The following is a 72,089-nucleotide window of genomic DNA, read 5'->3' on the forward strand; positions in this document are numbered from 1 at the left end:
TCCCAAGTCCTTCTCAGCAGGGCTGCTCTCCATCCCTTCATGCCCCAGCCTGTATTGATACTGGGGGTTGCCCCGACCCAGGTGCAGGACCCTGCACCTGGCCTTGTTGAACCTCATGAGGTTCACACAGGCCCACTTCTCAAGCTTGTCCAGGTCCCTCTGGATGGCATCCCATCTGTAGACATCTGTCTACATTGTTCAGTCAGTTCCTCTTACAGACAGTGAAGAAAGATGCAAACCTCTGGAAATGGCCTAATCCATCCTAGGATAAGTGAGATGAACTGCTCTCTGAAGGATCCTGTCTGCTTCCGTTGACTATTGAGAGATGATCAACAGCTTAGACAACTAGCTTAGATTAGGTACCTACTGTCTAGACATTTAACATTACATGAGACTAATCTACCCCCCAGATATTCAGTATCTCTTTAGAAATCTCATGAGTGTTGTTGCAGCAACAAATACTGCTTTTTCATATTTATGCTTCCCAGAAGCAAATTTTGATTTGCTAGTGTATCTCTCTTTCTTCAACAACGATTCATTGTCCTTCTCCTCTTCCCCTGTTTAAACATATGTATATGTGTATGTATATGCATATACATAGTATACATATGAACTAATTGTATCTGCATCTGTAACGTAGCATGCATGTATTTTATGGCATTTGTTTTTGTGTGGTTTCTTATGAACAGAAAACTGGGAAATCTGACAAAGTCTCCAAGTTTCTGCATCTGAATTCTAGGCATGGTAAACTTTCTGTGTTAACTATTGACCATGGGAAACTTCTGGAACTTAAAAGTCTTACCAAACTATTATTAATTTTATATGTTTAAGGGTTATTTTAAAACCACAATCTCCCAGGTGCTGTAGTTCGCTTGTCCTGGGATACTTGTCATGTTAAACTTTGAACCTGTCTCATCTTTTCTTCCAAACTTAGTCAGCTGAGGTTTTTAAAGTTCACACTTAAAATTAACCTCTTGTCTGTTGAGTCTTATAAATGTCCTAATCTATATAGCTTGTGGTTCTGACCTACAGTCAGTGACTGTCGGCTGCACAGCTGAAATAATCAGCTTTTTTCAGCATTTGAAACCAGAAAAAGAAAAAAAAAAAAAAGAAAAAAAGCAAACAATGCATATACGGTCTGTATATATCCTAATAATATCAGATGGGGTTATTTGCAGGAAAATAAATTACCAGATAAATAGCTTGCTTGGATACTAAACAGATTAGCTTTTCATGCCATTTAAAGGAAGAAAACTACTTTGTAACAGGAAAATTATTTTTATATCTCCTATCTCACCTGGTGCATTTCCCTTCCATTCTACTGATAATTTCAACATACTTTTTATGAAGAGCAATTCCAGACCCCATTATTGTTCCAAGCTCTGACATTCACATAGGAAATGAAAAACTGCCCTAACCTTCCTCCCTGTTCATAAAGTCCTGGAAGAGGTGGATAAGACCATAGAATCTTTTGACTTAGGGTACAATTTTTTCTGCATTTGCATAAATCCCCCAGGCAAGCAGGAAGAGACAATATTTCAAACCAATCCCAAATATTTCATTTGGAGTGGTTATCTTATAATTACAGAGCTGCTGCCAATTAGCAAAAAGAGAAACCTGTAGAATAATTTTGTACTGTTAGACATGGAGGAAGGGATGGGGCTGATGGGCTTTAACATGTATTGTATGTAGATATGCAGTCCTGAACAAAAACGGACAGTCCCACAGAGTGACCAATGATTTCTTTGCCTGGAGGGTACCCATACCTTGTACACATCGATCGGAACACCTCTTCCTCTTGAAGATGTTTTCTGTTGTGGGACAGAAACCATTGCTGCCACAGTGATTTAATAGAACAATGCATTATAGGCAATCTGAGGCACAGACTTTATTCACTCACCAAAAATGCACTGAGAATTTAGAGACAATATAATTATCTTTGGCAGGGGATTAGTGTCCACATGCAGAATTTCCCTGGAAGCCTGACGGCTGCAGAGAAAAAAAGCTTTTCCTTTAACATCACCTGAAACACAACGTCTGCAATAGCAGGCACCCCCAATGTCATGTGGGTCCAGAATACAGTGAGATGAAGAGGATTACCTTTGGGCCATCTGCAGCTCCCACTGAGAAACTTCCTCTTAAAACATCTCAGACTCCCCAACCCCTCATCAGCAGATTGAACTTTGTCATTTAAGGTCATTGCTACCTCATGTCTTATTCTTGAAGGTTTCTAACCCACTTATTTGTTCATCTGCACACGTGCTACTTAGGTTTGTAGAATTGATAAGAACACAGGATGCTCAAGTCTTTTACAGATGAACACATGAGGCCATGGTAAGGAGAGAATGGGGCAGGAGGCAAAACTGAAGAATCACCTTCATCATGTATTTACCATTTATGAACCAGACATGTCCTGCGATATCTCTCTAAATAAACCTCTGCGGCATATTTTGCAAGTGAAAAATTGAGTGTGTTTTTCCTCACTTCAACATCAAACCCTGTCCTTGGATATGAGGTCAGGGTTCCCTTTGAAAAAGTGCTTACTGACCTTTTGGCCAAACAAAAATGTAAAGGATTATTTTACTTGGTATAAAAGGTCTACTCATCACTTCTCAGGCTCAGGGATGAGGAAGACACCTTTCAAAGCATAGCTATGTCTACAGCAGGTTACAAGTGGAGCTGCCATAAGCATGGAATGTTTCCTATCCTCTGTGCCTCGCTAGCAGCTTCAGTGCAGGCTCCTTATAGACCACTTATGTGTTCTTATATCACATGCATGCAAGCTCTAGGTTTCCATGGATATTCGGTGTCAGAAGGATAAGCAAATGTAACCTTCAGTGTCACCTCAAGGCCAACATGAATGAACAATACAAATTATCAACTGCTCCTGTATGACATCCTTAATGTAGAAGAAGTACCATGTCACCACTGCTTGACAATCAAATCTCTTACATCCCAGTCCCAGAGTGCTTGAAATGAGCTGGATCTCTGGATATGGTGGGATAAAAGATGGGAAAACTCTGTAATCTCCTGGATACTGACTAAGTAGGTTCATTCCTGCAATGGGTTGAGGATGTTGAAGATCATATAAATTTGATGACTGCAAATATGTCAAAGCAGAGAGAATAAAAGACTCCTGCCCGTTAGCCCTCCCTGTCTATAGAACATCCAGCCCTACCTACAGTGATGGGATTTCTGCCTCCTAATTCACTGGCCCTATGTGGTTATAATCAAAATTTGACTTGGTTACTTCTAAAAAATCTTCTTTTTCTATATATATTCTACAAGGAAGGTTATTTACACATGAGGATAATCAAAACACATCCTTGAAAAAGATCTTATGACATACTGATTCTGACCCATCCCAAATGACAAGAGTGGGTCCTCCTCTACAAAAATTTAAGGAACATGCTGTGTTGCTTTAAGAGGACAGCAATGTGAATCAATTACTTTACAGTGGACAGCACTGAAGAAATTAAGGCCAGGTCCTGTTCCGACTGAAATCAATTAGAATTTTGCTACTGATTGAAATGAAAGCTGAATCAGACTTCATAACTACTTTTCTGAGTACTTTAATAGCCAACTCTGTGTTTTTATAATGTCTGTATTTAAATGGCTTACTCATTTAACAACATCCTTTCTCCTTCGTTTATGTTACAAATAAACAGAAATTGTTGAGCTGATGCCTAAAAAGGAAAAAAAAAAAAATGTAAATATTTGCTACAGTAACAACTAAAAAATAGGATTCACCTCTGGCCCTGCATTTGTTAAGGATAAATTGGGTCCAGTAGTTTTTATTGCATTCACTATAAAACAGACCACACACTAGTTTCTTTTAGAAATGTTTAATCAAAGCTTTAAAAACATTTGCATGGCTCCTAGGACCTGTAGCACCTTAGGATGTACAGACAGTATCTACTGAAGAGGCTCACCACTTTCCCTCCTGATCTGTTCAAAAAGAATACAATTACTGGTATGATTACAAAGAGATGGGTACTGGAGGCATTGTCTACTGCCGGTCTGACACCAGAAGGTGTGATATTGTCTGCTTTTGCATCAAAGTCACCCAAACGAAGAATAATCTGCCCCATATGGATACTGATATGACTAGATTGTGCCATTTGGGCCTGGTGCCAAGTAAGGGGCCCGATAGCTCCAAGCTGTCTGCTGTAGAGGATGGACTTATAACTCCTTATGTTAGAAATATTATTTCAGTTTCCTACTGTTTGGGTCTTTTTTTTTTTTTTTTGATGTCCAGAAAGGATCGCCAGAATGGACACAACCTGGCATACTTTTCTTCTTCTTGTGAAGCTTTTCCAATGTCTTTTCCACCTCTCCAAGAAAAATGACAGTTGGCTAAATGCCATCCTGTATTTTTTTAAGTAGACTATGAAAGCAAAGAAAAAATAAAGTGGAGAGGAAAAAAAGAAGGAAGAGCAGTGAAAATGAGGAAATTAAGATATAGAATAATATAATTAACAAACAGGGAGAAGATTAGGAAATTACTAGGACGGCCTGTAATTTTTTCACATTTCATTTCAAGTTAGTAGAAGGAATGGAGGAATCGAGACGGAAAGGCCAAGAAATTCTTACAGTTGACCTTACTACTGCTTTTTCTCAGATCCATTCCATACTTAACCTGTTCCTTGTGCACTGCATCATATTGTTCTGCTACCTGGCAGAGCAATGAGTTAGTTAATGTCGGAAAGCAAGCCAAATAGGTGTTGTTCTATGCTAAATGTTGTTGTTATCACATGAAAACTGCAGCTCCATTGATCTTATAAAATAAAAAGGGAGCCTGGCAGGGCTCTGGTTGGGGACATAGACTGAGTGGTCAGGCTGAAGTCACATACATACTGTTGCGTAAGTGCTTAAGGACTCTGCCAAAGCAGGGTCTATAAATGCAACGTATGGTTTCAAACCACGGGTCATGGCCAGCCTGTGGAAAACTTGCTCGTGTTTCAGCCTGCAGGTTAACCAGGGAGATTTGAGGGAAGGAGGGAATCCTGTCCCTGTTTCTAGTGCGGCTGCCAAAAGCTTCTGCTGCAGTTTACACCTCCAGAGACCGTGGGGGAAAAAACACCTCACAAATTTTCAGCTGGTGAGTGCATCAGGAAGGCCTCTCCTTGTCTCACTGCCACCATTCACACCCAGAGTTATGGTCTCTAATAACCTTTCACATGGCCTGAGAAAGGCCTGGCCAGTTCCTCTATTTTCCCTGTAATAAGAAAGAGCAGAAGAAACTTTGCAGTTTATGGACACAATAATCTCATTAAAGCTTCACCGTGGCTTCCAGAAGTTTTAATAAACCAGCTGGTTAATCACAATAATATCCCTCCCCCCTTCACTTTATGGAAAGATCCTGCGGTCAGGAAATATAAAACTCTCAACACGTTGACCACAGGGAGGATTACAGCCTCATGCAGTGACACTTTTCCAACTGTAGATCTTGTGTGCTGCACAAACCTCAAACAACCTCATAAACAAGTTTGAAGCAGACCTAACGCCAGGCTTGCCAAGGAGAACATCAAGAGTGATTCTGTTAATGAGGTCTGGCTGGAGCTGAAACACCTCTCCTAAGTGTGTTATTTTTAATCAAGTCATTTCCAGCAGGAACCTTTATAGAAGTGTGCAGTGATTCATTCCTTAAAATTTACACTTGAAGGCCCCAGTTTTGGGCCACTGATGTCACTGAAAGCTTTAGCAGTGACGGATGGGTGTTGAATCAGACATCATGGGCTTGACGCTCAATGACTTAACACCCACAGATCAGACTAGAATCCATGTCCTCAGATTCTCATACCTCAGAGAAAAGGCTGGGAGCACGATCCAAGAGCTCACCTCTACAACAGATAAGGAAGCCAATAACAAATCAAAGAAATATTCTTGCATTGCATCACCACCGTCCTGAGCTGAGCTAACATTTCGCCTGCCTGAGGCTCACAAGTGTGGTGCTCCTGAGCACCCCAAGGACCCCAGTCCAGCAAGTGTGCTCTGATCTCAGCAGGGTGGATGAAAAACAAGTGACATCACTTCCAGTTCATGACCATTTTTATTCAAAGTGTAGCTGAAGTAAGAGCTGCTTTTGCCCAGGAAGAAGGAGATTTAAGGTTAGTGTCCTGCTCCTCTTGAAAGATTTCAGGCCCCTCTCTCCCAACAAAGTCCCTTAAACCACGAGGCTACTTCAGAAAAAAAAAGTGTCTCACTCCCTCATGCTTCGATTAAGCCACTGTAAAACCAGGAGTGAGGAAGGAGTGAGTATGATTTCCCTCTGGATAGCTATTTTGCATCCTAGACCTGCCTCTATATTACAAATGGTGGCAAGTGTTAAATGTGGAGACTACATTCAAAGATCCTCTGCCTTTAGTAGAAATTATGTGTTCCTCTTATCAAAGCCTACAAATGAAAGCAGAGCAACACCAAGCAGCTGAGAAGGCGTCAGAATAAAGTGGGTCTGGTGAGCACATCTGTGACTCTAAAGATACTGTGAAAGTTGAACTCATGTCCCACCCATTGGGCCACAAAAGCTGAATCCTCCTAGGTCAAACCGAGGGGATCTCCGCTACAGGTTGCAAGTTAAATCCACTTATGCAAAGAAGCACAGGACAAGGAAGGAGGATGGTCTACAGTAGCAATGAGACTGCTGGAGAATTGCTATTCTTTATATCTGAAGACCTCAAAGTGCTTCTTAGCATGAAATAGGTAGTGATGGTCATCTTTTTACCACTTACTTGTGCCTAATTTAGCAACTGTATCAGATGTGGCTTCTTAGCTCATTATGTATATCACTAAGCGTAAAAGGCAACTCATCTCCTTTGAGTCCTCTGGGTCCATGTTGAGCCCATTGAGAAACAAAGACGTATGTTCATCCTGCCTATCTAGATACTCATGTCACGACGGCACAAACCAGCCGCTGTAAGAAGCCCTCTCTATGCATATAGTGGGAACCTCTGCAACTTAAACAGGTGCCTACCTTATAGACAAGTAAAATCTAGTGAGATTAACTTCAGTCCCTCAGTAAACAACCAGAATATGGCTCTCTATCCCCATTTATGTATATAAAAAAATTAGGGATAAAGCAGCTGTTCCAGCAGAGCTGAGAAAAGACTACATTTTTTTCCTTGCTCCCATGCCATGTCTCTACTCACTGAGCCACCTTGTTTCTCTAAAGGTTTTCTACTCCTGAAAATTTACTATTTCTGGATAATGGTTCCAAAATAGTTGTTTAATTAAAGCCCCCATGTAGCCAATTTTATTCCAGAATTCTGGAATAACTGTTCTGGTAAATTCTGAAGTGTCAAGAAGCCCTAAGGCATGCGAAGAGAAGTGTGTGCCTGTCTCGATGAGAAGCTGTTAAAAGGAAGGTGAAAATAATAGGAAACTTGCGTATATTGGTAAATGGCAATGAGAGTGTTGCTTGTAGCATCATTTTAAATCATTCTGGCACAAAAACAACTAAAACTGCACAACTAGTTTGGAGGCGAAAAGAGGGATTGAATTAATTCAACTTCTTTTTAGATTCACACATGGTCTTCAAGGTTACAATTTAGTCATTATTTGAATTCACATTCCAGATAATTTCTTTGAGGCATCTTGGTCTCAAGTCTATGAGCTGTTCATTGTATATGTTTGATATATGAAAATCAAGCTGGGCTAATTAGTTTTGATTAGACGCATAGTTTATGGTGTGTCAGTTCTCTTTGCCTTGATTGGATTAATTTAGTTCTTAGAAACACGTGTTACATGTGAAAAAAGTATTTGAAAATACCTCTGCCACGAAAATCCTCCAACAGTCATTAGAAATTCCTTGTTTATACAAACTTTCCAGCAGTAAACTTACAGGCTAAACTATTCGTAAAAAAATTAATACACTGGGAGCAAAAAATATGTATAGTATTTTATTTGAGCAAGTAGTCAATATTTTGTAGACTAGCCCAGCACCGTTCACTATTGGGTTCATTAATTACATCCACTAATTTTTTAGTCCTTGTTCCTGGTACTGAGCACTTATTCATGCATGTTCAGCTACAGTAAAGTCAATGAGATTGCTTGTGACTTTGAGCACACCAGCGGAAGGGCTATCCCAGCTAAAACTGCAGTTTAGAAAACCCAGGCTGCATTTTGATTACCCCCCCACGCTCACCTCTCACAGCCCTCGCTCCAGAAACATGGGCTTGCAGATGGTCTCTTGTGGTCCTACCATTGCCACCCTGGTTTTTGAGAGTCCTCCCAACGCACACCGGCTCCATCGCATACACGCTCAGCCACACTCACCTTCAGTTTCAATCATGCCCTCTTCCCTCCACTAACATGTACTCACTCAGACGCTTTCACATTTGGTTATATACCCAACTCCTGGCACTCACATTGAGTTATGTTCAGAGTGCTACACCCACACTTAATTACAATCACACCCTCACACTCCCCATTCAGTTACACCACCAGTGCTGCCCACCTCCCCCCACACTCCATTATAATCACATGTGATTAAATCTGCATTTCTGCACTTACGGTGCAGTCCTTCACTGGCATTCGCATCCACTTATGCTCAACAGCCTTCACTGGGACGCACGTCTGCTCGTCACATTCATGCACGCATGGAAACACCAGATTTCTTCTTTCATCCTGACAGCAGAGTGTTTTTTAGTTTTTCTTTCAGCCACACAAAGAGCACCCACTTCTTACCAAGGAACAGAAAGACCTGCTGTTCCTGTGGAATGTTGCCTTCCCAGAAAATCACCTGGAAACCTTATTTCATACCTCCTGCAGAATGTATGCTGTGGTTGGTTTTATTTTAGTACCTAGCGGGAATGAAAATCAAGGTGCCATTTCAAAAACTGCTGGGCGCTTGAAACAAAAGACAGTTCCTATCCTCAAGAGATTAGGGCTGTATCTATCTTTCAGCTGGAGAAAGTGACGGAGGAGTATGGAGGTCACCTCCACAATCCCCTGTTGCATCTATGGAAATGTTATGAAAGCAAATTACTGCTGTTTCCTAACACATGGCCAACCCCTCACCACTGCAGTGACTCGCTGTCCAAGCAGTCTGCAGTCATCTGACACAACCTGTATGTATAGACTCTTCTGCATGACTGCATGGCCGTCTTTTGCCATTTGGTAATGATGATGTGCAGGTGAAATCCTTCTTCTCCTAAAGTCAGCCAAAAGGTTGTTTCAGTGACCAGGGACCTATGGTCTTCCTGATGATAAGACCCATCTCAGAGGTATGTGAAGCCCACACAAATGCTAACAAGAAATCTGGGCTGCTATGGGACTGTTTTCACCGAATAGATTCAATTCCAGGAACACTAACCATAGTCCTGAATATTAACGAAAGCTTGGAAAGAAAAGAGGATAGAAAAAAGATTGTGTATAGACACTTTAGAGGCAGAAACAGAGCAAGTGTCATCTGTACCAACCCATGTGCACCCACATGCACAGACACCTTATTATTTTTTCCAGTATTTAAAACCCACAGTCAGTCTGAACCAGACTTAAGAGGAAGCTTTGATAATCTGCAGTGTTTTCTAAAGCAGGTTTTGATTTAGAAAGATAAAGCAAAGCTCTGACTAAGAAGCCGAATCTCCGATCGCATATTCCTGACAGAGACTTGGACTTGGGTTTTTTTAATCAAGGTATAAAATCCCAATGAAATTCACACCAGTTCTTCTAAAAGTAATAGCAGGGGGTGGGGGGAAAGAGAAAAAAAAAAAACACAACACAACACAAAACCAAAACCACCCAAACCTAAAAAACACCCTGCAGGATGAGACAGAGTCTATGGATAAGTGCCTGCTGCCACAATAGGATACACATGGCCTGTTCAAAGATGCCTTTGCAGGGAGCCAGGCCACAAATAAAAAAAGACATGTGATGTGGGGTTGAATTGGCCACTTTTTTATTAAATAAACAATTGATCCAAATCAAGTAACTCTAAATCATTTAGGAGGTCTTTGTTGATCCTGACCAGAACTAATACGTGCAGATAACCTGCACTTGGTCTTATAATTATCATTCCCTGCACAGCTACCACCCATCAGAAATCCCACGTCTGTGTATCTCGGGAGGCAGGAGGGAAGATGAGAGAGAAGATAGGAAGGGACACAAACAGGAGGAACAATCTCTTTTCATCATCCAAGCGTCTTAAGCAGTGTCTGAGTCTGAACAGATACAAATGGCAAAGGAGGAGGGGGGGGACAGTCTCAGTATTACGGGAGTGGCACCCCCATTCTGTGCCTACCACCATGTGTTGTGCCCAGTGTTGCATGCAGGGAGGACTAAAATACCATGACTGCTCCTACCATAATTCTTGACAAAGTCGACAGCAGGGGGTTAGAAAAATACGAAGGGCAAAATGCATCCTGCCATGTGCCCGCAGAAGGATTAAAAGCCAGATCTTTGCCGCAACCTGATGACATTAAAGATGTTATTCCTAACATAAATTATAACACAACATAAGGAAATCAGAGGGTGTTTCACAACAGCAATTGTCATAATCAACGAAGATCAAAAGAGCAACACAGAAAGAATATTTTTACCAAAAGTCTTGCAAAACTCTCCTATTTGAAGAGGGTGAGATTAAGGTTAGGCTGCTGTGAATACTCCAGGCTCAGTTGTGTGATTATTGTGGCTACAGATAAGTTATTTTGCTCCATTGTTCTTGGATGACTTTTATGAGTCAGAAACTTTTTGGTCAACATTTTTCAAAGCTGCTGTTGACTGCTTGCTCCTCATTCTTTTTCAGGACCCCATGTTTTAGCCACCTTAAAGAAGAAAACCTTTTTTTAAAGACATGCTAAATGTCACCACTCCATAGGACAGTCCTATGTGTCCTACAAAAATTGAAGCATTGTGGAAAATGCAGTTTGACCCTGGTGTGACTAAGATAACACCTGTGAGTTTCTGCCATACATAAGAGAAGGATTAGGGCCAAAAAGCAAAGATCTGGGTTCAGAAGAGTGAAAAGCATGATGATGACAATAAGGATTACTATTATATCATTTGCTACTAACATGAAATTTTTTTTGAATGATGTCACTGTCTAGGAGGTGTATTCTTCTTTCCAGCTGGTGATCGGTCAGTGCCTAGAGATGAAGATGGTGTCAAAATATGAAAAATGCCTTCAGAGTAGTAGTTTTCTGGAGACTTGACCCTGGTGGACTGGTCCCAAGCCTGAGGATCCTTCAGGATCTCAGCAGAGTTCCTGTGGCACCATTGGCATCCCGGTGCTCAGTTAACCTTCTCTTGTGAGTGTTTTTATGGATTTACACCCAAAATGATCCAGATCGGATATTTGTAGTGGGCTCATTTCCTGTGGAGTATAGGAAAGGAGAAAAAGCAAGCAGCACAATCTGTGTCATTATTAAAACCAAAAGGATAATCAGGATAGAGCAGAGAGAAACTTTGCAATAAAAAGATCCCAATTAAGATTTGGGGTTTACACCTCTCAAACGGCTTGTGGGAAAATAATAATAATTACAACAATAAACACAGGAGCAACAAAAATGTGGGATCCCAATGCCTGTGCCCACAGTGAGAATAAAAAATGCAAAGCCTGGGCCACCTCGCCTTTAATTTCTTAACTGCTGTTTTGTAAGGCTGTGTCATGCTTCTCAGTTCAAACACGCTTTGGCTCTTTATTATTCATGGGCCTTTTTCTCAGTCAGTGGTGTTGAATAATAAAACAGCCCAGGATCAAATGGGCCAATTCTCCACGCCTGACACCAACTGCTACTGTTCGCTGGGCTCTGCCAAGCGTTGCCTCTGATAATGAGTGGGATTTGGTTAAACAGTAAATTAATGAATAATGAAATATCCAGGTTGATCAGTTAGAGAGCACGCTTGCTTTGCCCCCGGCCAAACGCTCGGGGCAGAAATTACTCTCAAACGGCACTTGCCTGTGTGCTGGGCTGGATAACTATTTTACAGCCTATTGCTTGACAGGATGTTGGGAAGGGGGCGAGGGGAAAGGGGGAGGTCGGGGAAGCAAAGCGGGCAGGGCAAGCTCCTTATCACCCCGCACGGGGGGGAGAAGGGGCCGGTTTGGGGCCGTGCAGACCCCACTGGGAGGGGGAGAGGGTTGCAGAGCTGAAGGAGCTCGGTATGAGGCTGGGGGAAGGATGAGCTCCCTCCTAGGTCTTCCTCTCTCCTCTCTCAACTTTAGCAGGAGATTACCTTGACCCTGGCTATCACTGGGGATAACCCAACTTTTCTACCCCCCCGTCGCATCAGCTGGCAATTCTTGCTTTGCATTAGCCTTGTCTGAGCTTGTTTCTGAGCGGGGACCATCCCTCCTGGCAGGGGTTGTAGCCCACACTGCAGAAAGAGCCTCCCGGAGCCGTGTGTCAGGTGTTTTTGGTAAATAAAAGCGACTGTGAAAGGCTGCCTGCACGGGGATGGGGCAACCGCATATAAACAGGGAGAGATGGAGAAAGCATTGCAACAAGGAGAAAACAACCCTGTAAGCCTTCATTTTCTGCAGCGGGAGAGATAAGTAGCTGTAAAATATTTCCCGCAGGTCGTTTAACACAAGTACATAGATGTACACAGATACCCACGCATGATTTCTACAGGTAGAGGAGGGGGAAAAGCCCTTCTTGACTTTTCACACCCATCCTCCAGACTTGCACAACGTCCCAGTGTGTGTTTTGGGGCGGAGGTATCGCTCCACATGGGTGAGAAAACCGCTATAATTATCACTTTTTATCCAGAAGGGAAACTCTCTGTAACCAACTATGCCTTCCTCTTTCTTTTTCTGATTATTCTTTCCAAACTTTGTAAACAAGCCCCAAACTTCCCAAACCAAGCCAGAGCAAGGAGGGGGGTGGGGGGTGGGGAAAAAAAAAAGGGGGGGGGGGTGGTGGAGAAAAAAGAAAACGCTGTTTCCAAAATGCGAGTTTACAGGTCGGGGCTGTTACTTTCGCTCGTCTCATGTCACTCCTAAGTTAAAGTTTAAAGAAACCTTTGAAGCGTAAGGCAGAAGGAGGTCCCTGCTACGCCTCGGCCATCGTCCCCGTCCTCCGCCGGCAGCTGCCGGGCGCAGGGAAAGCCTCCAGGCTCCGGGGGCGATGGCAAGGTCCCAGGAAAGCAAGACTGGAGGGATTGAAACGATAGTCTCCTTCACTTTCTCAGTCTTCTTCACTCACCTCTCTGCAGAGTGTTTTGTGAGCGTAGGGATGAGCAGCGGGTGAACAGGCGGCTCTCTGGGGCAGGTTAAAGCCGGTGTTTATTTTACTCGTCAAACAAAACCATTTCCCACATTCACCGCCAAATGTTAATATAAAAAACCAGAACTTTTCGTTTTAAAATATTTCACCTCGTTCCTTCCTCTTCGTGTTATTCCAATTTTAAATAGATTTTTTTAAATCCAGTCTATTTCCGTGAAAAACATTTATCCAAAAATGCTTCCTAGCCCCATTTGCAGTTCTTCCACCACCACCCCTTCCCATTGTCACCAGTTATTGTACTGTGATTTTCTATACAGAGCTGAAAACAGGCTCCCTTTTTTTCCCAGCCAAACTAGGATCCACTCTGCACTGAAATAAAGCAGCATCAGAGTGTAGGGGAAACAGGGGCTTACTCTCGTCCCGGTCGTTGCTTACAGTTTTTGGGAAGAGCTCCAGAGCTGGTTGTGCAGGCAACGGCAGCTTTCGGTTAAGTCACTGGGAGTTTTGCAGGAGCAAAGACTGTCAGGTGATGCTCTGTGCACCAAGAGCGAGGTAAACTATTGTTAGCACCGGTTTCATGAGGCAAAAGATCCCCCCTGGTACTTTAATGGATTTTTTACAAGGAAGAGAAAGGTCCACACGCATTTCATTCACCTTAGCTTTTTAAGCGAGTATAACTATGGATATCACTGCAATTGTACCCAATGCTCTTTGTAAATCTCAACACGCGCTAATTTATCACCTGGAAAGAACCGACCGTTTCTGCTTGAAAGGAAATGTTCCTCTCGACCTGAGGAAAGCATCCTCCTCCCATGTTGTCAGAAGATGACGGCTATTCCGCGCACGCCACTGTTTATTTGATAGCACTAATAATCACCGGCACAGCACCTCCCCACGCTGGGGAACCGGGGAGGTCACGCTGCACCGGGTAGCGCTCAGGATAGTGTTTGCCTTTGCTTTAAAAACACCTTGCCAAGTGTTAAACCCGTTTTCTTTTTCTTTTGGTGTTGTGTTGGTTTTGTTGGGGTTTTTTTCTATATGGGGATTTTTTCATTTGCCCCATCCGGGGGGGTAAAAGGATTATTGTCTCTGAAAATTCGGGTGAGGAATACACACTCAAACGCACACACACTCCTTTCATTTTAGTGTTGTTTGGAGGAAGCTCCAAAGTAATTGCGGTGATTTCGTAATTGCATGAGATTCTGGGTTTTTTTCCTCTTCGTTTTAAGGAGGGAGTATAGAGACACTCTTAACTCGTAAATCCCCAGAGATTTCCTTCTCCCTCCCCCCAGAAAGCGTTCACAGGCAGAGGGGCGACTTGCTGGAAGGGAAATCAGGGCAGCCCTTCCTCCGCTGCCCCGGGGCGCCGGATCAGGCCCAGAGCCCGGCTGTGGGACCCCAGGGTCGGTGGGATGTACGGAAAGCAAAGCCCTGCTCTGGGGGGGGGGGAGCGCCGGGGAGGACCGGCCCTTTGCACCGGCTGGAGTCTATTGCAAGGGTTTAATTCCGAAGGCAAAAACGAGGAGCATTTTTTTTCCCCCTTAACTCATAAAAGTCAGTAGGGGTGTGCGAATGGGACTGACTCCGCACAACGAAGTGGAGCTACGCGCAGTTGTGACACGACATGTAACACAATGTCCTGGTACATCTGTGCACATACACAGACACACGTCCAGCTACAGGGAAAAAATATGTGTGGATGCCTGTTTACGAGAGAGACAGGGAAAACAAAGGAATTCAGTGAATATATTGGTACTGGGGATTATTTAAGACATTTGACTAGTTCCATCATAGGGACACCAGATGTTATTTATGAGGTCTTGTATAAATGTGGGCCATACCATGCAGGTGGGGAGGGAAAAGGGAAAAAAAAAAAAAAACGAAAGGGAAAAAAGAAAAAAAAGGAGTTCACCCCAAAGGGATGAAAGACAAAAAAGATGTTTATGACTATATAAATCAAGGTGAAGTTTTGTAATGGAAACTAGAACTACCTAGAGTTTAAAAAAGAGACTGGGGCAAGGCAGGAGAGACGGAGAGAAGGTCCCCGCTGGTCATGACTGGGAAAGCAGATTATAACATCAGACCGGTGGGGAGGGGAAGTTTTGATGAGCTAGGTTACTGCTGCTATTCATTTATTTTTAACTTTAGCTGGGGGGCGAAGCTAGAAGAGGAGAAAGACCCGGGGGGTGTGGAGAGAGAAAGAGAGAAAGAGAGAAAGAAAGAGATATAGAGAAAGAGAGACAGGGAGAAAGAAAGAGAGGAAGAAAGAGAGAAAAAGAGAAAGAAGAAAGAGGGAGAAAGAGAAAGAGAAAGAGAGAAAGAAGGAGAAAAGGAAAGAAAGAAAGAAAGGAAGGAAGGAAGAAAGGAAGGAAGAAAGGGAAGAAGAAAGAATGAATCTGGTCTTGGCTTGCTGAAGACCTTTGGGAAAATGCAGTGGAGCAGAGGAGATCAGCAGGAATATTTCTTCTTTCAGACGCTATGTTTCCAGACCCACTAGTGTCGAACCCACCCCAGGCACGGCCAGCTGCAAGCCGGGGGGAGCGGGAGGAGAACCCGGCCCCGGGGGAGGCAGGGCTCACCGGCAGCCTCCCGGAGCAGCTAACTGTACTTTATTATAAATATATATATATATGTGATTCGAATTTGCAACCTTGAGACTGTCGCCGGGAACCTGGGAAACGCGGGGTGAGCCCTTCCTCGTCTCGTCGGGTCCCATTTTAAAGGGAGCCCTCGTTTTCCACAAGCGGGTGCTTCTGCTGAGTTATAAGAGCTTTCCCTGGTGCATTTTTTTTAATCCCCTTTTTACATAACTGTTGCACAGTTCTTGGACAACAGAGAAACTTCCTGATTCTCCCCACGTCCCCCAAACAACCCTCTCAGACTCCGCTGGGATCTGCGAGAGCTGTTTTGAAAGGTTTCATGCAAAACATATGCTCTACTAAAAATAATATCGTCGGTGCGATTAAAACAAAAGAAAACAAAACAAGCTAAAAAAGCATGGCATGCAGCCTGGCTTTTGGAAATCAGGTCCAGTGTCGCTGGTCTTCCCAGCACTCCCTGCCCGCGGGCATCTTTCACCCCACACCTGCCCGCAGCTGGGTCAAAGGGGCCGGGGAGGTTTGGGGGGGCCCCGCTCCTCACCCTGCAAAGCCCTGGTAAAAAGGAGGAAAGGGGGGGGCGGTGGGGATTCCCTTTTCTCTTTTCCTCGCAGCTCTGCTGCTCGCCCCCCCACCTCGTTTTTCCCCTGCTCGGACCCCGGGAGCTGCTGCCCCCGTCGTCCCCCGCCCACCCGCTCCCTCCATCCCGGGCCCCCCAAACTTGCTCCGGGCGCTTTTGCCATCACACCACGGAGAGAAAGTAGGTCACGGCTGAGTCCAAGCCTGGCTGAAGCCGAGGCAGCCGAGCCTCGAAAGCTTCTCCATAAAATAGACTTTGGGGTCGCCGTTTGCAATGGTTTTGGTTTTTTTTTTTTTATTATTATGATGATGATGATGATTTATTTTGGACACCTTGGGCGATCAGCTGAGTCGGCTCCTGTAGTCCAAGCTGGAAGGAGAGGGAGAAGGGAGGTAGTTTGGGAGATGGAGGTGGGGATGGATTTTTTTTTTTGCTATTCCCCCACCCCTCTCCGAGAGAAATATTAAGTTGCAAAAACCGATCCACCGCCTGGTACGGCTCCTGCATCTCTCCGTCTGCCCTCTTAAATTACCGCTCTCTCTAATAACCAACAGATAAAACCCAACCCAGACAAGACTTCAGAGCGGCTATTTAACTAAAATAGTTCACCGCAGTAAAAGCGATGCTCTAAACCGGTTTCCACCCTCAGGGCTCCCTGTTCGAGCACACGTGTGTGTTTGTTTTCAGGGTGACTGTGCGGAGGGTTAAATTGACAGTCCCTTCCAGCCTCTGATTTACAGGCAAAAAAAAAAAAAAAGGTGTTTTCTATAATAACTCTGGGGAAAAAAAAAAAAAAAAAAAAAACCAAAACCAAAACAAAAGCCCCCTAAGCCCCTGATCTGCCCTCCCCTCCTCCTTCACCCAAGCGCAGGGTAAACCCCGAGTGACTCCGGAGTGACTCCGGGTTAGCGCCGGGGATCCGGATCTCCCCTCAGCTCTTCTTCACCAGTGTCGATTACAGACCTAAATAAAGCCCATTTGGGAAGGGAGGGGAGGGGGGAAGGCGGAGGAAGAAGTTGTTTTGGTTTAAATATTTCCTTTTGCTAGTTACTGGTGCTGCAACTGTAGACCTAAAGGTAGAAAATAATCCCGCGTTGTGAATACGAACATCACTCCCGATCTGTATATAAGAGTATATATATATATACATATACACACTCACATCCACGTATACATAAGTGAAACGTACAGTAACAGTAACACAGCAGTGGGGAAAAAAAAAAATAACGTTTCCTGATATTGAAGGCTTACATAACATTTTGTTTTAATGGCTAATACTTTGAAAAGAAAAGGAAGGTTTACTCCTAATTCAGCTGGTAAAAGCAAAATGAAACGAAAGCTCACGTTAACATGACATGAGGTTTATTACAGGTCTGCTTAGAATGAAGAGGTAAGAGTGGTAAAAATATGGACACTTTTGAGTCAGACAGAAATAAAATACCAACATTTCTGAGAAGCAATATTTATTGTCTTTTTTTTTTTTTTTTTTTAATGTAGAGACATGTCCTGGATTTCCCCAAAGCCTAGATTGGGAAAATAAAGACTTCTTGGCGTTATAAGTAAATCCGTCTGCAGAATCGAAGCAGCACCAACATTCAAAAAAACTGAAGAGGAAAATACAACAAAACACAACAATCTCTTTTTTTTTTATTCTTATTCTTATTATTTATGTAAATCAGGTCATCACTGGACAAGAAACCAATTTCTACCCATTACCATAACAGCTTGTCTATAAAGAACAGAAAAGATTCAGATAGGATACTATCTAGTCAAGCGGGATTTTTTTTGTTGGTTTTGTTTTTTTCTTTTTTGCTTGTTTTTTTTTTTTTTCTTTTTGTTTTTAAATTCCCCCACCCATTCACAGAGGTATAGATTCACAGATAAATAACCCAAAAACTACTTGCTCGCCATATTTACACATTCCCGTTAAATTAAGCATAAATAAATATATACAAACTCAATACTGAATGCCTCTCCGCATTTCTTCTCAGGAAGAGTCGATAAAACTGATATTTCTCACTGCATGGTCAGATTTTTCAAGAAGAGGAGGTGAAAGGGATCGTTTGGGGCATAAAAGGAGAATTTTTTTTTTTCTTTCATCTTTGCAGTTTCTCATTTGCTTTTTCAGAGCTTTGCATTTGTTTGGGGTTGTTTTCCTTTATTTCTCGCTGGCACACAACGTTTCGTCTCTCTCGAAATGTTCAGGCGTTTGCCAGTGTGTTTGGGGATATTTTCTTTTACTTTTTCCCTTTGTGTAAGAAAATATACTATTTGTAAAAAGCCTACGGTCTCTCTCACACGGGGAAGCCGGAGGGGAGGGGGAGTTTGGCCGGATCGATCTGGCAATGCTTACGGCAGCTGAAACGAGCACCAAATTTTCCGAGAAACGTATTAAAACAGAGCCGAACAGGTCTGCGTGATAAACCGGTCAGAAAGAGATGAGCAGGGGAAGGGAATAAGCCCTTTGGGCACAGCTAAGGGTCTTAAAACCATCCTCCCCCACCTCCCTCCCAGCCCCAAATGCAAATTTGGGGATTTTGAGGGAGATTGGTCTGGGATGCAAAGGGACTTGAAACAGCTTCTCACAGAGAATTTCTATTAGGTGGGACAAGACACGACCCGATTTTAAAGAAATCATCGGGTTGTAAAAGGATTCCCATAAAATTGGCTTCTTGTTTCCTTCACACCTTGTGTGAATAACAACCAGGGGGAAAAAAAAGTCAGGGAACGTGCGAAAACAAAGATCTTTCCAATGGAAAATAGAGAATTGTTACTTAAAAAAAAAAAAAGTGAGACTAAGAATGAAATACAATTTACAGCAACCCACCTGTTTGGTTTGAAAACAAACTTTTCACGGTCTCTCCTCAAACTTTTCCCTTGAGTTAAAAAGCAAAGCTGCCGTGTTAATCCTCCTGTTTATTGATTTATGATCCCGAGGAAACCAAATCTTTTAATAACTCAATTATCAGATAAACGTCTGAGGTGCCCCGCCAACACAAGTAGTCAGGCTGGGAAAGTGCAGGGGAGCAGGAAAATGCCTTCCAGCCGGAGGCTGAGTTTAGTTTTGGGGGGACCTCAGTCCTCAGTACTGACAGGAGCCACCGAGCAACGGATATTTCCCTCTGGGACCAGCACTAGACTAGGGGAAAGAACAGAGATGGATATACTCCTATGCCATGTTTTCTCCCTGTTTGCATTTAAATCAGAAACCTCGTGGATTTTTGTCTCCGTACTTTGGGGAGCAAATGGGGGGCATCCCACTGAAATCAATGGGAATTTTACATTTGGCTTTATTTCGCTTGAGCGAAGCGCAGCCTGGCATTTGCAATCTGTCTCTTCCAGGTAGAAGGCACAAGGGGCAGATCCAAAGTTGCCAGGAGTCAACTGAATCTCTTCCCTCAACCTTCTTAAGACTTAGGTCCTGGTCCAGGTGACCAAACCTGTGCCTAGGGGAGATTTCAGCAGCAGCAGCAGCAGGATCAGGCCCTCACACATGTGTGAGCATGTGCACATGTGTGTTCAGGTCTTTCCCCAAGAAGTTGCAAGTGGTTTTCTCTCCTCATTAACTCACAATGGTGGTGGGATACTGTCTTCTGCAGTTAAAAGGAACATGCCAACATCCCCCCAAAGACAAGGAAGGACCATCCCTAACATCCCCCCACAGCCTTCAGCTGGAAGCTCTGGAGTGGCAGGGAGCAGGTCCCCGTGTCCTTACGTGTGCAGCTGGGGAGGTGGAAGACTGAGAGCTAACTTGGGGTATCCCCACACCCAGGAGCCCCACTGGGCTGGGTGATGCTGAAGCCCATGGGCTTTTTGCAGAGGGTGGGCAAAGTAACGTTCAACACCTTGTGCTCTACTTCAATAAACAGAATGTTCTCGGCAGGCAGAGAAGGGAGATGTGCTTTCAGGTGGTGCCATTCATTCCTCCCCAGATACACACACACGCACCCCTGCCCTTTCCTGCGCATCACTGCTGGGACATGCCCTGCACTGCAGCTTGGATTGTCCTTCCCCAGGGACCTGCTGAAATTGGGGGTGGTTGGCAAGGGGTAGGCTTTGGAGGACCAGGGGCTGCCTGGGGGCTGCTTTTCAATCTGTGGGTCCCCAACCTACCAATGGGGCATCCATGAGACCTACATCACCCAGGGATCCACACCTCCTCTGGTGACATCCCCAGGGGCATGCCAACTACCAAACCCACTGCCAGGGACCTGCCAGGGTTGAAGACTACCTCCAACTCATCCCAGCAGTCCATGGAGAAGGCTGTCTGCCTCAGTTTCCCCCTTTTCTCACATGAGATTCCCCACAGCGCTCTGCCCCAGAAGAACCAAAAGTACATGAATGAGGAGCAGCTCCAGAGGGGTCAGTGCTCCTTGGGGCTGGAGGATTCCTGGGTTTCTATTGCCACACACGTCCAACTCACAGATAGGGAACAAGAGCCAAGACCTTCGCTTGCTGCACGAAGATTTGAAAAACAGAGCAGGCCCTCAGCTGCAGCCATTTCTCACAGAGCTAAAGACACTAAGGGTGACAATCAAGAGGCTCATTTGCTTTTTTTGTTTTAAGAACATTTTGTTGGGGGATGTGGAGAGTATTGCTGAATTATTTGTCCCTCACCATCCACTTGGGGAGGTATCTAGAAACTAAAACAAGGCTAAGGCTTCTCTTTTGTGTCTCTCTCTCCTGTTTCTGAGTTCAGGTGTGCCTGCTTGGGTGGGTGGGATTGAGAGCTGCAGCTTTAACAGGGATCCTGGGGGTGGGACTGACCCCACTGGAGTTTTGCCAGTGACTCCAGGAGATTTACCCACACCCAGTAACTGTTTTCTGACATAAGCAAAAAGATGTGTTAGTGCACGAATCCTACCCCACTGAGAAACACATGCAATTACCCAATACGGCAGAATCCAAACAGAAATTCATACCCTTACACTTCAGCATTATTTTTACCATAGAAGACAAAGAAATGTATGTTAAAAAAAAAAAAAAAAGAAAGAAAGAAAGAAAGAAATCAGACTTCCCCTCCACCTCCCCCAAATCATATGCATAAGACATCCTGTCACACACCAAACCACCGAGAAAAACATTGGGGTTAAGAAGTTTTTTCCCCCCTACCACACCGACTTGTTCTAAAGCAAGAGTCACAAGACATTTCTTTTTTAAAAGCTTTCTAAGAGAAACAGATTTCCTCAGACTGAGCTCAGAAATCAGGATATTCCCTGGCAAGCCCTCCCCTCTCCCATCACGAGGAGCCAGCTCACATGGCAACCCTTTCCTCCCTGGGTACAAGACCCTAGTGCCAAGCAAGTGCGGTAATATTCAACACAGCTCTTAGTTTCTTTGCAATGTTACACCTTGATTTCAACTTATATTTTTATCTCATTCAAATTATTCCCTTTGAGCTTCTTTAAAGAAGTGCACCTACAGAATTCGGAAACAACTGGCTTTGATTTGAAAAAGCAAAAAAAAAAAAAAAAAGAAAAGTATCAGAATATCAGAATTGTGGATTTTTTTTCTCTGTACCTGATATATTGTGTAGGGATCTCTAGTCCTCTTTGAAGAAGCTCATAAGCCAAGCGGGCAAAGCTTTAGGAAACAGAAGAAAATAAAATAGTGCATACTCCTGAGAAAGAATTACATACTCATATCACTCATTTTTTGTTGCTGTTAACAATTCTTTAAAAATGGGGGAAGGTATCTCTCACACACACTACTCAAGGAAATTAAGGACTGAAATATTGGCATAGTTAGGAATATAAAAGTCCCTAGAGAAAAAGAGGAGATCTCAGAAAACTAAGAAATCGGATAGCGCTGACATTTTACCAGACCTTACTTTCAAATTTTGCAACCCATTATAGACAAGGCATTTTACCATCAAAGGCAAGTACTAAATTACAAAGGTATGTTTGCATGCATGAATATGTGTGGCTATACACACATATTTTTATACATATATATGGATATATATATCTCCATATATATATACAAACATACATAGGATACACACGCACCCCTATCAAGTTATGTGTGTGCATACGCATATGCATCCACATACACACACATGCACCCATACACACCTGTAAACGCTGGTAATCTAAACAGAGAGTCTGTCTAGACCAGGAAACCCAAAAAAGTTCTTAAAAAATAGAGTTAGCTAATTCGACTGAGTTACGACGACTTGAAACTTCCCATCTAATGGCACCTAATGTTAAGACGCTGCCATGAACGCAGCTCGAGCTGGCTGGTCTTGATGACTTCGTGAGAGGTCTGGGCACTCGCCTCCCCTCCTTTCCTAGTCTAGACAGAACCAGGGTGGTGAGATGAGATGGGAAGAGTTGGGGGGAATGAGGCGATGGGGTTGCTCAGAAAGGAAAGCTCTGGAAGATCATTTTAGCTAGGGTGGAGACAGGATGTGGTTCAAAAAAAAAAAAAAAAGAAGAAGAAGAATAAAATAAAAATAATAGCAAGACAGACCGTGCAGCTCAAGAAATCAAAGCACTGACACCAAAAATGTTTCTCCGATTTCTTCCAATAAGTTATTCATTTCTTTCTTTTATTATTATTATTAATTATTATTATATTCCCCTCCCCCCCAAATCATTATTTAAAAAATGTGAAAGAACAGAAGTGGGAAAAAAATCCTGGTGGTTGTCTTCACATGTTCCTGGCAAGAGACTCTGAACCACTGGTCTTGCGCCATTGTGCTCCTCTGATCTTAAATTATTGTCTTTCTTTTATTATTATTATTATTATTTTTATTATTATTATTATTATTTTGTCCTACCTAATAGAATTCTTCCAAAGCCCAATCCAGTATTTTTAAAGCTAAAATTAAGACGGTTTTGTTTTAAAAGATTATCTCTCTCTTTTCTCCTTTTATTTATTTAACTTTTTTCTTTTCCTTCCTTTCTTTTTTTTTTTCCCCTCTCTCTCTCTCTCTCTCTCTCTCATTTTCTGTGTTTCTCTTCCTTGTCTCCAGTTTTACTACCTGGTCCTTCGCCAGATGTGTGCCTGTTAGCAGTGTTGTTGTTCAAGAACATCTTGTCCATGCCTTTGAGAGCTTCAGTCAGGTAGTTTTGAAGGGCTGTGAGGGCAGCGCAGATAGCGGGGGCCCCAAAGCCGTGAGTGATGAGGCTGAAGTGAGTCAAGCAGCTCTGAATGCCCGGTTCCAAAATAGGGGTGGGCCGGCTGTTTCCAATGGGCGTCCTGTCCTGGGCCAAGAGATCTGTAAATTCTTTACAAAGTTGCCTGCACGGAAGAGAGAAAGGCAAAGAGAGGAAGAGAGAGAGAGAAAAGCGGTGGTTAGGTTCATCCCACACTTCTCCAAGACAACCAAGGTTGAAGGAAGGGGTAGGTTCAGGCTAAATCTGATCCCAAGACCCGGGATAGGACCTTTTTGCCACCTTCCTTTCCCCCAACATGGCTTGGGGATGGGCCATGGTGATCCAGCGGCTCCCTGCTCAGGATGATGTTCTTCAAGAGAGAGGTTTTCTGCAATTGCAGGATAACCCCAGGTTTGGAGATAGAAATCTCTCCGGCAGCCACAAGGATGCTTCTGAAGCACTGTGAAAACCCAGCCCCTCTTGGTGGCTCTAGAAAGAACCAGGCTGAAAGGGAGATGTACCATGGGTCTACCACCCGTCTTCCTGGAGGCCTGACCCTGGCTCAAAGCAGCTCCCACTGATGCTGTTCCTGGAGGAAAGCACAACGTTGCCTGGGTGGCACAGGGAGATGGTGCAGGGAAGGGCCAAACCGGAGCCTTCTCTGAGACCGCTCAGGCTGGGCCACCTTGTCAAGAAAAATCAGGACTTTGGGACTCCATGTTGACTTATTCATGGCATGAGGAGCAAAACTAGCTTTTCCTATTTTATTTTGGAGGTGGCATCCCAATTAACACATCAGAGTTGACATCTGGCTCTTGTTTGTTTGCCCACGCCTTTGAAAAAATCAGATTTGATTTTTATAATGAATTCCGCCCCCCACTTTCTTCTGCATTGCTCTGGTCCAAAAGACCTTCAAGTCAACAGGTGCTCGGGCAATGTAGAAACCCTGGGGGCTGGTGGGCTTCCCAAAGGAATAGTTTCTTTGAGACAGATGCCTACCCAGGGACTGGAGAAAAAAAGGCCAGAATTAAAAAAAAAAAAAAAGAAAAAAAAGAAAAAGAAAAAGAAAGAAAGGAAAAAAGAAACCCTTAAAAAAGGCGTTCAGCTCTCATCCTCTGAAATTCTCTGAAATTCCCAGTGGGTTAAAGGTTTCAGGGGGTGCAGAAAGATAAAGGTCTACCTCTATGTGTATTATCCATTAAGAAAGTGCAAGAGAGGAAACTTTGAATTTGGAGAACAAACAGTAATGAGTCCAACATTTTACATCTTCAAAGAGCAAAGCAGGGTCTGCGAGCAATTAAAGTTCTGGGACATTAATATCTTCTGACCCTGCGGAAAAGGGCAATCAAATTCCAATCACGTCTAAAAAACATCTGGACAAATTTGAGCAAATGATTTTTCAACCTTCCATATATTTCTTTAAATTACACTGTCATCAGAGGCAAGCCACGTCCCAGAGCATGAAATAAATGAGAGCTGTTTAGGCTGGGTTTTTTTTTTTCCTTTCTTTTTTTTTTTTCCCCTTTTTTGCCAGATACACAGAGATGTGTGAAGCACCCACTGCCGAGGACCCATAGCAAACTATGAAGCACCCAGTTAGTAGCCTGGGAGGCACATCCAAGCGTAAATCGTCGGATGCAGCACATCCACTTAGAAAGTCTCAAGGGAGAGAGACAGGTTGGGGGACCAAACCGAGGATTATTAGCAGTACATAGTGGTGGGGGTTTTTTTCTTTTTTTTTTTTTCCCTTTTTTCCCCTTTTTTTCTTTTTTTTTCTTTTTTTTTTTTTTTAATTTTTTCTATTAAACCGCATGGAAGAGACATTGCAATTTGGTAGCAGACAAACAGGTGTGTGTGAGTAGCAAGACGGACAGACAGACATGCTGTGGAAGCAAAATATAGACTTTTCGTCCCCTTTCCATAAAGATTTTTTAACTGGGGATGGCTTGGAAATGATGTGCGGTGGCTAGGGGACAGTCGCCTACATCCTCTATAGGGACAGCGTGTGCTGGCAGAAACCCCACTGCAGAGGGACGCAGAAGCTATAGGGTCTATCCTGCCCATAGGCCGATACGAGCATCCTTCCTCCCCGCGGGGCCGGTATAATTTGGGGACTGGAAACCCCGTCTGCTTTCAAAACGAGCTCAGAGGAAGGGTTTAAGGAGGGGGGGGATTTTCTCGGGGGAGGGCAGAAAAGGGGGGTAGTCAACTTCGCACTCACTTTGTAGCAAGCAGCATGTTTTTCCTGGAGTGGAGGTCGCTGGGGTCCGTGTGCTGTCTGTTCAGGTACTCAGAAACAGCTTTGGCTGGGAACTCCGTTTCGCAGATGTACCCAAAATCCCGAGCTAAATGAACGGCCTCACCTGGAGGGAACGAGAAGGGGCATTAACATCTCCGGGCACCGCCGGCCCCGGGCTGGGCTGGCTCCGACCTGCCGGGCACCGTGCGGCACCGGGCTGCTGCTCACCGCTCCCTCCAGGAGAGACCAGCTCTTTCGGGCCGTGTTTAGAAACCTTATAACATCCCTTAGGGACAGGCTCCAGGTTATGTGTTTTCCCTCCACAAGCCCTATTTTGGGGGCAGAAGCAACTTTACGGGACAGATTGTCAGCTGATGAGATTTTTCTTTGCTACAACGCACTTGTGGTGGTACGTACCCAAGCAGCTGATTGTGCAGAACCGTGGGAAAAGTACACACACATATACATACACACACATAACATACACGCGCACACACACACACTTTCAAATGAACTGGGCCAAAAAGAAAAGCGAGGGGAAACTTAAATCCCGAAAGACAGAAAGATCCAAACTTCCCTTAGAGCTAAGAAACCATTCCTGTTTCAATACACCAGAACACTGTCCAAAATTTTACAGACGTGGATATAATGTTAATATTAATGTCAATTCTTTGTGGGACGTTATATACACACTTGTTTATACACGCACAGACAGCACTGGCATCATTATCACAATTATCGCCACATCTGTAAAATGATGGCGATAACTGCATTTCGTCCGATGGAAATTATTAATCTACTTTCTTAACTGACCATCATGCAACAGGAACTCCTCTCTGCCCGGTAGAAGGATAGCAACTAATGGCAACCTTTTCTGTGAAAAATAATAATTATTCTAATTCTAATTGTCATTTTTCCTGCCTGCCTGGTTTCAGGTTTCTTGCCTCCAGAGGTTCGTGTCATCCAATTCCTACTGATGTACTTTATTTCACAAGAAGAAGACAGTAGCTGAAGAAAGGAGGAAAAGAGGAGGAAAAAAAAACCCCTCCGACTCTAGGGGGATTCCACCAGATTATAGCTCAGCCCCTCTAGAATAAAGCATTAAACCCTTTAAAGCACCGCCTGAGGGACCAGGGGGAAGATTTCCAACACGCAAACCAGATATGTCTAATAACTCCGGGACCATATTATTTTTAACGATCAAGAGTTGCTTTCCAACGTCATCTTCTGCTTTCCAAGGCTTCTCGCTAATCACCAAACCGCTTAACGAAAGCGAGGGCACCCGGCGGAGCCCGGGGAGTCCCCGCCGCCGTCACCCTGCGCCGGGCAGGGTCCCCCCGGGCACCGCTCGGGTAATCCCGGCCGGGGCTGGCCGGAGCGTTTCTGCTCCGGGCGATACAATAGCAGCAACGCTAAAGCCTGGCTGGTGGCAGAAAAGAAGATAAATCTCCATCCAGCAGGTGCAGCTTCTTCCAAAAGGAGGGAGCTCTCTCAAGATAAACTGTTGATTTGTAAGGAAATCAGGGGAGAGGAGGGTAACGTACACCTTACTGCACACTTGACACATTTTAGCATCACTATATAACCGCGCAAGCTTTTGAACCCCAAGCCAGCTTCGGGGAGAGGCTGATTTTGCTGTGAGCAGGGTGCACCGGGTTTCACACACGCCGGGGGGGTGAAGCTGCACTAACCCCACTGCTAAAGGGCAGTTGTCACACCCGAAATGCTTCACGTCTCCTATAGCGCGACCCTATATCCGTAACCTCCTCTGCGCTTTGCACACTAGGCGTAACCTATATGCGGGTACCAGGAGGAGCTCGTTTCTATCAGCCCCCGTCTTTTTGCGAGCCTGCCTTCAGCTCTGCATGCGGTAAGGTCTTATCGCTCACATAACTCAATCAAAAGAGTTGAAAAGTTAATATCTAGCACAAATGTTTATGCATGCTTATATGCAGAAGAGATAAGTGGATTATTTATACGCCTCTCGGTGTGTATGTGTAATGCAGATACATATAATTCATAATTGCATCCATACTATTCCGGTTATGTTTTTTGGAAAAGGTCCAGCTTCTCTTAGCATAAACACACACATATCCTAAACATATTAGTGGCTCTAAATTTTGCTTTTCAATACAGTAACAACAAATCAAAGAAGCACGCCGAACACCAAAACGACTTGAAATGAGTGAAACTTCAGTGCCCCCTTCCCTCTCTCCTTCCTCAGGAATAGCTTGTCTCTTTGTTCACTTCTAGCCACCTTAAGGTAAACCGCGCTCTGCGACTCTTCAATTGCTCCGATTTCTTTAAAAAAAAAAAAAAATCTATATTATTTTTCTTCACTGAGCGTCCTGTAGTGGCCATAAATAAGCTCGGGAGGAGCGAATTAACGGGAGGATGGAGCAGACGTGGGGTCGGAGAGCACAGGCTGGAAATGAATAGCAATGAGGAACGGGACTGCCCTGCAGAGTCACACACATATACGCACATGTATACACACACATGTATACACACATACACACACAACCTCATTCTTGCCACCAAGAGGGATGAATGACCCTCCAGCCAGTGACTTCATTTTTGGGGATGGGATCCTCAACCGTGCCAGTGTTCATCCTAACCCGCCCTGGATTTCACCTCTGCAAGGTTTTCCCACCTGATCCCGAAAGTTGTTTCTTTCTCTTTTTTTTTTTTTTTGTTCGTAAAATGTCAGACACGAATTCAGAGCAGGCAGGGGTGTGAAGGGAGCTGCGACCCTCGGCTTACCTTCCACCAGGGAGGTGAGTAAAGTGACATTTGCTGCCTTACGCCTGCCGGCTGGTAAATTCAAACCGATTTTTTCTAGCCTTTCTCGCAAAGATCTCCCCCCGTTTTTCGATTTGGCTCTAGAATTGCAAAGAAATTAACATCGTGATTAACCCCGCAGTGTTCCTGGAAGAAACGTTTAGTCTGTGCAGTCAGTGGAGCCTGGGAGGGTTTTCACTCGACGTTAAGGACTTCGGGTGTGTTGGTTTCTGCTCGGGTTTACCGAGATTTACTTAATTTCTCCCAGGGGTGGGAGTGGGGATGAACCCACTTTTCTCCCTGTTTTATCCAGGGAAATCATATAATGCCAGATAGTAATAATTAATGGACAGGGTTCTGATCTAGAGAGCCAATGGGTTCCTACTGTATGACACTAACTTGTATTAAGATGGAGTGAGGAGATGGGCAGAAAGGTGGAGGAGGAGAATTAAATCCTCAGTTATTCCAGGAAAGAGCCCGAAAGGCTCGAAGGGAGAATGTGTGTGCCTGTGGATAAATAGAAAAGGAGGAAAATACTTATTAAACCATTTCATGCGTCTGTGTGAGCGCGTTCTTGTGCCGAAAGGCGATGCTGAGAGGAAGGGCTCACCTGAAGGCAGGGAGCGTTATACAGAGGGAATTGGTTGCCTGAAGGGAGATTTGAATATCTGTCGGAGGTTACTGATAAGGACAATAAAAGGATGAGTGAGCTATAGGTGGGCTATTGTTCGGACGCCTATACATATGTAAACCCCCAGGGATGCAATCTTGCCACCTGTGAAATCAGGGAGAGTTTTGGCACCTAAGATCCCAAATATCTCTTAGTTCTTACTTAAAATTTGTTTAAGAATTAGCAGTCACACTTAGCGAAAGGAAACCAGAAACGACAGAGAAGCCAGACTGGCTTCCCACTATTTTATATCAAAGTAAGTAGGGCTAGATGGCAGAACTGCAAGAGAGCAGCTTTCTATATTTCATCTGCTCTGAACCAAAAGCTTGTCTAAAATTTAGATTCAAGATAGGAACTGAAGTCAGCAGCAGCCAATGATTATGGCTTGGGTCATCTCCAGAAATCCACTGAAGTTCAATAATGGTGTTTCTTTACCTTGATAATTGTATTTTCTACAGTGCATCTCTCAGATGTTCTCCCTGCTCCATTTGTAGCTGTACAGAACGAGCAGGCAGGTTAGCATCTGTAAGTAAAACCTCTGCTGCTCTCACTGGCAAGGATCACAGCTGAACATTGATTACAGACATTCACGTGGAACAGCATCTATTTTAGGAGACCCTAATTCTCATGTGTATTTTTGGGTGACTGACTGCATGTAGCAGGACTTTCCCCCTCCTCTCCAGACACAGAGCTGGAGCCCCTGCCATCATCATAGAATTTTTTTTTGCATGGAAAAAAAACCCCAAACCCAAACAACAACTTCATTTTAAAGCACCTTAGAGTCAACGTTTCCCATTTGCTGTTACAGGAGTTGGCAAGATATTTCCTTCTCTAAGATTAGCAACTTTTAAACATTATCTGAAACTTATTCAGGACCAAATTAATTGAATTTGTTTCTGTCTCGAAGTTATGCTTCATCTTCCAGTTTGGTGTATACCTCACATGCAGAAAATGAAGTCTTATCCCCTCTCAGCTTTCCATTGGCTTGAACTGGTACCTGATATTATATTATGACTTCTTCCCTGTTCTGACCGGAGATAGAGCCTTAGCTCACTTTTCTTACAGACGAGTCATACTGACAATCACAGTCCTTCAGTCACTGTCAAGAAGATAAAGGCCTTTCTCCTGTTAGTCTTTCCAGCTGATGACCTCGGAGCTTAAATTCTTGTTGCTGGTACCTAAATGCACGACCCCTCTCTTGATATGATGGAGTGGCAATCAGGCCTCCAGGTTATCCCTCGCTCCTCTTTTTCCTCAGTATCAATAATGCCAACTATTTTGAGGTCTTCAGCAAAATCCACTGGGACGTTAGTGGGTGATTTGCACAAATGTTAAACAACAAAGGCCTCAGGACCAACTGGGAGTAATTCCTCTAGCAACCTTCTCTAGATGAAGCACTAAGTTTCTGACTTTCAAAACTATCTGTTGATGGCTTTTCTTTAGTCGGGTACTTACCTACCTTACAGGTTGCCTATTAATCCCCTGCTAATTTCAATAATGTCTTGTGTGACCATGATAATTGCCTTATCTTATTGCCATACAGAAGATTCATGGATTTACCTAGGAAATCCCTAGAAATACATCAGGTCCTGAAATACATCCAGTTCATCCTGCAACATCCAACGGCAACATGCCCATCATGGCATTTTATTTTGTCCATTTGCTAAGAGAGAAGTGTGAGGAGAAGGAGAAAAGATAGAAAGTGTGTGCATGTACAAGAGTGACAAAACTTCTTGTCTCAGTTCCTTCATTTTGAGATGCTTTGATAGAAAATGTACAAGGCCAAATCTTTCTCTGGTCTCCCCATGTTCATCTCAGTGTCTGAATACAGCATATTTTCACCTTATCCTGAACGTTACACACACATGCTAGGACAGTAAAAACAATGCATATTTGCAAACATCTTTACCATTGACCAAATATTTCTGGTGCACGCATGGATGCCCACACAAGGGCATGTTCACCCACTCGCCCCAGTCTCTTACCTTCTAAGTACTCCTCCTAGGAGGGATGCATTCAGACACTCTGGAGGAGAAAGGCGTCTTTGAACTTCTCCCACAGTTACTTTATACTTTGAAGTTGAACTAAGCAAAGACAAGCGGCCAGGTACAGAGCAAAACACCTCTCCGGTGTTGACTGAAATTCCACCCAGGAAGCCATCTTTATTCATCATCAAAGAAGTAACAGATTTTGGAGGAACCGGAACTGGAGAAAGAAAAGGGGAAGAGGGGAAAGAGAAACCATCATGCCACGAAGGAGTACAGGATAACCACAGTCTCTCTGACATGCACAGAACAGCAAAATGAAAGGGAATTTTGAATCTCTGGCTACCTCCAGCAACCTAAAGGGTGCTGCTCCCCCAACCTCTAGGAAACTGCTCCATGAATGATGGATGGAGAGAAGGGTGGTGCAGTACAGCCTCTATGCAGGGTTTGATCATTGGGAAATAAAATACATATTGGCAAGCACCTGGCAACTTTCGGGTTTGAGCCTGTGTCTCACCCAGAGCCCCCCGATGCCTTTTGTACAACGGACAGCGCCTTTCTGGAGGGGAAAAAAAAAGGAAAATTTACTTTTTTTTGCTAATGTTTCCATTACTGCTAAGCTGAGCCAGGAATAAATTCACTACACGAAGGGAATTGCTGTCTTAAATAAGTATCAAGGCTGGAGGACACAGCAACCAGAAGACAGCTCTGTTATTGCTTTGTGTTTTTATTAAGTCTGGTTTATGAAATAAAAGGAGTCTTTTCCTTCAGAAAAATGAACACCAGGAAAAAAAAAAAAATCTGGTCTAACTATGGCGTTCGCCACCTTGATCATATTGTGCCGTCCGTGAAGTAGTAGGAACTCTCCCACCCCTAAATAAAGCTGTTCTAGTTACTGTAACACATATTTAAAGGAAGTTATGGGGGAAAAAAAAATCAAAACAGAACAATAAAGCGAAACTAAACAAAATAAATACATCTTATTCTGTCCAGGGTAAAACGAAATATTTCTTTTCTCTGAGAAACTAGTAAGGTTATTTTAAGAGTAACCGAGGGGATTATAACAAACAAATTCCTATAATAACAACCAGACACGCTCAGAAATAAACAAACAGCAAAAAAGGCTAAACAAAAAATGAGAGCAATTCCCCCGTGACATGAATTTTGTTTACAAATGAACTTAAATAGCTCCCTCATAATTGTGTGTAACTGGTATGATTTACAGCAGGTGCTCTAATCAATCAACCAATCACTTTAATTTATAGGGAGCCTCGCTGCATTTTCCCAGTTGTTTCATTTCTGCAAGTAATTGATAACAAACCGTACTTAAGGTATGTTTTATGCAGGAGTTAATAAGAGCTGACAGCTGCTACTGCTGCTTCCTCTCGGAATCGAGGCAACATGCCTTTCCTTATAGAAAATATAGGCTGAAATTGGGGGTTTGCTGGTGATAGAGTCCGGGCATGTTTCAGAGGAGAAGACTAATTGATTACACACCCTCGTCGAGCAGATACTACTTCACAGTCTCCCGTTTCCACTCAATCAATTGCAAAACCAATTCGGCAAATAATAGGGTTCTATTATGCACATATGCCAGCTATTTAGGTAGTTATAATACATGTCAGTTAAGTCATAAAAACCCTGTTTATTTGCAACATATCTGGAGAATCAAACCATTAGGGTTGAGGGGATATTTAAGTCGTCTGGAGCTGCTAAACAATAAGATCGGGTATCCTAATATATTACCAAGTGCTAACTACTGGGCAATTGCCAATTTTATAACCTCAGTGTATGGAATAGACACAACCGTGTTTCACTGTTTTTATTACAGATCATTTCCTACTGCCAGACCAGACCCCCACAATAAAATCTCTATAACAGCTAAAAACCAAAAGGCATGTCGATTTTAGATATACATATTGCTTCATATGCCTTGTATATAGTCTCCAGTATAAACAAATTATTTTGAGTGGCTTTACTCCAGGGAATCGGAAAGTGAAATGGATTCCTATTTCTCTATTATTTTTAGTTAGGCTTTTTATGCAGCTCATAAAGGCGGTTTCAAATAGTTTGAGAACGGCACAGAAACAGTTATAAAAGAGTTAGAGGCCCGCTCCTGCTTTCGTTGCTATTAATAGGATTTTTGCCATTGATTCTGTAGGAGGGGACTCGTTTGGGGTGTCAGATGTAGTACTGGCAGACAAAAAAAAAAGTCTCTCTCTCTCCCTCTCCTCCCATTATACATAGAGATATCACTTATTTAATGCACGATGTTCTGCAACGTCATTCGAGTGAAGCGTCAAGAAAAAGTTAAAAAAAAAAAAAAAGAGTTAGATTAAAGCAGTGCCACCAGACAGATTTTCATGACTGGCATTTTTTTTCTTCGGACAAACACACGGGCTCAGTGGTTCGAGTACACCTTTACAGTGGCTATATTTAGTGACCAGTTTATCAGGTCACTGTCCAGTGAACTGAGAAATTAAACAAGAGGCAGCAATTCCACGACCATCTGATCTTAGTCCAAACTCACTAAAGAGAGAGGGACCCGTGCAACGCTTAAATGTACCTCACCCCACTCGCTTTGGCCTTTTGGAGCACTCATTACATTAGTTAACCTTTGAAATATGGATTTTCACGTGCTCAGTATTTCCCCCCCCCCCCCCCCCCCCCCCTTGCAAATTGCTTTTGGGAAGCAGGCTGGCTCCCTTCCCAGCTATGCTGAGAGCTCCTCAGCTTTTGTTCCTACCACTGCCTCCTCGAAAAGGACCGTATGAGCATACCCATCAGTTGGAGCCTAATAACTCTAAACCCATTTTAGAGGCTTACCAGGCGGTGTAAGCATATCTATTGCAATTTCATAGCTTCAGAGAGATGTATTCTATCTAGACTCTATATCTTCTGTAAATTACCTAATGCTGCCTCAAAAAAGTGTTTGCCATGGAATGAATTATCTCTATCTATATCATATCTATATGTTTATCATGGCTATAGCTTTCCAGATATAGCCCAGGCATTACCAGAGATAATATCACGTGGAGGTTTTAGTGGGTGAAGAGATATACACGTCCGTGTGTGCAGCTGCATGTGTCAAATCCCTGCGTGTATGTAAATAAACTGTAAGGCACAGTATATTTTTAGTCGTTGTCAACTTTCCCAGTTGGTTAGGGATTGCCATAACTGTTGTAATAATACAGAACAACACACACGGATATACGCAGCGTCCCCACCACTTCTGCTGTAACTTTACCCCATTTAGTTCTTGTTATTCCCAGCAGAAACTATTCGATTTTCTTTCATTCCCAAACTCTATTTGTTGTGTGTACGTAAGCATTCCCAAATACATAATTCCCCCTTCCCAAATCTCTGCCTTCTCTTTCTTTATTTCTGTCCCTTTCTCCTTTCTCTCTCTTTTTTTCTCTACTTCTTTCTCCTTTTCTATCCCTTTCTTTCTCTCTTTCTTTCTCTCTTTCTCTTCCTGTGGTTACTTCCAGCCTCTTTGTCATTTCTCCCCCTTCCATTTCTCTTCAGCTTATCAATAAACCGGGAGAGCAACAGTAGCCGCTTGATTTGTTAGTAATTATAAGCATACTGTTCCTGCAAACGGGATCTCTAGATGAGTGAGATCGCTTTAAAACGACAGCAGGAAATGGTGGGGAAATGGAGCATGGCGAAACTCAGCGTGAAGCTTTCAGTTCTTTACATGTTTACAATTTTCTGTGCATACATTAAGTCTTAGGGTTTGGGTTGTTTTTTTTTTTTTTTCCGTGGTGGTGGTGGTTCTCTGTTGGGTTGCTCTCCACAAACGGGTGAAAAGGCGCACAAATAGACACGGACAAGAGGAAATGGAAATAAAAGGGCATTTCAGCAACACTAAAAAAGAACAAATAGATAGAATTACGTCTTGAAAATAGCTGAGTAACGAGGCTTTAAGCTACAGATATCGTTGCAATAATCCCGGTGAATAATATGACAGTCGATCAGTCAATCAATCAATTAATCAGAACAAATATTTCTTATATTTATTACTAACAAACATCATGGACAAACTTATTACTAATCAGCTATCAAACTGCCTTCAAATCTTTTTATCTGCCTACTGGGCCTGAAATGAGTAAAAAGTTCTTTGTCCATTATAACAGAACTTTGTTGTTAATGATGATTGGGTCTGACTTTGTAGCCAAACCTAGAAAGTCTGGGAACAAAGTCTTACCCATTGCCACTGAAAGACCCGGTTCTTATTTTAATTTCAATGAATAAATACAGAAAGTGTGTGTTCATGTTCCCTTCCCTCCTGTCCCTCTCGTCTCCTCCTCTCCCCCCCTCCCTCTCCCCCACCGCAGTCCCTTGCCCCTGAAAGCTGGGACTAAATTTCAAAGTGAAATGTATTCCCTCGAAATTGTTTTGCATTCAATTAAAGTGGATCATAAGGTTCAATGGGTAATCCAGGAAAAAGCACGAAACTGAGTGGCAGCGAAGCAACATCTCCGATTCCCAGATCTATCACCTGAAAAGCTGAGACCAGAGTGGTTTTCAGTTAATCATTTATCCGGATACTTCAGGAAGGGGTTGGGGAGGAATCTTATGCTGTATTATTAAGAGTTAAAAAAAAAACTGTTAAGACACCTCCTTTCATATGTTTCTTTAAAATAATATGAACAATAGAGCAAGGTTGCAAGGTGGTTGCAAGGAGACAATGAATTAAGGTGTTAGGGTTAAAATGGCCTTTCGTGCTAAATCAGATGTGAGTGTGCAGACGATCGTCAGAAACAGCTGAAAGTAAATAAATACATCAGAATAATTTTAAGGTCACTGACTGTGCCCCAGAGTCACAAAAAATTAACTTGGGCCACGCAAGATTTTGCAAGAGGACAACTTCTTTCGGTGCCAAGCAAATTTCAGATGAGCAGTTGACAAGGGGACCCGATCTTTTACTCCTGACACACGGAAAACCTTCCCTTCATTTCAGTAGAAATCGAGGGAAAGGCCTCAAAACGGGGAGCCGGTAAGCTCTTAAAGCCGAGTTAAATCTGGTATTAATGCTCTTGGTGGTTATTATCATCTTGATGATTTATCTGGCTCCCTCCCTCCCACTTCCACCACCCAAATCTTAATGGAACTAGGAGTTAACGATGATTTTTTAATGTCTCGTTGGATTTTTAGACTGTTAATGTACCGCATCCTTCTCATTATTAGTTTATTGATTGTTCATTGACCAGCCCCCTTCAAATCGTATTAACCACCCTCTGCCACTTTAGATTAAGAGAGTTTAAAAAGCACCTTTCATTATTTCACTGCCACCACCACCACCACAGTAGAGTTCAGGCTTGGTAGCTTAATGCTTGCTCTAATGGGGCAGCTAAGAGACGAGGGGCCACGGTCCCTGCCTATTGCATTAATAGCTCAAAGGGGGCTAATACAGAAAATTAGCCTTAAACGAGCTCTGGAGATCTCCAAATGAAAGAGCCATTTATCACGCTGGCTACCTTCACTCCACTCGTTTGCTCTCTCTACTGGGAACAACTCATTTCCTCTTAACTAAATTACTTCAGAAATGTCAAGTAAGCTCAGATAGCAAACATAACAAGAGACTCTGTATATGTAATCTATTGTGCGGGATCGATACGCGAGATAAATCGATAGCCGTGTATGAACCCCTATATAATTTCCTTAATATTTTTGGCAATCTTTTTGCATAGATAGATAATTCCCTCTGCAGGCCTGAAAGACCATAAAGCAACAGACACTTACAGTCTGGATGATATAATTAAGTTTAGACTTCAAGTCCACATCATACTTTTTCCACTACATTGTAATTAAAGCATTTTAGGCACTAAGCTAGGCTTTGGTGAAGTAGACCCCCTCCAGTCCTCGTCTAGCAAATATGTATCACGGGGAGTGATCCACCGCACAAAAATCAGTCAATACCTACCTGTCTTATCTATCTATGCCATCAGCCTGCAATAACGACTTACAGAGTTTAAATAACTTATTCTTACTTCAAAGTACATCCTCACAGCTACAGACTGCAGGGAACAAAGCGAAATTGATACTGAACCCTCTCTGTGTTGATCCTTCTCTCGTCCTGATTAAATATTGTCTGCCACAAATGTGACCTACTATTTGTTACCCATTTCTCTTCCTCCGCACCCAGAAAACTTGCTGTGCAAAAAGAAACGGAGCTCCCAATATTCCTTTATGCTGGAAAGTTTCTTAGAGCTCAGCATTACTTTTAAGAAAGAAAATACTGCTACAGTTGACTTTAAAATAGCTGCAGACGAATCTCAGGATTTTTTTTAGTAACCTAATTTCCAAAGTGCATATGTATCCTGTTCATCATGGATAAACTCAGAGTCTCTCTTCTGATGGCTGCAAATAGGCACATGTAATCCCACCTATGTGGGGCTGTGTGTGCGGCAGCTGCTCGACCTGGGGCCGTCGCAATGCCCATACACAATAAGCACACCTAAATCTATACATAAAATTATTAACATTCACATTTTAGTGCTGCTCGCTATCTAACAGTACCACTCAGCAGGCACCTTAAATGTCTCTGCTGTCCTCGTCAGCTGAAGGAGGGAGAGACACAGGCGGAGGGAGGGGGGCAAAAGAGTATTGTGGACTGGGTGATCAACAGAAAAGTGTTTTGCGAAAAAAAACAAAACAAAACAGATTGCGAAAGGAAAATGCGAGCACAGACCAATGTTAGAGAGAAGTCTCTCGACCACAAATCAAGCACCAATTAATCAAATACACCCAAGAGGAAACACCGTGTATGAGGTGTCAAGCGGGGGCGGGGAGGGGAGGAGGAGGGACGAGAGTGAGGAGAAAAAAAGAAAAAAATACAACCAGAAGCCATCAGGTTACAGACCCTGAGCACAAAACCTACTGAACATTCAAACTGAACTAAACCAGGAGAAACAACTTTTTTTTTTTTTTTTTTTTTTAAAGGTAAGTAACTTTCTGTTTCTCAAAAACACCTTCGACTTTTCAACCGGTGGTCATAAATGATGCTGCCAAGCGGTCTTCAAGTTTTCATCTGTCCTCCCTCAAATAACTAGGACTTGATCGTATGTGAGAGAGAGAGAGAGACTGTACATGAAGATTTAAATTAAAAAACAATAAATACACGGAAGGACCTCATGCTGCCTTGAACACATTTTAAATAAACACCCTCCCTGTTATTTTGCTTTACGTTCTAGAAGATCATCTCTATTAAAGCATTTGTGCGCATTTGACAAATAATAAGGACCTGGAGATAAGTGCTGTTGATAGTAAGCATAAGGGACAGCATTTCTAAGCCTCATCTCTGGTACTTAAAATTGAATCTAGAAATAGAAACTCCTTAGATAATTAAAGATAGCTTTCCCTACATTTGCAGTGTGTGATCTGTTTAATGTCTATCAGCATAACACAACACTAATCGCCAAGCATCTTCGAGTGACTGTCAGAGAAATGTAAAAAAATTAAGCAGCTGCAATACGCCCAAAATGAGTTATTGTAATTACATTTAATTAGTTTAATTAGTTAATTATTTTGCTTACAGCTGTACAAGAGACTGCAAACATTTGTTAATATCACATTCCCTTTAACAGTATGGGGTGATTCTGCAGTTACACTAAATCATGTGCGCATATGTAGAAAGATTTAAAAAATGGGCATGGGGAAGGGGGGATTCGCGGAGGAAGGGGGGAAGGAGGTCGGGGCTGCCTTTCCATAGGCATTTGTTTCTCTCCCCTTCACGTTTGATTCGCCTGGGAAATGCATTTAAGCCCCAAAGGGAATCAACCCCCTTCCTCCATTAAAAGCCAAGGGGTCCCCAACGAGGACTATGGGGGGAAAAAAGGAGGGGGCCCGTGGAAATTGCATTTGAGCATGGGGTGCTCCATTTGAGAGCATTTGTGTAATTAAAGCCTTTGAAGGACGGGGGAGGGGGGATATCAACTTTTCCTCTCACATCTCTCTCCTTTTCCCTTCACTCTATCTGCCGATCCAATCAACTATTCATCTTGCTGCCATGTATGCCTGCTTCCCGGATAAATTAATTGCCCCAAAGTAAAAATATATCACGAAGATATTGCTACACAGTAAAAGTTTGTCTAGCTTGTTGGAATAATCCATACCTTTTTTAATGACAGACTGGTCCAATAAGTTCATACCGCTGTTATTGGCATCTTCAACTGACTGTGGATATAAAAACATCACTATTCAAATTGACTGGATATTAAAGAATCGCGTACATAAATCATGTCATTCCAAACTGGAGTTTCTGTTATTTCCATTTATATTAATTCACTAGGGGAGGAGGGATTTTTTTATTATTATTATTGTTATTATTATTCCCCCAAATCGACAAGGAAATGAAATTCTTACAAATTATATAGTCTTCTAATAAAAAAAGAAGTGTGAAGCATATGGGGTGCAATAGTGGTTTTGTTATCTTATAAAACATAGATATCACATAGACTTCTTTGCATTCGATAAAGCTTTATATTTCTTCCTTTGAAAATCTGGCAATTGGGCAACATCTGCAAGATCTATTGCATGACATAAATGAACACGATTAAGGACAACTTAAATTCTCCCTCCCCTCCCCCCCCCTTTTTTTTTTTTGGTTTGTTTGTTTGTTTAACCCTGCTACATCTTAATAATTCAAGGGCCATTTACTTTTTATATATAATAGTTTACATTATGGACTTTTAATTAAAGCCTGAGCAATTCGGAGTGCAGCGCAACGCCCACATCGTACAGGGTGCAAGCAGAAAGAGATTTACAGCTCCCGAGGTTGCTTCCATGTCCTGAATTAGTGGGGACGGGGAGGGGGGAGCAGGAATATACATTATTAAAAGTATGAACTATTACATTGATTGCCTAGAAAAGTCTCCCCATCTCCTTTTCAAAGCCTTTTTTTCCCTTTTTTTCCCTTTCTTTTCAGCCCGCTTAGAAGCACACCTGTTATTAAGGCATTAACTTCTTTAGCAGGGAAGAGAACAAAGAGGGGCACAGAGGACAGAGCAAATGTTGGGTTTCAGTTCTCAACACGAAAGTGGGATATACAAAAAAAACCCAAACAAACAAACAAACAAACAAACATTACCGCTGAATCTGCGGTCAGCACAGCAAAATCATCTCCCAAAGAGAAGAGGTGTCATAAGAGCAATTTATTGCAAAATTACGACAGGTTCCGTTTTAGGGTAAATTCTGGGTTTCAGAGAAAGGGAGGACCTGTGGGTTTCTTGGTTTTCTTATTTTATTTTTCTTCTTATTATTTAGTGTTTGGGGGGTTATTGCATATTTGGGGAGTTGTCACATTTCTTCCCTGATAAGGAAAACATCTTTACAACAAAGCAATTATTTTCTTCCCTATTATTTTAACTTTATCTTTGCTGCACCGAGAGGCTGAGCTTCTCCGCATCCAGCCCTTATCTCCGGCTCTCTCTCTGTTCAGCAGAGACGTTCAAGATGGAATGTGATTTAGGAGAAAATTACATCTCCCAAAAATGTGACGGAACAATATTTTCTGAAGATCTTTCCTTTTCTTTTCTTTGAATACCCACTCAAACGAGCGCGCACACACACACACAGCGATTCCTTATGTTGCGTGTTCGTGCACGGCTGTGTCTCTCTCTCATAATCAATAGGCTACATACCTAAAGGGCACAAAATAAAATTACAAAGTCTTCCCTCCTTTCCCTGAGCAGCTCCCAAAGAGGGATGATGAGCAAATCCTGCAGCCTGCTGGCGTGCACCTCGACGGCACAGAACTGGAGGTAAATATGAAACGCCATCTTTCCCTTTCTTTTTTTTATTTTCCCTCCTTATCTCACCTTATCTCTGGAGTCGATGGCTGTGCACAGGCTTTATGTGTGTGCGTGCACTCCGCTCGCTCCATCAGCAACGTGGGTTAGTTGTTGTAGTTAATGAGAAGACTCCTGTCTGATTTTCTATCTAATTACGCCCTCCTGCTGGGTTTTTGTACAGGATATTCGCTCAGCATGCTGGCAGTTAATAGTCACAGAGAGGATCGTAAAGATTTAATTAGGACTGCATGCGGAAACGTGGAAAAACAACTCAGACTTTTAATTACTAGACTTCTTTAGTTAAAAGTGATACCAGGGGTTACTTTATAAGAGACTTGGGTGTTTTGGCGCAACTTAACTTTCCGTGTCTCTAGCTAGCACGTCGGAGCGGGGACGGCAGTGTGAGGGAGGAGGAGGAGGAGGAGGAGGAGGAGGAGGAGGAGGAGGAGGAGGAGTGGAGGTGTGTGTGCAGGGAGGGGAAAGGTGATGAGTTTCCAGATATACTTAGAAAATCTAGAGAGGAAGATTCTCCTCCCTCCCCTCCTCCAATAATCTGATAGCACGGAGTTTCCTGTATACCATATATATACACCTTATTTAACAGCTATGGATATATCTGAGAGAAAACCCCAGAGACTGATCTTTTTGTTTCCCTTTAAAGAGTCTAGAGAATCTGGATTTTCCCCTGTATATTTTCTTTATTGTATCTTTTACTAGTAAAACCCTACTTTTGCCAAGCCGTAGGGAAAAAACCCCAGAAACTGGGATTGCAGTGGTGTTTTTCAGAGTCCTTATTAGATGATGCAAATTTGTTTTCAATAAGTAGGTCTTGGCTTCCCTGTCTGAGGGCTGTAAATCGCAGATTAGAAATTCCTCTCGAAAAGAGCAGCAATAGCAATACAATACGTCCTGTTTACAATAACAGAGCACTATCGTGTTACAATCACTTAATTCTACCCCTGGACAATGGCTCACACATGGCCTGGATTTGGTGTTTATAAAATAACCACTGTTTCTTTCTGTCACGCACTCTCTCTGTCTCATTTTCCCTTGTCAGCCCAACCCATTCGCATGGCACGTATTTGATCAGGCATGCATCAGCTAAAGCAAAGAGACACATCTTGATCCAACTATATACCTAGATATCAGTTCAACTTTTTGGACTACTGAAAAAGAAAAAAAAAAAATTTGAGACGCTTCCTGGAAATTCTCTCCAGTGTTAGTGGATAATAACTATATGTAGCCTAAATAGGAATCCCTGTAGCTAGAACAGATTACTTGAATCTAGAATAAATCCGTATGAAAAATCAGGGTGGAAAACTGCCCAACTTCATCTGTCACTAGTGGGGGAACAAGAATAGAAAACGCTGAACGGTAGGAGCGAGTATTGGGCTGCTTTCCCTCCTGCCTGTGCTAACTTGCAGTTGGACACTTCTTCCTTCACGTGTTTCTCCTTGGGATACCCTCCTCTCCCTCTTCCCCTCCTCCCCCCCAGCCTGAGACCAAACTTTTAGAAATAAAGGGCCTGTTTCATTTCCCGCGGCCTCAGCACCGCAAAACAAGAACCCCAGCCCTGCTGGCTCACAGCCTCGTCTGCCCCTGCCCCGGCCCATCCCCATCCCCATTCCCATCCCCATCCCCAACCCCATCCCGGCCCCGGGCCCGGCCCCGGCCCGCCTGGGCGAGCGGGTCGCGGGTGGCCGCGGGGCGCAGCGCTGCGCTGGGAGCCTTCGGGGGGAGGCACTTTCCGCCAGTGCTGTGCCCTGCCCGCGGAAGGGATGTTTTATTGGAAAAAGGAGGGAGAGCTGAGCAGGACTTATTTGAGCTGAGCAGGACTTTTCCTTCCTTCCTCTTCTTTCTCTCATTCTCTCACTTTTTCTCTCACTCTTTCTCTCATTCTCTCATTCTCTTTCCTTCTCTCTTTCACTCTCTTTCTCTCTCCCTCCCTTTTATTCTTTCCTTCTTTCTCTCTCCCTTATCTTTTTTCCTCCTTTCCCTCTCTTCTTTCTCTCTTTATCTTTTCTTCTTTTTCTTCCCCCTCCTTTCACGCTTTCTCCCTTTTATATTTTCATTTTCCTTCTCTCTTTTTTATCTCTTTCCCTTTCCTTTCCTCTTCTCTCTCTTTCTCTCTTTCTCACAATAGCACAACAACTACTGGCTTTTCTTTGAGGAAAGTGTAAATATCAAAGCACTAACAGAACTTAGTCTATCGGTTATAGAGCGAAAGGAGGAGAGCGATCCCCTTTCTGCATTCACAGAGGTAAAACTCGCCTTGACCTGCAAGCCAGTTGGTCTGAGCCAGGAATGCGAGACGAGACCTGCGCATCGCGCCCGTGGGGGTCAGGGGCTGCCCCCAGGTCTCAAAACCAGCTTGGAAACCCGCAGAAACCAGCGACCCGACGGCTACTGAGCTCGGAGGCAGGAGCAAATCCAACCAGAAAAAAAAAACCCTTTCTATTTCTAAAGCAACTCGCCCCAGCGAAGCTCGGAGATTTTCCCGTGAAGCCCTAAGACAAGCCTCCAGCCAACGCAAACAGCCCCTCTGCTTCTCTGCCACTGATTCCTATAACGTTCAGCAGGATCCTTTTTCACGGCTTTTTTTTTTTTCCTTCTCATCCTCCTCTTTTCTCCTTTCTTTTTCCCTTTCTGTAACTTTGAAGTCCGTATCTTATCCAATGGCCCATATCTTTATTTATCCCGGGTCTAAATATATATATATACACACACACATGTAAAAATGATATATATGATATATAACTCTGGGGAAAAAAAAAAGGAGTGGAGGGGAACTCCCAAATCCCGACTAGTAAAGCCTAATTTAAGACCTGGTCCCTGGAGGCTCCAGTCTCCGGCTTGGGGGTCCCCACCGGTTGCCCATGCCCTGCTCCAGCAAGGTGCAAACCACCCCAGCACCGAAGCTGTTAAGGACCTTTCTGGTTTTTAGGAAATAACACGTGATGATGAGTTTCGCGTGGGATGGGAGAAGGCTGGGAAATACTGTGCTTTGAGCCCGGTGAAACTCCTTTGTTACCCAAAAGAGGGAATAAAACTATGTAAAATGAGTGCTACCCTAGCAACTATACTTAAAAAAAAGGGGGGTGGGGGGGTGGTTTGTTCCTGATCACCGGTTATTGGTTTGGGTTTGGGTTTTGTTTATATTTGCCCTCCCTCCTGGATGAAAAATGTAGTAATTTGACAGTTTCATCAAAATCCCTGAACTGCAGGAAATTGGTTGGGGGGGGGAGAACTGAGACTGCATGGGAAATAACTGGAATTTGAAGAGCCAGGCTTAAACTCTGGCAGCTTTTGAAACACGTGGAATATTTAGAGCAGCTTCTCTGCCTTCCCCCTGCACTCCGCTGGCTTGCCATGTAGGGGAGGGTTTACCAAGCAGAGCCTGTGCGTGACAGCGATGATATAAATTCTTTCTTTTTTTTTTAAAAAAAAGAAAACGTGAGCGAGGGGGAGTATCACAATTATAATTCCAGTGCAGAAAGAGGATGGTAACCCACACCAATATTGCTGTAAACCCCTCACTGATCTTTTCTAGCCGAGGGATGGGGGTTCAAGCCTGGAAGGCATCTACATTGCCCAGGAGAAAGAAACGCCGTGCCTTACCTGGACCTCCTCCATCCCTGGGTGTCCGATGCCATGCAGAGAAAGGCTGTCCCCCATGCCGGAGTCAAGGCCATGGTGAGCTGAGTGTAGAAGGACATCTGGCCTCCTTACTGAGTGGTAGTCCCGCCTGGGGTCCAGTCCCGAGAGCTGGGGCAGGGCGGCCCGAGGCTGTGGCAGCAGTGACCCGGTTTCTGATCCCACCTCTTGCCTCTGCCTCTGTCCCCAGGGGTGCTGCTGGGGTTGATGCAAGGGGTTTAGGGAGTAGGGGTCATTGACATGGGAGTAAGGGTCCTGGCTTTGGTGGTAAGGAAGAGGCTGGTAGGGGGGTGGGAAATAAGGCGGCTGGAAATCCGAGGATGGGGTGTGAGAGAGCGGAGGAGCGCTGGAGTAGGGTCCCTGGGAGACGGATCCCAGCTGGGACAGCCTGGAACTGTGGCTGGGCACTCCATCATGCCGGTCCTACAAGCGGAATGAAATGAAAACAAGAAAAAAAGAGGACCTTTTAGAGAGAGGGAAAAAAAAAAAGAGTAGAAGAAGCACAAACCCACCCCAAAATAAAATAAATTAAAAATGTAAACAGTTGTAAACTAAGGTTCAGATGTTCCCCCCCTCCCCCGTCGCGGGTTAGAAATGTTCCAGCGTTTCGCACCCGGATTGTGTCTATTCCAAATAACTATCGAGAAGGGGGAAGGGGGCGGGTGAGGGAGAAACGCTAAATGTCATAATCAAAAATGTAGGACTGGTGCTCCATATGCGTGTATGGTCTGTGACTTCAGTCCAGTAATGCGATTCCCCGTCCAGCAGCCCCACCAAATAAAACCAAAAGTTAAAAAATAATAACAACTACAAAAAAAAGAAACCCCAAAACCACCCATGGCTCCAAACCACCCACCCCTTGTCCTGCCTAAAGTTTCCAAACATCTGTTTATTCCCTCTGCTGAAGTCCTGAAACTCAAAATCACCAACCCATCTTCACGTGGAAAAGAGCAAAAGGAAAGTTGCACTTCTCGGAGGACTCCGAGGTAAGAAGTTGTCCGAGAAAGGACTTAAAAAAAAAAAAACAAAACAAAAATCATGGGAGCTCTTTGTATAAAGAAAGTCCACCCCTTAAAAAAAAAAAAATTAAAAAATCAAATAAAGTAAAAATGAAACATCGGTATTGAACAAATCCAGTCGCTATGATTTCTGCAGCAACTTCCAGTGCCTTTTGTCTCCTTTTCCAATATTATATTCCGGAGAATGGGGTGGGGGTTAATTGTAATGAAAAGTCTTTGGGGTGTGTGGGGGGACGGGGGGGGGTCGAGTGTATGGAGGCTTCAGAAAAAAGGTGGGAGAGGAGTTTTGTCCAACTCCATCGCGCTGAAGCTGCGAGGCTAAAGTAAACAAGAAAAATATCTATTCCACAAAGTGGAGCTGAAACCCCCACAAGCAATGGCACACATGGTTTTTTTTTTAAAAAAAAAAAAAAGAAAAAAAGTTTATTTTTTTCCCCTGCTCTCCCCCCCCAAACTCCCCTAGCTCAAATCGAGAACACACAATGCAAAAAGGGAGAAGCAGCTGCAAGCCTCCTCCAATTATTGTGCTAAATTACCAAGCCAAAGGCGTTTAAAAAGAGAGAGAGAGGGAGAGAGAGAGACAACAGATCGAGAGAGAGAGAGAGAACATGCAATTCTAGTACAACATGGATCCAAACTCACCATGGCGGAATAGGTGTGGACTAACATCTGGAAATAAAAAAAGTCTTGTAATAGCTAAAAATAAAATAATGGTGATAATACTAATAATTGGAGGGAAAAATATCAAGGAGATCTGCAAAGGGACGTGTTGGACACAGGAGAACAGCTTGAGATATTTCGAAGTCTATCCATCAAAAAAAAAAAAAAAAAAAGAAAGGAAAAAAAAAAAAAAAGACCAATGCCCCCAAAACCGAGCCTGGAAACCTCTATCTACATATATGATTTACCCCTCCCTCTCTGCTTTTTTTTTTCCCCTTTTTTTTTTCCTTTTTTTTTTTTTTTTTCCCTTTGAGCTCCCAAATACAATCCTCTTCAACCCAAGGCTAGGCTCAGACTGCTCCGCTGCCCCTTCCTCCCTTTCCTTCTCTACACCGCCTCATAATAATTGATATTCATGACTATTAATATTACACGACTACTTTAAAGGGAGAATGCAGGACCAAATGGAGCGTGAAGCTGGCAGCCAGCTCGAGAGCTCCCCTACTATTGTAAATGACGTTCATTCAGTGGAGAATTACTAGATGTAATCAGAAGAGGGGGGCTGGCAGAGGCAGAGTTTGGGGAGAGGGAGAGGGGGGAAAAAGTTTAGCAAGGAAGAGGCATAACTTCAATTAACTCGCGCGGAGGAAGATGCGGAAAGTAGACTCTGCTGAGCTGGAGCAAGGAAGTGAGATGAAGCAATGCTAGAGGCGAAGAAGAAGAAAAAAACATATTTCTTTTTTTTTTTTTTTACATTTAATTATACATTCCTAATACGAGGAATTATTGCCTTCGGTGTTTTTGTTCTTGTAGTTTTTATTCTTTTCTTTTTTTTTTAACAAATAATGAGGAAATAGAAGCTTTTCTAATACTTTCCTTTTTTTTTTTTTTTTTTAAAGAGATGGAAGAAGAAATGTGCAGTCACTGTAATATATGTCTATTTACAGCGGAGATTCAGCCCTTCTGGTGCATATTACAGATCGTATTTATTCGCAATAGGCAAATAAATACTTGAATCTGCGCTAAGTTGGGCTCCACTTTTTTTCTGAATCCTGTTCCTCCCGCCCGATATGGGGAAAAAAAAAAAAAAGTATATATATATCCCGATTTTCACCCAAATGTAAAATGTATGCAGTGAATTTTAAAGGATAGTAAATTTATAGTTTCGAGGCAAAGCCAGGGGCGATATAAAACCTTTTTGATGTTGCAGGAACCCGTTCAACTGGACTGTCTGCCATTTCTGTTAAAGTTCAACTTACGTTCCTTCCTAAATAGACTCACACTTCCCAGAGCAGCCCCCCCCCCGCGCGCACACACACACACACACACACACACTTTTGTTTTAAGAACAGATTCAGTTTAAGTGGCTGAGACGCCCCTACCATCTTGTTGTTAATTATAGATCGGAAAGGAGAGAAACGCTTTTTTTTTCCTTTTTTTTTTTTTTTTTAAGATAAATCTAAAGAGCTTCAGCTCTTAAAAAAAATCAACAACAATATTTTTTCTTTTTTCTTTTTTTTTTTTTAAAGGCTACACGTTACAAAATGACTTGGAGCGCACACCCAAGTTAGGGTATACCCCGCCCGCAGCCAAATCCCACCCAACCGCTCCCCCAACCCTGCTTCTCTCCCACGGCAATCTAGAAACACGAGTGTCCGTAAAATGCACAGCGGCTTAAAAATCCCCTTCGAAAAGAGGGTCGGGGAAGAAAAAAAAAAAAAAAAAAGATATCCCCGACATTCCCCGACCTCGCTGGCCAGGGAGGGGAGATGTTTTGTCGCCTGCTGCTGCGGGCAGAGACAATGGCCGGGCTGTGCCTGGGGACGGGGAGGGAAAAGCAGCGAGGGCTCAGCGGGCTGGCGATCGCCGGCGGGACACACACAGACACACACACACACGCCGGGCCGTGCTCATTCTGCATATGCTGGGGTTTGCCAGTTGATAATTAGCCTGACGGCAGCTTTTGGGAGCAGAGACATTTCTCCTGTGCTGCCGGCGGATACCCTCCCCGCTTCCCTCCATCCCGTCCTTTCTCCGGCCGTGAAAAGCCGGAGCTGTGCCCTCCCTCTGCCTCTTTCTCCGCTTTTCTCGGGAGTTTCCCCGCTGTAAGTGCGAACGCGCTCCCGGAGGGGAGGGAGGGCTGCGGGCGGCGCGACGGGGCTGGGGCCGGCGCGGCCCCGACGGCGCTTCCCCGCGGTGCGCTCCCGGCCGCCCCGGCCCCTGCCCGGTACTCGGTCCCTGCCCGGTACCCGGCCCCTGCCCAGCCCCTGCCCGGTACTGAGCCCCTCGGAGCAGTCCCCGCGCTGGAGCTGGAGGATTGCGCCCTTCTGAAAATCTCCCCCCCGCCTCCCCACCATCGCCATGCAAATGCCTCCCCCAAATTAAAAAATAAAAATAATAAAAAAATTAAAATATAATTTTGCAGAGCGCCTTTCTTCAGACATCTTTTTTCCCGTTTCGGAGCAAATCCAACACGCTGGTTAACTTACAAGAAATGCATTCGCGGAGCCCGTTTGGGAAAGATCCGGGTCAGGAAACCGTGCAAAATTAAGAAAGGTTTCGCGCTGTTTGCGCCGTGATATTTTTTTTTTTTCTTTTCCTTGTCTGCTTTTTGACCTCGAAAATCTGAATAAAGCACACAACTTTTCGTGTCCGCGGACTACGCGGAACTGCCTTTGAATGTATCTATTCGGGTGTGTGTACTCACATACGTGCAAGAATGTATGTGCCGCTTAATTAATGCGAGTATATGTATACATTCACATCTTATCTACTGCCATATAGGTATAAAAAGTCGGAAAAACCGTATCCGATTGTGAAAAAAAGAAAAAAATTCCAAATTCAGGTTGAGCTTAGCTTGGAATTGCAAAATAAAAAATAAAAGAATGACAGAAAAGAAAGAATTGTATCCAGTCCCTGGATACCAGATTGCGTTTCTCTTCTATTTTCAGCTTTTTTTCCTCGACATTTGTCCATATTTAATCGAATTATATTTAATTCGAGGTCTAAACAATCAAACTCTTGCCTTTAAGTTGCCTCATTCCACTCCCCCGATCATTTCTTTGATGTTTTAAATCGCATCAAACAGCTTTTCCATGAAAAAAAAAAAAGTTTAGGACTTGGCATGCTGAATACAAATATGCAAATAAATAAGCATTTAAGCATTTACTCTTGGTTTCCCGTCTTTATACTTGTGTGTGTTGGTGTATGCGTCTCTAGATCTGCCTATATGTATATGTAGAGCTATATATGTATTATATAGTCATGCCTGTATCTATATACTATACGTATATTTAAATATACATATACTCTCTTACTCATATGCATATTATATACTCACCTCATAGATATCTTCATACTTGACATTTTCAACCAGTTTCCAGAGCATGATGGCAGGCTGTTCTCTAGGAGGTGAGTGCATTCATGTGAAGAGCAGATGTCTGGATTCTCAGTACTTCTCTGTCTGTAATGATCCATCTATAATTGGAAATGGGGGACAGACACCAAATCCGACGTTCCTCTTCCATCGCAACTTATATCTGTTGTCTGAAACAATAGGCTGCAGAAGTCTACCTCAATCGGATAGTAAAAAACATTATCTGTTACATAGTTACATATATCTACGGACATATATATGACTATATATATACATATACACACATATATACACTTAGACTTATGTGCAGGTATATAAAGATATACACATATACGCAGTTGCACATACACAGACATACATATACATGCATATATACACACATATATCTCCGAACATACAACTTTTTCCATGTACAGACATATATAAATTGACACATTTATATATGTAAATCATATATATTCTTGCATATGTAGGCACATGTATACTACACGTTACATATGCATGTATACACACAAACCTGATCAATTTATATAGGAGTGTATATTAATGCATATTTGTGTATATATTTATACACCTACACATATATACGTGGATATACAGTGATTAAATATACATATTGTATAGTGCATATATCCGCTATTGTAGTAGATGGATGGATGGATAGATAGATAGATAGATAGATAGGAGAAATTAATGAGTAATTTTTCGATCCTATTTGCAGTAAAATAAAGAATAGGTTGCTTCTGCACTAGGCGATTCATCATTTACAACGAGATATTATGCTTTTCCCCACATGCAATATGCTTTTATTTACATGTCCAGAAATTATCCTCTCATATGCAGTAAAACACCAAACCAGCGTCTCATCAAGCATATTCGAGCAAATCTAAAAGGAGTAAATGTAGATCAATAATTTTCATTTTGAAAGCCTTTCACTTCAGACTTGGACTGTATATTTTATAACTTGGAAACAGTTTCTCTGGAAAAAAGAGAAAGAAAAAGGAAAAAAAAAAGGAGTTTAGCAAACCCTTCCCTGCACACATTTGAATAGCAATTAGCTACTTTCTGAAAACGATTAAAAACAGAGTTGGATTTGTGCGTTTCCAGGGTAGCTCTCGGTTTGGAAGGGGAGAGGAGGAGTTGGACCATTTTTAACCTTTATTTTTTTTTTTTTCCCCCCCCAGGCAAACCTTCCTTCGCATTGTCCGGTTTTTTTAACACGTTGTACCGCAAAGAGGCGACCTATTCTGCAGGCGAGCAGAGCCCATCTCTGCCTTTGAAAGGAAACAATTGAGCTTTGCAGTAGGCTGGTGCGTCAGGAGGTGGGGGGAAAAGGGAAAAAAGAGAGAGGCAGAGACAGAGAGACAGAGAGAAAGGAGGTGTTTCTAAATTCAAGGTCCTGTCTCTGGAAATTTCAAGCTCTGTCTATAAAGGTTCCTACAAATCTTTGTTATTCTGCATGGGATCCTATGGGAAAGTGCATAGTGTCCTTTGTACTTTTAAAGGTCCTACAGGTAAAGACGCTTTTATATATATGTAATCTCGAAAACGAGGAGAACTTCATCAGGAGACACTTCTGCTGGTGTTTGGTTGGCTGGTGGGAAGGGTGGGCTTTTCTTTTTTTCTTTGCTTTGGCCTCAAATTAAAGCAGAAAGTATAAATTCATCTCTTTTCCCTTCAGCCTCTACAGCCCCCCCCCCCCCCCCCCCGATTCGAAGTGTACATCTTCTTCTAAAAACTGGACGCTCAAAAGGCAAGAGACAAATAACAGCCAGATATTATAACAGGAGCTGGACAACGGTCTTGCTGAAAGTTGTTAAAGCAGATACGAGTTTTTTTTTTTCTCCTCAGCACAGCCACTGCTGCACAGAGGAGGAGGAGAAAAGGGCACATCTTTCAATGGGTTGGTCAGACCATTTCAACCGAAGCAATAGTGTAAAAAATGCTGAAAATGAGAAGGGATGTATGCTGTTTGCATGTGGATGTGCGGAGATACCCAACGCAGCCACCCCACACACGCCTTCATGCACCTATAGATCTGAATGGCCCTCTTAGAAAAATACCAGGCTCATAAAGGGACAGTTTGCCATCACTTTTGTTAAAGTCTTTGAGTCATGTCCTGGAAGGCTGGCACAGGGCAGAGTGAATGTGCTTTGTGACAGCTAATGCTTTACAATTTCGTGGCACCCTGAATTAAATATGCTGTACGTGCTGGGGGAGGGGAGAAAAGAAAAGAAGCTGAAATAGATTTGACGACCACTGACTTTCTGCTATCAGAATGGTACAGACAGTAAATTCTTACTTTCAAGTCCCTCTATTATAACATTTCGCTTGACTTGCAAAACATGACAAACGTGTCTCAAGGGATCATTTAGAAAACGAAATTGAACAAAGGTTCTTCGCGTTTTTTGTGCTTGTTTTGCATCCCCCCACCCCAGCAGCTTCCTTAAGTCTAATTTAGTAATTTCAACAGCAAGACTTGCACCAATTTCTACCCGAAATGTGCAATAAACCCTGGGTCCAAAATGCGAGACACGTACTCAGAACTGACCATTACAAGCTATATTTTCAGAGTTAAAAAAAAAAAAAAAAGGTGGAGGCGGGGGGAACCAGACGTTTTTCGGCAGTTTTGGGGCACGCTTTGACAATCCCTTCGAACGAAAGCCCCGGCTGTTTCAGCAGTGAGCTGGGCAGGGGCACTGCAGCCTCAGCCTGGCAGCTGCAATTGCAAACGAATATTTTATACTTCTTTTTTTTTGGCTTTTTTAAAAAAAAAGGCTACCTTTACATACAGCCCTGGTCATGCCGGAGGAAGCCCTGCCCGCCGTTCCAGCTGCCGCCAGGCCGGGCCGTGGCCCCGCGGCCGCGGGGAGCCGGGCGCGGTGAGCGGCGTTGAGCGGGGCAGCGGCGCCCTCTGATGGGGGTTCCCTTCCTGCAGCAGCTCCCTTCCCAAAGCTGCTGCCTTCCCCCCACCAGGTTATACCCATAGCTGGGAGTTACAAGCAGCCGAACATTCCCTCTGCTAGAAATGATGCTGATATCGGTGTTTCCTCCGTTAGGATAAAGCTGCAGCTTCTTATTTACACCGGTTTTTTCTTAACAGACCGCTCAGTGTTTGAATCTCTACCTTATAATGAGAATAAATCTTTTATCCCTCACTTCAAAATGCAGTATGTAGCCTAGGTTAAATATTCAAATCATCTCAACGAAATGTCTGTTAATAGCCCTGGGAGGGAGAGGACCTACAACACCGTGATGGCGACTTTGGTGAGAAGTCAGAAAAAAAAAAATCAATCTTAATTCAACAAGCCATGCTCCTCTCATTTCATATGCTATTTCTGGGATTTTTTTTTTTTCCAAGATCTTGTTTCAGAAATGGACTTTCAGTTATGCTTTGCCTTTTAAATCCAGCGTGGGTCTCTGTAATAAAGTATATACCCCTCTATATCCAACTTCCAGCAAATCCGTGTTATTGGCTAGAGTTTAAAATAAATCCATTTATCTCAGCGCCCTCTGCTGCTCGCTGAAGGCTTTCAGGTAAACGCAGGTTTCTGACAGTTCTAACTGAAAAACCATATTTTGGACGTATTTGGTACATTTTCTTGCAAAGTAGCTCTTTTTTTTCCTAACACATTTCTTCCATATGTTCTCACATGTATTTCAGAACTCAGTATCTTTTACTAAAAAGTTTATTTGCAATTTAATTCACAGGGGAAAAAAAAACATATAACATTGCAGGTATCTCAAAATGTAGCTTAAAATTTACTGCCTGCTTATTCACAAATTTACAAAAATCATTATTTTAGTGTGCATTTTATACCTTTTCTTTGTGAATAATACCAAGATTCATCTCTTAAAATAAATCCAACTTCCTATATTGTTTTCTGGTAAATCTAGTTTCCCTGTTACTTCTGCAGACATAACCAGGGTTTTTCATAGAATCATAGAATCATGGAATCACAGAATCACAGAATGGTTTGGGTTGGAAGGGACATTGAAAGGCCATCTAGTCCAACCCCTCTGCTGTCGGCAGGGACATCTTCAACTAGATCAGGTTGCTCAGAGGCCCCATCCAACCTGACCTTGAATGTTTCCAGGGATGGGGCATCTACCACCTCTCTGGGCAACCTGTGCCAGGGTTTCTCCACCCTCAGTGTAAAAAATTTCTTCCTTATATCCAATCTGAATCTACCTTCTTTCAGTTTAAAACCATTAGCCCTTGTCCTATCGCTACAGGCTCTACTAAAAAGTCTGCCCCCATCAATTTACATTTTCCCCAAACGACCAGTGCTCATTCTTTGTGGAGGAACATCATCAAACCCTCTCATTGCTGCCTGCTCTCTTAGCTGCCAGGAGTAGTTTATAGCAAGCCAGGAAATCTCAACCACATGTGCTGAGCCCCCATGGACAGGCCCAAACAGTTTGCCACATTTAATAACCCTGTGGGGAAGAAACTGTGGGCTTTCCCATCAGTGGTGACCTCCCTGGGGACACCCTTTGCCACAGTCCCTTTCAGGCTCTTCCCAAAGCCAGGTTCAGGGTGAAGGAGTCACCCGTGGGCATCAGGACCCACCTCCCACCTCCCTGGGGCTGCCAACCCCCCTATACCACTGCTTGTAGCCAGGGAGGACAGGGCAGGGGCAGTAACAATCTGAAATGTCTTCCCTTAAAAGGACTCCAAAACATCCTAATAACCATGCATAGGAGCAAGCAGGATAGAAAGGGCTGGTGTGACCATTTCAACCATCAGTACTACCCACCTGTGAAAGGAAGGGACAGAAATATCTTTCTAAAGAGTCTTCCCTGTGATTCCTGACCTTTTGTACAAGAGGAAGAGAGTCAAAAAGCTCTGCACCAGACAGACACAGTAATGAACGATCAACCAAAGAGTCACAAAACAGAAACCTCACCAGCTGGCTTGTTACCTCTCTCAGTTTTAAAAGCATGTTTATAAAAATGTTTGGCAAACTCAGGGAATGCTTTGGACTCCTTTTTGCTAGTAAGACTGGAGTCCTGTTAGTAAATAGTTCATAATATGTTTGAAGACATTTAGTCGGTTTTCGGGAGGGCGTTTCTGCTGCCTTTGCTTTGGGGTTTTCTCTTCGTCTTTCCCCTCTGCATCTGGGTCTTTTGGGATGGTAAGGAATTGCAAGGGATGAATGACAGCAAGGAGTTTAGGATAATCAGAGACAACCCTATGGAAATCCCTGTCCTTGCCACAAGGAGACACTGAAGATACTCTTGGTAAATATTTCCAGCTGAGAGAGAGGACACTGTGCTATTTATTTTTGGCATCAACTGTAAAATCACCAAATGGCTGGAAAATTGCAGAAAGGAGGAAGCTTAAAAGAGGAGGTGGGTAGAGAAGAAATTTTAAAACAACATCTCAGCAATTTGGTATTTTTTTTTAGGGTAAGAGTATTCTCAAATATAAAGAAGCTGATAGGTATAAATTAAACAGCATGATACAAAACATCAAGGTTTTTTTGAGCTAGTAATAACAAATATCCATTCCCTTTGATGAAGAAATTTTTCCTAATATCCAATCTAAACCTCCCCTGGTGCAACTTGAGGCCATTTCCTCTTGTCCTACTGCTTGTTACTTGGGAGAAGTTGTAGTTGAGAGAGTGATAAGGTCTCCCCTCAGCCTCCTTTTCTCCAGGCTAAACAGTCCCAGTTCCCTCAGCTGCTCCTCATCAGACTTGTGCTCCAGACCCTTCACCAGCTTCGTTGCTCTTCTTTGGACACACTCCAGCACCTCAATGTCTTTCTTGTAGTGAGGGGCCCAAAACTGAACACGCTGATTTGTCTAATCATGATAAAAAATGAGCTCCAATGTCACTCATCTATCTATGGTACTCACCTGGCCACCAGCAATCCCAATTTATGCAGCCCAGGATACGGTTGGCTTTCTGGGCTGCGAGTGCACATTGCTGGCTCATGTCTAGTTTTTCCCAATCTAGTTCTCCCAGGCCAAGACTTGCACAGCCTGTGGGCTATTTGGAAAAGGGAGCCCCTCCAAGTGTTGTCTATATTACTATACTGAGAACTCTGGTACCCAAGTTTAATTATGTACCCTACTCATGTCTCAGTGTTTTATCCCTCTGTACTACCTATTTTTTCACAAGAAACCTGGGTACATGATGTCAACAAGGACATAGACCATGAGGCAATGTGATGGGATGCCTCACCGAACACCTAGATGCAGCTTTGGCATCCCCTCTTCACAGCTGTTCTATATTCTGCAATCTCTCTGGAGCAGGAATGAAAATCAGATCTCCCAGGTTAAGAATGAAGAGTGTTTCAGGCCTTTTTTCTCATGCCACTGTCTCTTAATCTTTATTTTGATCTGATGTAGGTGCTCAACTTAACACAAGGGTAGTGAACTTCAAATAAGTGCTTGGCTCCCTAAGGCAGAGAGCACAAAGCCTTGCTCATGTCCTACTGTCCCTTCGTGTGAGCTTGGATTGCTCCATGTTGCTGGCTTGTGTCTCCCTGTCTTAGGACCCAAAACTCCCTTTGCTCTTTGAACAGGAATCCTGAATGCTAACTTCATGGCTTTCCGTGATTGACAGGAAAAGCAAGAGTTAGGTGATGCAGCGTTAAACTGAAGACTTTATGCACGATCTACCAATGGATGATTTATCCTTTGTAACACACAGGGGAATATGGGGAGTCCCAAGAGCTGTTGTCACAGCTGCAGGGTTATCCTTCCTCTCCACATCCACCTTTTGAAAATGAATTAATCCTTTCTAAAACCACTTCCTCCTGGAAACCAAACAAAACACACAGAAAAGTTGCTAAACTTGTTTCCTTAAAAATTTTAAACTAAATGTATAAGGATATCTTTCAGTTTCCTCAGCTGGGATATTGATACTTACATTAGGAACCAGCTTGTTAATCTGAATAAAGCATATACTTTTTATTTCTTTATTGTTTCTATATCCAAACAAAAGCCCCCATACTTAAATAGAGTCACATAATCAAGAAGAGGCAAAGGGCAGCCGTTAAAGGGAGGTCTCAGTTTTATTGAATGTTTAATATGACAGAAAGTTAGGAGATTCCATTTTTATTTGTTTAATTTAATTCTGCTATGTTTATGTGGATACAAACTCTTTGTATGTGATTTGGTTGAAAAGCAAGGTTTAAGTTCTATTTATACAGGGAAATACACTCTTCACATTTCAGGACATAGCCTGTAGAGCGAATTATCTATGCTTAAGACACAGCATTTAAATTTCATGGCAGGAGAGGGTTAATCAGTTTTAAGGAAAGAGAAGAAAAATTAAGACCTGGCCTGTAATCTGATTTGAGAATTTTTTTTTCCTGCAGTATCACCCTCCCTCACTTTCTTTTTAATTCCTCCACTCTCTTAACTTGCTTTCTGGCAGTAGGCGCTCAGATAATGTGACCATAGGCAATGCTTTAGGCAGTTAAAATAATTCTGGGTACATGAAAGGAGATGTAGCAAAGTCAGCAACCTGTATCTATAGGGGAAATGTATTTCAGCCTCCCAAAATTGCTCATAATATATCCAGAGTCACACCATTCCCTGGATGCTCCCTTCAGTTTGCTCCTATACCTCACTGTGGCCATCAGGGACTTCAGCCCAAGTAATAGCGGGGTCCTAATTTAAAATTCCCATTAACTGTGGTTTTAAGGGAGTTAAAGTCACTCCCTTCCCTTCCCTTCCCTTCCCTTCCCTTCCCTTCCCTTCCCTTCCCTTCCCTTCCCTTCCCTTCCCTTCCCTTCCCTTCCCTTCCCTTCCCTTCCCTTCCCTTCCCTTCCCTCTAGGTTAATAAATAAAACAGTGACAAGGACCATTTCTGGGTACTCAATTTTCCTATTGCTCAACGGTTCACAGGATCCTGGCATGGTTTTGGCCCATGTCAGCAATTTCAGGCAGCTCCCAGGCACAGTTTGGAGGTCAGCAAAGACCAGACACTATTCCCAGGAGACAGATCAGATATGACCGCCCTGATTTAGGGATTGAGTTTAATAATACAGATACAGGCTATTCTGTGCCAGGTAGACTCATGGCTCATAGTTCAGACATAGTCTAAAAAATTAGGCACAAACTTCTTGTTTGAATTAGGTTAACTGCATCCTCACTGCCTTCCACACAATATTAATTCTAGTGATATAATATGATATTAATATTAATATAAACATGCAATTTAGAATTGTAATTCTAAGGTAATTGTATATCATTGCTTTCATTATTATAAGTGCACAAGCACAATGAAAGTCAATGTTTCCTGCCTAAAAGGCATAGGAATGAGCAAGTGTAAATGAATCATTTTAACAGCTCTGAAATTAAACATTTTGTTCTCCAGTATCAAAATGAAAAAGTTGAAAATTCAAATTTTAGCCTTTCTCCCACCCCCAGTTTTGAAATGAACATCTAATGATTTAATTTGGTTACCAGAAGAGATCCTATGTTGCAAAAACTTTCAAGCACCTGCACTTTGATAATCAGATTTGTTTATGGAGTTTCAGAACACCTTCCTAAGAATGTAATGACAGTGCTCCTTAAAAAAAGCTCACAGAATCACTACTCCATGTTGCCGACATTGGTCTTCCTTACTGAAGTTCAACTTGCTAATTTTTTTCTCCAACTAGATAATTAAAAGTTTCAGCCCACTTTTGTTTCAGGGGCCTTAGACTGGGTTTTATCACATGTTGAAATCACAAGAGCAGTTTCACAGTTCCCTGAATGACCAACCTTGTTTCAATCTTTTTTTTTTTTTTTTATCTCTGATTACTAGGGTTGTTCCTAAGTTTTTCATGAATCTGTTAGACTTCAGTGAAAACATAAAACAGAAATATCCTTTAAAACACATGGGATATAAAAGAAGGGACCTTAATCAGTGTAGTGGAGAGGGGACTGGAATTCAGAACAGTTCCTTCTCCCAGCCCTACTTATTGCTCCCACGTGTGTGACCTTGGTCCAGACCTGCTTCTTTGCTGAAGCTCCATTCTAGCTTGCCTTGCTCCGTTTTAATCATCAGACCTTATCACACAATTAATTGAAGGGAACCTGATCACATCCTAGAGGCGTAAACATCAGGAAGATGCTTGGCTGACAAAAAAAAATAAAAGGGATCAATGTTGCAGCAGCAAGAACAGCACTCAGCAAAGTTCCCTGTTGTGTCAAAACCCCTTATGCCATGTAGGATCTATTGTGCAAATGAAGGGTGATGCTTGTTTGGTCAGCTTCTCTCATTCCCTAGGGGTTTCCATTTGTGCATCTTCTGAATATGGAATTAGTATAAAGTAGAGCAGCCAACCTATCTTGTGCAAGTCATGAAAATAGCCACACATAGACCAGGAAGCGGGGGAGAGTCACAGCTTCATAGAAACAAAAGCTGTAATTGCTCAGTTAATCTAACTCCTGCAGGACATGGGCCAGAAAACCTCCATGGATTAACTGTTGAATGAGCTGCAGTGTACCTTGCAGAAGAATTAGTACTAATACTGTCTTGGTTTTACTTTTTAAGGCCATGGATGTAAAATCTTTTCCTACCTTAAAGAATTGTTCCTTTCTTAATCACTATCTCTGATAAAGATACAAATCTGTTTTCCATTCTGGGTTTTGTTGAACTTGAATCTTAAACCAGTGAAATCTTCTGCTTGGGTATATCTGTATATCTTTTCAGTTCTCTGTATCACTTTGTTATTGAGATGAATAAATTAAGCTTGTTGTGTCTTTCATTATATGGTAGATTCTCTTATACTTCACAGAATCACAGAATCACAGAGTGGTTGAAGTGGAAGGGACCTCTGGAGGTCAGCTAGTCCATCCCCCCTGCTCAAGCAGGGCCACCTAGAGCTGGTTGCCCCGGACCACGTCCAGATGACTTCTGAATATCTTCAGGGAGGGAGACTCCACAACCTCCCTGGGCAACCTGTGCCAGTGCTCAGTCATCCTCATAGTAAAAAAATGTTTCCTAATGTTCCAAGGGAGCCTCCTGTGTCTCAGTTTGTGCCCATGGACTCTTGTCCTGTCACTGGACACCATTGAAAAGAGCCTGGATCCGTCCTCTTTGCTGTCTCCCTTCAGGTATTTATATACATTGATAAAATCCCCCCTGAGCCTTCTCTTCTCCAGGCTGAACAGTCCCAACTCTCTCAGCCTTTCCCCATATGAGGAATGCTCCAGACTCTTAAATCATCTCAGTGGCCTTTCATTGGACTCTCTCCAGTATGTCCATGTTCCTCTTGTTCTGAGGAGCCCAGAATTGGACACAGTACTCCAGGTGTGGCCTCACCAGTGCTGAGTAGAGCGGAATGATCACCTCCCACCTGCTTCCAACACTTCTTCTAACGCAGCCCAGGATACCATTTTACCACCTTTGCGGGAAGGGCACATTGTTGGCTCATGTTCAACCTGGTGTCCACCAGGACCCCTAGGTCATTTTCTGCAAAGCTTCAGACAATGCTTTGGCATGACATCAGTGATGCCACAACACTTTATTCGGTTCACCAACAGCTTTCTTGAAAGGGACATATCAGAAAGGAGCATAATATTCTACCTGCCATTGCTTCACATCTATGATAGATGCAACATGACCTTTATGAATAGGTACATTATATCCTTTTGTTTATTTAGACACAAGACACTCTTGCTCTTCTGCCCTCAAGCTCAAGCTCATAATTAGAGGATTGTCGCCTATGACCAACAATTCCCTTTCAGAGTCACTCCTTTCCAGAGCAGACTCCACCATCTCATAGGGAAAAGATCTGTATTTTCTTCTCAGATATGCAAATTCATTTTCCCTCTGTTAAGAAGTTGTTTGCTGACATCCAGCTTGTTGAACAATCCAGGTCATGGTACATTTTCCCCCTTCATCAGTTTTCCCGCAATATTTCAGTCACTTACAAACATTATTATCAGTGATGTTATATATTCTCATTGATAAGAATATAAACTAATGTCAGGGCAGGAACTGAAACCTGAAACTCTATTAGGAATTCACATATTTAGTCATTATTCTCTCTTCTTCATCCATTTCGGGTTCAAATAGATAGCTTTAAATCCATTTAATGCATTTAGTATTTTGTCTAATTGTTATAATTGTAATCGAGATCCCTGTGGTTGCAAGTTAAATGTGCTTTAGAAGTCAATCAAATTTGTAATCTCATCAAAAAGAAGAAAAACCACTTCATTTGACAGCATCTATTTTCTGTAAACCCATATTGATTAGTATTAATTATATTATCCTCCTTTAACTTTTTTATTAATTGAGTCCTCAGTCAGATAATTCATTAGTGGGAACAGAACTGGTGCCAGACTGTTAAGCATCTAATTATGTGGATTTTTCTGTTCATATTTTTAAAATTTTAGCAACAAATTAACTTCTATGCTTCACCAAGTTATAAAAAAAGAAATATTTATTTTCCAGACAGCTGATAATTTATTTGAAAACTCCTCAAATTGTCATATTCTAAGATATTGAGCAACCACAGATGAATTTATTCCTTTGTTCTTATTCATAGCACTTGTTATCTTCTTCCAAGACATTAGTCATAGTTGCTGTGAGAGACAGGTTACTGAACCTGCTGGTCTGGTTTGATACCGTTCTTACACTGGACTGATACACACTTTTATAATCTTCATCCATGTACTCATGCATATAGAGCAAAATCTGGACACACTTTTAAATTAAAATCTTACCTAACAAACAGGATGTTTTTTTCTTTATCCTTGAAGTCTTGTGAACCTAGCAGTCAAATGAGAACAGTGGCTTTCCATGATTTCAAATGGAGCCATTGAAAACAAACAGGTGTTAGATGTAAGAAAAAAAAAATCACCTGAAAAAGACTGAAACATTTCCACTCCTTGTGCCACCATGTTCCCTTAACATGGGTATGAAATCAGAACACCTTCTTATACTGATCTTACAGGTTCTCTGCAGAGTAAAAACTGAAATACAAAAAAAACCCCTCATGAAAACTCTGTGCGGATAATGCGTACACGTCTAAAATTTATGAGTGATACAAATTGGAATTTGTAGATCAGTAATTATATATGGACTCATATGAAACATGGTATTCCTCCTGGAAGCAGGCTGAATGCTGCTCAGCTGTGTAGTGGACATACGGTGTGGTCATAGGACAGGATTTTTGGTGGGACAGGAGATGTTTGGGAACGGTCACTTGGGTTTCTGGGGGCTGAAGAGAACCCAGTTTTGTTGTCGTCGTCATTTTTGAGAATGGGAATTTTGGGGAATCGTGAAGGAATAGTAAACCAGTATACAGCTTGAGCACTGCCCTGCAAGCTCTACCAACCTCCCATACTTTACACTGCTAGAACAGCTCCTGGCAAAGTTTTGGCTTGGACTAACTAGCAGTCTCCCAGGCATGGGGGAAAAAAGCGTAGCACAAGTCAGAGACCTTTCCTATTGTGCAGTCTGGATGCAACCACCTCTTTTGAAGGGAAAAAGTCATGCTGTATCACTCTGCAAACTTCACATTTGATTACAAGAAAAAATCCTATAGAATAACAAGCAAAAATATTGCTAATAGAGTTGTCTGGAATTAATCCTGGTCCTACTAAAGTCCAAGGGGATTTTGTTATTGACTCAAGTAAAGGCCGGATAGGGTCATTAAGATAGCCCCAAGGTACTGACTACTAGAAGTCAAGGATGCAATGTGATATTAGAAAATAAAAGGAATTATCTCTCTTTTGGGGTATTCTGTAACTAGGTGAAAGTAAGAAACTAGGAGGTTCCCTTTCAACTGGCATTTAGAGGAGATAAAAGAAAGCACATTGTTCCCTATTGTAAATAATAGACACACTTTATCTAATTATCTTTAAATATTATTCAGTGAATCAGACTTTTGTTTCTTATCCTAAGAATTGTTAGAGAGCAACTAAAATCAGAAGAAATCTTTAGCATTTTGGAATATAAACCTAATTTTACTAATTATTATTATTATTATTTAGATTAGTTCGTTAAACAGATCAGCTTGCTTGGCGATCATCATCATCACTTGAATAATATAAACGATTAGTTTGTCTACGAGGTGGGACTCTTTTACCTTGATCTTGGGGTCAGTCAGCAGTTACACTAGATGCAGCCTTTCACATGAACACCTTGGAGCCTGGGTATGTTCATGCCCTTGAGGTTTCCTCTGGTCCTGGCCAGAAGCCCTAAGTATGGGGCTGACAGATATGACATAGGACCTACAGGAAGTCCACATCATAATTCTGTAACACTTATTTTAACATTATAAAATAAAAAGATACGTGCAACTTACTTCAAAAGCTAATGAGTCATTGGCTGCTTCTGTCCTTGGCCTCATATTTGGTCCTCTTATCATGCAGTCTTGCTTGATAGTTGCAATGGCACCTTTGTCTGATCTAAAATATGTGCAGACATTTTATGGAAAATTTTTAATTAACCCTGGGAACTACTGACCTCTCAGCCTCACCGCTGTTCCTGGAAAAATCATGGAACAGATCTTCCTAGAAGCTATGCTAAGGCAATGGAAGACAGGGAGGTGATTCGAGACAGCCATCATGGCTTCACCAAGGGCAAATCCTGCCTGACCAAAATAGTGGGCCTTCTGTGATGGAGTGACTACATCAGTGGACAAGGGAAGAGCTATGGATGCCATCTACCTGGACTTCTGTAGGGCCTTTGACACGGTCCCCCACATCATCCTTTTCTCTAAACTGGAGAGATATGGATTTGACAGATGGACTGTTTGGTGCATGAGGATTGGTTGGATGGTTGCATCCAGAGGGTAATGGTCAACTGCTCAATGTCCAGAAGGAGATCAGTGACAAGTGGTGTCTCTCAGGGGTCCATATTGGGACCAGTACTGTTTAGTATCTTCATTAATGACATAGACAGTGGGATTGAGTGCACCCTCAGCAAGTTTGTTGACGACACCAAGCTGAGTGGTGTGGTCAACATGTCTGAGGGACGCGATGCCATCCAGAGGGACCTGGACAAGCTCGAGAAGTGGGCCCCTGTGAACCTCATGAGGTTCAACAAGGCCAGGTGCAGGGTCCTGCACCTGGGTTGGGGCAACCCCCAGTATCAATACAGGCTGGGCGATGAAGGGATTGAGAGCAGTCCTGCTGAGAAGGACTTGGGGGTACTGGTGGACGAAAAGCTGGACCTGAGCCGGCAATGAATCATAGAATCATAGAATCATTAAGGTTGGAAAAGACCTCTAAGATCATTGAGTCCAACCGTCAACCCAACACCACCATGCCCACTAAACCATGTCCCTAAGCACCCTTGTGCACTCACAGCCCAGAAGGCTAACCATATCCTGGGCTGTATCAGAAGAAACGTGGCCAGCATGTTGAGGAAGGTGATTCTGCCCCTCTACTCTGCTCTGGTGAGATCCCACCTGCAGTGCTGCGTCCAGCTCTGGGGTCCTCAGCACAGGACAGACATGGACCTGTCGGAGTGGGTCCAGAGGAGGGCCATGAAAATGATCAGGGGGATGGAACACGTCTCCTATGAAGAAAGGCTGAGAGAGTTGGGGTTATTCAGCCTGGAGAAGAGAAGGCTTCGGGGAGACCTTATTGCAGCCTTTCAGTACTTAAAGGGGGCTTATAAGAAAGATGGGGACAAACTTTTTAGCAGGCCTGTAGTGATAGGATAAGGGGTAATGGTTTTAAACCAAAAAAGGGTAGATTTAGTCTAGATATAAGGAAGAAATTTTTTACGATGAGGGTGGTTAAACCCTGGCACCGGTTGCCCAGAGAGGTGGTAGATGCCCCATCCCTGGAAACATTCAAGGTCAGGTTGGACGGGGCTATGAGCAACCTGATCTAGTTGAAGGTGTCCCAGCTCATTGCAGGTGGGGTTGGACTAGATGACTTTTAAAGGTCCCTTCCAACCCAAACTATTCTATGATTCTATGCTTCTATGATTCTATGATCTTCCTTGGGACAGGCTGTCTTTACTGCACTTTGCACAAAGTTTGAGATTATCTATGTGTCAGAGGTTACTAGTAGGAACATTCTATGTAATTAAACATAATCAATTACTCTAAAGGAGCAAACAAGTGACAAGAAGCTACTTATGAAAGCTGAGATCACAGACTCCTGAGAGAGGCTACCCAGAACATACTTAATAGCAGCTGAAATTGGATAGTCAAAATCCATCTCCTACCATCCTACTTGAATGAGTACTGAACACAATCCACCTAAAATTTTGGCAGGCAATTAATAAAAAAATACACACAGAGCTGCAAATATATGTATCAATAAATGCAGACTGAAATATATTCACTGCACCAAATACCCTTTTTGTTGCTTGAAATAGCTGCTGCCTGTGTGTCTTGCAGAAAGGCATCCAGTGTTGCTATGAAGACACCACATGACAGGGCACCCATCTCTTCCTTCGTTATTTGGTGGAAACACCTTTTCATAGAATCATAGAATCATAGAATCATAGAATCATTAAGGTTGGAAAAGACCTCTAAGATCATCGAGTCCAACCGTCAACCGAACACCACCATACCCACTACACCATGTCCCTAAGGGCCTCATCCACATGTTTTTTAAATACTTCCAGGGATGGTGACTCAACCACTTCCATGGGCAGCCTGACCGCTCTTTCAGTAAAGAAATTTCTCCTAATGTCCAATCTAAACCTCCCTTGGCGCAACTTGAGGCCATTTCCTCTCGTCCTATCACTAGTTACTTGGGAGAAGAGACCAACACCCAGCACAGGCTAGGGATCATTCCCTGTTTGGTTTGTGGCTACTGGTTTGAATGCGGCTATTATATTTTGGAATCTTTGAAAGTTTAATTGTACAGGTATGGCCAGACCATGACAGTTGGCCTCAGAATCAGAGAACAGCCCAGGCACTGTCTAGGAGCACTAATGAAAAAACCCAACCAACCAATCAAACAAAAAAATGAATGGGAACTTCATCTGGGATTGCTTGGTTTCCCACTGGTGTAGTTTTGCTATGAACTTGTTGGTTGTTGTCATGAGGAATATTCTTCATGTGCAGATTCTTGCATGTGTCTGTGCAACAGCTCTTTTTGAGGCAATCTGATTCTTTTTTTTCTCAAGACAACAACCTTGCATCTAGCTAAGCAAGTTACTAACAGTCAAGAATCTGGAGCAGAGGCTGTAATATCAGCTAACTAACAGCAATTCAAAACATCATCCAGTTGGATGAATTGAACCTGTAAATCTGGAGGACAGGGTGGACTACAGATAAGATTGCTACAACTCTTTCTTCAGGGGCAGCAATTCAATTCTGAGCTGAACTAATGGCTATTAAAAGTTTATCTCATTTAATTTTAACTGAAGGTGGCTTAAATGTTTTTTTCTTTCTACCTAAAACTTAGGTGTTTAGTCAAGCCAGGCTTCTTCTACAGTCAGTGACGATGCTCTAAACAATCAGTCTAAATAGATACCCAACTGCTATGTCTAATATTAGAGACCTGTGCAAAGCTGTGGTTTTGTTGAGGGGCTCAGGGAAAGGTAGATTAAAGACAGTTAAAAACAAATGTGGTGGTAACATGAAAATGAAACAATGAGAAGTAGGCAAAGGTCAGTCATATCTCTCTTCATTCTGCTCCAAAATGACAAGATTGGATCCACAGAACCTTTTTCTGCTACCATAGTGTACTTTGCTCATTAAGCAGACATAGAAGACTTTTTCCTTGTTCAAAACACTTGGTGCCACTGCAAACGTTATATTCTTCTGATGGAGCTTTCAAAAGTGGTTTTGTCGCACAGCATTTCTACTTTCAGTTTTAATTACCAGGAGTAAAGGGAGTGAAATTTCATCCTAATCCTTTTCAATCTGAATCAAAATCATTATGTTGTTTTTTAAACTGTTTTCCTGATATACCTTTCCCTAGTTCATTGTGCAACGTTTTTTCTGGTGAATAAAGTGTTGTTTGTTTGTCTTTAATTTTTATTTTCACATCATAGGCAGTTTTCAAGGAAAAGTTTTCAGATCAAAATTTGACAAATAAGGCGATAATATCTTGGCATACTTACAGCAGTTTATTCACAGAGCATCCAATTCCACTAATATGCTCTCTACTGACCATTCCTAATTTTCTGTGTAGTTTTATTACTGGCTTCACACTGTATATTAATCGGCAAAGGCGCAATGCTTTGATAACTCTTTAATTTAACTGGCCATAATGATGGCCCAGAGTGGTTCATTAATATTTGTGTTAAATGTATTAATTAATTAAAAAAAAAAGTGAAAACTAGATGGCTCTGGGCAGTAATAGTAATAGGACTCATCCTCTTGCCATTATATGACCAGTCCAAGGCTTTAGACGCAGAAGTTGAGTTTCATAAGGTGATGAAGCTGTTTGTGTATGTACGACCAGTGCATCGGCTTGTATTAGCACAGGTACCAATACGTAACTAAAACAGATGCTCTTTTCAGAGTTTCATGCATTTATGGGCTAGAGTATCTAAGGAATCAGAGTGAGGCTGGAAAATATAACTTCACTGCAAAAGTGCCTACAGACTGGGCAGGATACCTTACTTATCTCAAAAGCTGCTAGGTCTTGTGTGGTCAACTGAACTGAGCCCAGAGGGTTCACAGAATCACAGAATAGCTGAGGTTGGAAAGGGCACCTCAAGATCATTTAGTCCACCTACCCTGCTGTCCTGGTTTCGGCTGGGATAGAGTTAATTTTCTTCCTAGTAGCTGGTATAGTGCTGTGTTTTGGATTTAGTATGAGAATAATGTTGATAGCACGCTGATGTTTGAGTGGCTGCTAAGCGGCGCTTACATAGTCAAGGACTTTTCAGCTTCCCATGCTCTGCCAGGTGCACAAGAAGCTGGGAGGAAGCATAGCCAGGACAGCTGACCCAAACTGGCCAAAGGGGTATTCCATACCATATGACGTCATGCTCGGTATATAAGCTGGGGGAAGTTGGCCGGGCTGCAGGGATCGTTGCTCAGGGACTGGCTGGGCATTAGTCAGTGGGTGGTGAGCAATTGCATCGTGCATCACTTGCTTTGTATATTCTTCTTCTTCTTCTTCTTCTTCTTCTTCTTCTTCTTCTTCTTCTTCTTCTTCTTCTTCTTCCTGCTACTACTATTTTACTTTATTTCAATTATTAAACTGTTCTTATCTCAATCCACAAGTTTTCTCACTTTTACTCTCCTGATTCTCTCCCCTATCCCACCGGAGGTGGGGGGGAGTGAACGAATGACTGTGTGGTGTTTAGTTGCTGGCTGGGGTTAAACCATGACACCTACTCAAAGCAGGGTCATCTTAAGCACATTGCTCAGGGCCATGTCCTGTCAGCCTCTGAGTATCTTCAAGGATGAAGACTCCACAACCTCTCTGGGCAACACAGTCCAGAGTTCAAATAAATTCACAGTAAAAAAGTCTTTCCTACATTTTAATGGAGTTTCTTGTATTTTAATTTGTGCCCTTGTGCTGTCACTGGACATTACTGAACAGACTCTGGTTCTGTCTTGTTTACTGCCCCTATCAGGTATTTATATACATTGCTAAGATGGATCCACAGGGATCTGTGGGAAGCCCATTCTCTTCTGCGTTGCTAGATGTACACCAAAAAGAATACTCCTGTGCTGCTGAAATGACAGCAGATGCCTATGGGCAACTGAATCAAAATGGTACTACTGTGCATTTAGACTATCTGTATAGACTGTACTGTACATGTATATTTGCTGAAAGATGATGTTTAGTACTATTTCAGGTTTCCTTGAGTATACATGATATACACAATGGTTTGACAGATACAGTGAAGCTGTGAGAGACCTTGATCCTTCTGGAGAAGCAGTGGGAAGCCAGGCAGGATAGACAAGGCTGTCTAAAATGTCACTTGATAGTTATGTGTGGGTGATTGAATCGTGTCACCAGTCTGTCTGTTGGTAGAAAATGACAGCAAACTATGTCTTGATTGTCTCTGGGTGGGTCTGCCTAGCGTGCTAGATCCTGAATGAGCAGAACTCTGTCTCATGCTGTAGTGTAATCCTAGTAATTCTTTCTCCAAAAGCAGGATATTTTGAGTTGCTTCAGAAACTGCATTTATATATCATTAATTGAAGTATCTTTCCATTAAAAAAACAACATAAACCTTTGTCCAGAGCAATGACACTTTCCATTAAGGTTTGAAGTTCCCATTGATTTCTTGTTCATGTCTTTTCTACAGGAAGGTGAGCCTAAATAGCAGTTAAGAGGCTAGACATTTTGTTAGATTTGTCTTCTGGTGCTTACCTAGAAACTAAACTGTATTTTCCAGCAAAATATAAGTGAACACTCAGCCTCTTTAACATAAGTGGGAGTTCTGTTGTTGAACACATGGACAAATATTACCATACATACATCATCAATTCTGCTAATTCTGGGAGTTCAGAACACTCAGCATTTTACAGATTTGGTCCCTTTTTTTGCCTGGTCACTTACTTTGAATGCAAATTTGCACAAGCTCTCTACATGCAGTTTGCATTTAAAGTCTGATAGAGGTGGATATTTTTTTTCCTGTTACTTTTTCCTTTTCATCTTCTTGTATGTTGCAGTGTCTACAAATCAGAGGCTACTTGTGCACACTGACGTGTATTTTGGTACTACACTTCTGCAAATCTCAGCAGGTTTGTCTTCTTTTTGTTTTAATGGATCGAGTGGAAAATTTACACACCAAAGTGAAGAGAGATGGGAGAGGCAACCTCTCATGTGATTGTATTTAAAATACTGATGAATTTGTCACAGTTGTGTTTCCTCTGACTTTGGAGAAGAGCATATACAGAACTGATCAGAGGAATTCACTCTAGCACCTGGGAAATATAATGCAGAAGACAAAAGGCGTAATATTAATTATTGATAGTTCATTTGTTAGGGAACAAAGGTGGGGGTTGGATAAACCAAGTTTAAAAATGTGGGAACTACCTCCCAAACCATTTCTTTTTTCACCTGAAATCCTTCTGAAGTTTCTGCCATCGCAGCTTTGCTCTTGGTGTGTCATTGTCTAGAATTACTCATAAAGTCAGTTCTGCAAGCACTGAAACAACACAGAAAGAAGAGTTGTCATCAGGTTCCCAGACAGTTTTGAAACTGAGTACGTCTAGGAAATTGCTTTAAAAAACCATATCTTTTTAAACTTTTTTCAGTAAAAATTTTCAGATCCATTTGTTTTGGAAAGTTTGGTTAAACATCTAAGCTAGAGTTGCTTCAAGTCATACCTGAAAGACGATGCTATTTACATCTAAAGACTTTTTTTTTGACTCTTGCTGTTTCTTCCTGGGAAGATTCAAATCTTGTGCCACAACAGTGGGATCAAAATCTGGAGTGGGAGTGTTGGCAATTAAGCCAGACTCTTGGTTGAAGTAGGACTTGGAAATGAACAGTGTAAGCTTTCAGGGAGAAGATTAAAAAATTATTTTGAGACTGTGGGTTTGATTGCCAGCATTGTCACAGCCTTTCTATGCAATCATGGGCAAGGCACTTCCGAGGGCATACATCTCAATTTAGTCTGCTCATCTAAATATTAAGTATCCAGGGTTAGCAAGTTTTCTAGGTTGCATCCATTGTCAGTGGATAGGGACTAGGATTCCTACCACTTTTCCCCTGTGGTCAACTGGGAGAGACTAATCTAATATAAATCATCTCAACTAGCTTGGATTCCTGCTTTAGGACAGTAAAAATTGCCTTGCATTATATCTTTCTCTTGACACAAGAGAATTAAATCTGGTTAACAGATTCTAGATAATAATAATATAGCTACAATTAGGTGGAATAAATCCCACCTTTAATCTCTATATAAATTGATTGCCTCGCTGTAATATGGGAATAGTAGTATTGTTGTTCCTCTGCTTTGTATGTCTTATCTATTGGATGGAAGTTCTAGGTCCTGTAATGTTGTAGATCTGGTTCCTAGCCAGGTTTGATTGTCTTAATTTATCCAGAAATTGAAATAATTTTCAAGCACCAGACAAATCAGGATTAAATCAACATAGATTTTATTGCCGTGAAATGTTTGATCAAATGTGGTCATTATCTTCATAGACTCATGTAAAACAGGTAGCTTGTATAGGAAATAGAAATATAAAAGATTATGTTTTTCACCACTGAATTATAAATTAAGCTAAATTAAGTGGAAGGAAAAAAACAAAGCCAAACCAAAACCCCAAACCAATAAATAGGACATTGTTTGTTGGTGACCAAGTGCGCACTCACATTTAAGTACAATCACAACAGCTGCTGTACAGAAGAGAATTAATTGTACAAAATAAAGAAAAGAATAGCAATAAAAAAAGATCAGACCCCTCCAAATGACCTTCACCTGGCAAAGGAAAATGACTTTATCTTCCTCCCCCATTCCCCACACAGCTGTACTTGAAGTCTTGTTGAACCTGTAATGAGGGCAGAGGCAGAGGATATTTTTATAAATACAATTCCTGTATAATTATGATTATTGACTCTTCCTTGTGTTGCAGGCTTGTGTCTTCTATTAATGCTGTTTTATCTTGTCCTTACGAATAAAGAATTAGAGAAGCAGAACTCTCTCTCCAAAGGATAAACGAAAGTCAGATGACCTTGGAATTCATCAGCAGCCCTTTTGGATACCTAAGAAATCTAAGACCAAAACTGCTTGTTGGTATTAGGAAACAAATAAACAAATAAACAAAAAAGCAGTTAGAGAAATTGGCTCTTAGGACAATAAAGCAGCCCTTCTTGAGCCTTGCTGCAAAATTGTGAGCCGCAGCTGTGCCACTGAGTCACGTTCAAAGAAAGAGATGGGCTGGGGAAATATTTACACAGAGGTCCAGGATTTGGAAGGACTATACATTGTGCCTGCTTTGTAGCAGATTTTTTTTTTTAGGAAAAGTTAAAGAGAAGCTTCAAAGAGCAGATTCCTTGTTGATTTGGAGAGCTGAAGTCTTTTCCCAACGAATGTTGGAGTTTACCTTTAAAAAAGAAGTAAATTAAAGGTCCAAATTCACCCCTTGTGCCAGTTCTCCAAGGCAACAGAATGACACCTAGAAGGAGTTAGGGTTTAAGATGGCAGCATGAAGGATAAAATTCTTGACAGTCTTCAGTTGTAGGTGGCAGGGTCATCACTGCTTGTCTGTGGTTCACTCCCCTTTACAGGCCATACGAATGCTGTTCCATTTCTCATCATCTGCATAAAACTCTCCCTTTACTACACATCTCTGCCGTGTAATGATACTAGTGGAGGACTGTGTGAACAGAGATCCAAATCCTAGGGCAGAGGTTGGAGGTGAGAATGTCACTCCTAGCTCTGCCAAAAACTTACCTTCTAAGCTTAGTCAACATGTGAGCTGTTTGTACTCACAGTGAAAAACACCTTCCTCTAGAAAGAAAGGCATGTGGTTAGTCAGTGTGTTTACTTCATGAGTAATTTGTTAATAAATCCAAGTATCAACAATGGGTCTTTGTGAGTCAGATGTGTCAGTGCTTAGTATAAGTAACCTGAAAGGAGGTTGTAGCGAGGTGGGTGTTGATCTCTTCTCC

The 72,089-nt window shown here is 42.6% G+C and overlaps 1 protein-coding gene across 1 annotated transcript; it reads right to left on the minus strand.

Moving 5' to 3' along the window:
• Positions 1 to 23,117: 23,117 nt before the first annotated feature.
• TFAP2B (transcription factor AP-2 beta) lies at positions 23,118 to 49,669 on the minus strand. The gene is made up of 7 exons (XM_075144881.1): positions 49,589 to 49,669; positions 44,534 to 44,992; positions 39,239 to 39,299; positions 31,119 to 31,338; positions 28,446 to 28,564; positions 25,665 to 25,806; positions 23,118 to 23,588 (listed from the first exon to the last, which is right to left on the minus strand). Exons 1-7 carry the CDS (start codon positions 49,667 to 49,669, stop codon positions 23,288 to 23,290), a joined length of 1,383 nt encoding a protein of 460 aa, XP_075000982.1. The 3' UTR covers positions 23,118 to 23,287.
• Positions 49,670 to 72,089: the final 22,420 nt, after the last annotated feature.

The sequence above is a fragment of the Calonectris borealis genome, chromosome 3 (genome assembly GCF_964195595.1).
Source record: "Calonectris borealis chromosome 3, bCalBor7.hap1.2, whole genome shotgun sequence".
In the NCBI taxonomy this organism is placed as follows: Eukaryota; Metazoa; Chordata; class Aves; order Procellariiformes; family Procellariidae; genus Calonectris; species Calonectris borealis.

Excerpts from the sequence above, each read along its gene's own strand:
- TFAP2B (XM_075144881.1), bottom strand. The coding sequence starts at position 49,669 with ATGCACTCACCTCCTAGAGAACAGCCTGCCATCATGCTCTGGAAACTG. Across the intron at positions 44,993-49,588 it reads AGTATGAAGATATCTATGAG|GACCGGCATGATGGAGTGCC; the intron begins GTGAGTATATAA and ends TTCCGCTTGTAG. Across the intron at positions 23,589-25,664 it reads AACATGCTGCTTGCTACAAA|GCAACTTTGTAAAGAATTTA; the intron begins GTGAGTGCGAAG and ends TCTTCCGTGCAG.